Here is a 72,089-nt window from a genome sequence, read left to right on the forward strand (position 1 = left end):
GTTTCTTCAGTCTAGTGACACATTTTAAATGACTTGAATGAATGCGTACTAGAGACCGCAATGACCATTTTCCGCTAATTTTTACAGATTTGGTTGTTGCTGTATGTGAGACAATGTTTTGTGCAGCATTTGTAAATATGCAGACGAATGGAAAAAAAATTGAGAATCTTTAATATGGCTATCAGTTCGGCTTTAGCAAAGTTTAAGGTACCAAAGAGGCAGCTCTAATATTGTGGTTGATAGCGGAAGCAAGGCTGAAGGAAAATCAAGCCACGTTCATAGGATTTGTAGTATAGGAAAAAGCAATCGACAATGCAAAATGGCGCTATATTTTCAAAATTCTGAGAAAAATAGAGCTAAGCTGTAAGGAAAGGCGGATAATACGGAATATGTACAAGAAACAAGTGGGAACAATGAGACTGGAAGAACAAGAACGAAGTGCTCTGATTAAAAAGGTGTAAGATGGAATGTAGATATTCGCCCCTACTGTTCAACCTATACATCGAAGAGGTAATGACGAAAATAAAATAAATGTTCATAATTGGGATTAAAATTCAGGGTGTAAGAATATCAAAGTTCACATTCGCTGATTACATTAATATCCTCAGTGAAAGTTAAGGAGAATTACAGTATCTGCTGACTGGAATTAACAGTCTAATGAGTACAGAATATGGGCTAAAAGTAAGAGGAAGAAAGGCGAAAGTAATGAGAAGTAGCAAAAATGAGAACAGCAAGAAGCTTAACATCAGAACTGAGGATCATGAAGTAGAAGAAATTAAGGAATGCTGCTACCTAGGCAGTAAAATAAACCATGATGGATGGAGCAATGAGGACACAAAAAGCAAACCACCACTGACAAAAGAGTGATTCCTGGCCAAGAGAAGTGTGCTAGTATCGAACTTACCACTGAATTGGAGAAATAAAGTTTTTTGAGAATGTACGCATGGAGCATTGCACTGTATCATATTGAGACATGGACTGTGGAAAAACCGGTATAGAAAAGAATCGAAACATCTGAAATGTGATGCTACAGAAGAATTTTTAAAATTGGGTGAACCGATAAGACAAGTAATGAGGATGTTCGGTGAGGAAAGGAATATATATGGATAACACTGACAGGAAAAAGGGACACAATGATAGGACATTGTTAAGACATCTGGGAATAACTTCCATGCTACTAGCGAGAGCTGTAGAGGGCAAAAACTGTGGAGGAAGACAGAGACTGCAATACATCCATAAGTAATTGAGGGCGTGGGTTGCAAGTGATAATCCAAGAGGAAAATGTTTGCGCAGGAGAGAGATTCGTGGCGGACCACATTAAACCGGTTAGAAGGCTGAAGACGCAAATAAAAAAAATACTTCTTATATTTTTAAAACTAGTTGCATAACGTGCAGACTATAAAGCCTTACTTCGTAGATCGAGCATCATCTTGTACCTAGAAACGAAAGAATGTCTTACGACACGGAACGTGGTATATTTCCAATTGACAGATTTCGTTGGAATCCGAACAATTTTACTGTCTTGAAAAATCTGTGTTAATTTATAATAGTTTAAACTGTATCTGGTTTTTTATAATATTTCCGCCTAATCAGGTTTCAGTTACCGATTATTTCTGTATAGTAGAGTAATAATTTAACGGATGTACGGCTATATATGGAATCTACAAGATTTTCTCGATTCCATTGTTTTTCAATTTCAATGGAGTATTTGTTCCTAGGCATGACCAATTTGTACCACGGGACGTGTTTTCACATGAGTAACTTACCGGAGCAGTATTTTGAGTTCCTGTAAAAGAATGCAGCACATAAAATGTGAATTCCACTATTTAAAAAGGGAATGAGAAAATATAGGACACTTCTATTGCAGAGCTGGCTAGGGGCGAAAATCTGAAAAATTGTGGCTACGTACAACACTCCCTCCTACTTAAAAGGTGCAGTTTATTGACATACATAGTTAGTACATGCATGAGATAAGAAGTGAGGATTCCAATTTGAGTTTGTCTTGGTAGTCTCTGATTGATCCCCCTGTTTCTTTCTGTTGCACATTGCCAAAGCCCTTCCTACTCCAAAATTCAATCATCTCGGTCAGACTGCGTTTACTTACACATAGGCGAAAAAAGAAAGTGCAGCACCCTCTAGGACTGTGTTCAGTGGAATCAGGGTATAAAATGTGCATACTGAGGTGTTGTGGTGCTAGGGATTCGTTTGATATACAGGACATAAAATCCCGTCTGAGGCCTGCGATCATTTTTTTTTGTTAATAATTGGTAACCAATGCTGTACAATTGCAATAAAGTCGTGAGATGTTCAATTGACTCTTTTCTTGGAACATGTTACGCGTTTCGGGATTACACCCATCTTAAGACATCACAAACTTCAACTCCTTCCTAACCAGCCAGGCGTACAGCCGTGACAACTCAAAGAAAGTGTCCAATAACATATGACTATAGCTCCTTCAAAACTGCTTGTGTCGCAGTTATTGGACACTTTCTTTGAGTTGTCAAGGTTTTACGCCTGGCTGGTTAGGAAAGAGTTGACGTTTGTGATGTCTGAAGATGGTTGTAATCCCGAAACGCGTAGCATGTTCTAATAAAGGAGTCAATTGAGCATCTCATGACTTTATTGCGGTTGTACAGCACTAGTTGCCAATTATTAAGGGATACGTTTGTCACGATCATCGAAGATCAGATGGCGCTCAGGAGGCCTGTCTGTGCACCCTCTGTTTCGCCTCTCCAGTCGGTATCGAACCCGAGTTTAAAGGTGCACAGTCTTTGCATCGTTCATTCCAGGGTACAGTCATTCCCCACCTACGAGTACGTACTCTAATTGAACAACTTCAACCATTTGAACGAGATCGCATTGTGGGCCAGCGAGGAGTTGGACTGAAGTATCGACGGATTTTTGCACATTTATTTGTACTGATGATGTGATGATGCTTTCAGTAGTGGTCTGTGGAAAATTCTCCTAGCTGTAGACCAGGTTCGGAACGTGCGCATAACACAACCGCATGTCAAGATCCACAAACTGTGCGAGCAGCGATGGACGACTGAACATCATCCAGGAACGAAATCCACTTACATGTTGTCAGCTACATGTCATTGGAGACAATCGCAATCTGTCAGCTTCCAGCATGATTAACATCACTGACTGTTCAGGTGAGCATGGTCACTCTTCATATTGTTATACTTTACCGTACTTTTTTGATTTAATAGACAAGATTAATATGTATTCTTGGTTTTCAAATGTTGCATTGAAATGTCGATTGAAACTAAAATCGCTTTTGTGTGTTCTGTCGTACGGTAATACGATGGTAAAGAGCATGGCAGCTTTCTTGTTGGTTGCTCTTGAATCCGTTTAAAGTCGCTGTGGTTATTTGCAAATTCGTTTTGTAGCTGGAATTTTCTACAGTTATTAGAATGTCTAGAAAGACTAATATGTACGTTCTAACCTCACCTAATTGTTTTTAAAGCTCTAGTTTATTACTTCCTTAAATGCAACTTTTACTATCGAGTTGTAATACGTAACATTCACAAGTTCCCTTCGTCTTGATCAAGGCTAGAACAAAATCGGAGTCATTAAAATTACATTTAACGGCAAAGGTAATAAAAATCAGATGTAATGCAGCGTTAATGTTCGCTTTTCTTATGCAAGTCGCTCTTTCCTAAACATAGCACAGTATCTGACACAGTTATTTCCTTAATAAACTCCGATATAACATCTGGTGTTGTGGAATTGCGCTCTGTTGACTTCAGTGATGAGAGTATGTTCTATCTGTATACGAGTGATGGACATGTATGGCGTATGTTGGTGTGCTGCCTGTTCCAGAGTACTTTCGCCCACTACACACACGTCCCACTCCAACGGTCAGGGCGCGTGGCCGGGGGGGGGGGGGGCACCAGTTACAACTCACGGATACGTTTTTTGTTCCAGCAAGGTAAAGAAATCAGTGCTCGCTGCACTACACAGGCAGTTATCTCCTTGCTGCTGCCATTTCTTCGACAGTTAGGTGATGCGCCTTTCCAGCAGGACAATGCAGGTCCACCTACGGCTGCTGCGAGACAACGTGCTCTTTGAGGTATTCAACGCCTGCCCAGATCTTTCTCCAAATGAACACATATGGGACACGGTGAAGTCTGAAATGATTCATTCTCCAGTACCTCCACGAATCACTGCAGAACTACAACGAAAAAGCGGAAGGTGCTTGGGTCAGACTCTCGCAGGATTCCATTCGGCACGTTTGTGATCGGTTTCACGCGAGGATACACGTCTGTGATGCCTCCAGAGGGAGGTACACTGTTTGTGCACCCTTTACTGTGACGGGTATTTTTCCAATGGTCTGACTTTGTTATCTTATACTGCTACATTGTCAAACTACCTGTCACTTGTAGATAAAACGACGTTGTCTTTGGGAGTGTTGCTTCTTTTTCCGGCAGTTTATATGAGTCTGATTTGATATAAACGGGTAAAGTTTCAGGGCACAAAATCATGGTCATAATCTCCTATGAACTCCCGTGATAGGGTTATTAATAGAAAGCAGGTTCTCAGCTTCTGTTTTAAGATGAGTTTCGCATCTGATTAAAACTGCTTTAAGCCTCAGCAGAATTCACAAACTGATAGCAGAAAGATATTGGTAAGTATTATTACTGCCGCTACTCACAGTTATCGAAAAAGTTAAGGTGCGACTCCACCAATCAGGCTCTTTGAAACAGGCAGTAGACTCTTGCCATCAAAGCAACATGTTTTTCTCAAAGATCAACCTATATTTTTTAGACAGTACATAACGTTTCTTGCAGTTAGCTGTGTCGACGATGAGAAATGAGGGTGATCCATCAAAAGCTGAATCACGTGAGCAATAATAAATTTCTATATTGGTTAGCGAAAATTACACAACAGTCCAGCCTCTTTCACCCTTCAATACTTTTCTTGTTCTGCATACAACTAAGTACTGGTGGGCATTATCAGCGGATGACGCAAGGTCCATGTTTGATTCGTTGTTCAGCCACGAGCTTCACTCAGCCCACTGCTTTAACTGATGTTTCATTTCTGGTGTTGATATGACATCATAGAAAATAAAATATAGCTACATAATGCATTTACAGATTACTGTTTTAAATTGTCAACTCGGTATCAAATTGTGCTAGCCCTTCAGACCACCTTGAACCATCTCACACACAGAAGCTCTCCCTTACCTTCCCGATCTCACGAACAGGTGAGAGTCGCTCACTTTCTCACACCTGTTCACTGTCAGTGTAGGGATACCGTTAACTTGCACCTACATTTAGCGTAACATCATCAAAAGAACTACTTGGGGCCAAAAATGAATGTACTATTCCTCCACTAAAAATACTTTGGTTGTACGTGACAGAGCTTATTTAACTTTTGCTAACTGTTTAAGTGCTGATGATTCTTACTGTAAATTGTAAAAGGCTCCAGAACGAGGACGCCACTACAATCAACACTGATGCATGTATGATACACTCTTACACTAAATAGTTGCAGACACGGGACATACCAAAGTGACTGAGAAACGTGTGTCAAAACCACCAAAAGCTGCTGGTGAATGTTTATAATTCACTGATTCTGGATATTTCATTATCTTCAGGAATCATTAAAGTATCTACAGTGTACCAAGTTTAACTAATTATATGAATGAATTACTGTACTTCAGGTCCCCCTATTTGCCAACAACTGTTGGATATAAGTGCCCAAAAATGTTTCAACATTTCTGTGTCATCATCAGAAGGTCCTTTTATTCAGTTATGTAAAATGTAAACATGATTTAAGTGGTAATTACTCTAACAAAATTAGACCAAAAAATAGTCTGTTATGGTTATTACCTTAACTTTTCTACGTTGTTGTGTTGTGTAGGACCCTCTTTACGTTACTCTTAAACAACAACACAGACAAATTTCAATAGTAACCACAAGAGACTTAAACTGCTTTTGCTAATATAGTATTGTTCCTCAAAACATGTTTCCATTTCACAGAACTAAATAAAAGTACCCACTGTTGATGACACATAGATGCTGAAAGATATTTATTTATAAATAAAAACAGCCAATTGCGTAATAGGAATAGCTGTGGCTTACACGAATGCAGTCTAGAGGCGGCATGGCAGACATAAACGTCTGCACAGTGACCCAGAGATGCTGACGTCAGCTGAACGCGTGGCGCAGTACCACTGCAGACCACAAATTTTCTGGTCTTAAATGAATCGCGTTTATAAAATTCGTAGTTCTCCCATTTTTTTTCATTTCTCCACTGCTTTACACAACAAGTAACTACAACAAATGTAGCTATATGTACATGCGTAAAGAGACGAGCAAAAGTGAAATGTCATTGTTATCGTTCGGACACGTAACTGCAGCGCTTTTGGTGAGAGAAGTAGGAAACAAAGATGAGAGCGAGAAGCAAACATTTACACTCAAGCGAAAAGATAGGTATTGTCTTGCAATACGAAACAATCTCCACCCTTGATGGGAAACAATAGAAAACCCCCGGCAATACGTCGAAAACTACCACCAACAGCATGCAACATCAGCAACATTGCCAAACCGTCCCGGAAAACATCCACGTTGCAGCAGTGTTCACGGTATTACTACTACCGCCAAATATTACCCTAAAACATGACCAGTCAGCAACTGGGTATTTTTTATGTGTTTTACTGTCACCAATGTGCGTCTCGGGCTTACGTCCATCTCCATTTGGCGTAATATATAATGTTTTCATCTCCATTTACCAAATAGTTAGAAACATCGAGTCCAATTTGGATGATGCGGCTGCTTTTTCGTTCTGCTTGTTGTTGCTCATATTTTCCGCATTTATAAGTGTGGCACAAAAACCTTTACTGTGTGTAAGGCATAAAGACAGTGCGGCATCCGTCATGTTATCCACTGACATGTTAGTTTACATTTTACAGAAATGAATAAAATTACCCACTAATAGAATTCACAGCCGCGGAGTTCAACAACCAATGAAATAAGCAGTGGGAATCATACGCAAAGTTTAAAGTGATAGTTAATCGCGCTGTGGGGACATATGTGCCGAGTAAGTGAATTACGGGTGGAACAAACCTTCCGTCATTTAGTAACCGAATTCCGACAAAACTGAGGAAACATAGACTGTTGAACTCCCGATTCAAAAAAAGAATGTGTAAATCTCGACAGGTACAGGCAAGGAAAATTCGTCCGTTCATGAGAAGATAAGTGCACCAAACCTACAACGACTTCCACCATCATACCCTAACGAAACGTCTTGCCGAGAACCCGAGAAAATTTTGGTCATAAGTAAAATCACTATGCATGTCGCTACTATCTAGTCACTCGTCAACCAGTCTAGTGCGTCAGTTAAGACAACTAAAGGAAAGATTAAATTTGAAATTTCGCGTTGAAGAAATCACTCACGCAGAAGGCTCGCACGAACGTACCGTCGTTTGACCACCGCACAGCCTCCCACGTGGAGGACATGTAAGTAGGCATCCCTGGCATAGAGAAGAGACTGAAAGAGTTGCAAGTAAGTCCAGGTCCAGATGGATTCCCAATTCAGGTTTACGGAGACTACCCTACGTCATTGTCCCCTTGCTTATTTTGTACTTGTCTCTCTCCCAGGGACAGTTCCCAAGAGACCGGAAAAAAGCGCAGGCGACTCCAATATATGAGAAAGGTAGGAGAATGGACACGTATAATTACAGACCAATATCCCTGAAATCGGTTTGCCGCAGAATTCTTGAGCTCATAATGAGGTCGAATATAATAAAGTACCTTGAGGCAGAAAAAGGTCTGTCCACAAATCAGGATGGATTTAAACAGCATCGCTAACGTGAAACTCAACTTGCCCTTTTCTCACATTATACCCTGCGTACTATGTATGTAGAACAAGAGGCAGATTCTATATTCAAAGATTTCCGAAAAGTGTTCGACACAGTGCTCCACTGTAGGCTGTTAACGAAAGTACAAGCATACGAACTCAGTACTCATACATGTGAGTGCCTAGAAGATTTCTTAAGTAATAGAACCCAGAACGTTGTACTCGACAGCGAAAGTTCATCAGAATCTGGGTACAGTTAGGACTGCCCCAGGGAGTTCTTGTTCTCTATACAAGTAAAAGATTGGCGGAGAGGACGAACAGCAATTTACCGCTATTTGCCGATGACTGTGTGATGTCCGGGATGTGTGACTGTATAAGTATACAATATGAATAAAAATTTCTAGTTGGTGTGATAAATGATTACAGCTTTCTGTAATGTTGGAAAATGTAAGTTAATGTGGATGATTAGGGAAACATTCCTGTAATATTCGAATATAGAGTGAGTAATGTGCTACCTGACACAAGTGACATCGAATAAATATCTGGGTGTCACGTTGCAGTCCCATATGAGATTAAAGGAACTCCTTAGGTTGGTACTCGGGAAGCCAAATGTTCGGTTTCATTTTATTGGTGAAATTTTGCTAATGTGTATCTCGTCTATAAAATAGTCGCTGTGTTGTGTGCTAGTGCGACGCATACTTGAGTACTAATCGAGTGTTTGGAATCCTCACCAGGTCCGATTGAAGGAAGAGTTAGAAGCATTTCAGAGCGGAGCTGCTAGAGTTGTTTACGGTAGGTTCGATCAGCACGCGAGTACTACGGAGATGCTTCTTGACGACAAGTGGATATCCTTGGAGGGAAGACAACTTTTCTCGATGCACTAATTGCGCAACTTTAGAGAACTGGCGTTTGAGTCCCACAGCAGATCGTTTCTTCTGCCACCAACGTACATTTCGCGTAAGGAGCATGAAGACAAGATGAGGGAAATTAGGCTTCCTACAAAGGCTCATCGGCCGTCGTTTTCCCCTTGCACACCTCGTGAGTCGAACAGGGAAGGAAATGACAAGTATCTGTGGTTGTACGTGATATCCTCCGCCATTCACCGTACGAAGCCTTGCGGTGTATGTTTGTAGATACAAATGTGGGAATGGATAAATTAATGTAATCATTTTCTTCCACCACTGGCTATTATCCATTTTTATGAAATTTTCAAGCGGCCGCTGCGAGGAATAGGACAAAATTATAGAGGGTGGACCACTCATCGTGACAGGACCAAATATCTCACGCAATAAGCGTCAAACGAAAAAACTACAAAGAACGAAACTTGTCTACCTTGAAGGGGGAAACCAGATGGCGCTATGGTTGGCATGGCAGATGGCGCTCCCATAAGTCAAACGGGTAACAACAGCGTTTTTTTTAAATAGGAGCCCCCATTTTACTACATATTCGTGTAGTACATAAATAAATATGAATGTTTTATTTGGACCACTTTTTTCGCTTTGTGATTGATGGCGCTGTAATAGTCAGAATCATATGGCTCACAATTTTAGCCGAACAGTTGGTAACAGGTGGGATTTTTTAAATTAAAGTACAGAACGTAGGTACGTTGGAATATTTTATTTCGGTTGTTCCAATGTGATACATGTACCTTTGTGAACTTATCATTTCTGAGAACGCCTGCTGTTACAGCGTGATTACCTGTAAATGCCACATTAATGCAATAAATGCTCAAAATTATGTCCGTCAACCTCAATGCATTTGGCAATACGTGTAACGGCGTTCCTCTCAACAGCGAGTAGTTCGCCTTCCGTAATGTTCGCACATACATTGACAATGCGCTGACGCATGTTGTCAGGCGTTGACGGTGGATCACGATAGCAAATATCCTTCAGCTTTCTCCACAGGATGAAATCCGGGGACGTCAGATCCGGTGAACGTGCAGGCCATGGTATGGTGCTTCGACGACCAATCCACCTGTCATGAAATATGCTGTTCAATACCGCTTCAACCGCACGAGAGCTATGTGCCAGACATCCATCGTGTTGGAAGTACATCGCCATTCTGTCATGCAGTGAAACATTATGTAGGAAATCAGCATACATTGCACCATTTAGATTGCCATCAATAAAATGGGCTCCAATTGTCCTTCCTCCCATAATGGCGCACCATACATTAACCAGCCAAGGTCACTGATGTTCCACTTGTTGCAGCCATCGTGGATTTTCCGTTGCCCAATAGTGCATATTATGCCGGTTTACGTTACCGATGTCGGTGAATGACGCTTCGTCGCTAAATAGAAGGCGTGAAAAAAAATCTGAAATCGTCCGGTAATTTCTCTTGTGTCCAGTGGCACAACTGTACACGACGTTCAAAGTCGTCGCCATTCAATTCCTGGTGCATAGAAATATGGTACGGCTGCAATCGATGTTGATGTAGCATTCTCAACACCGACGTTTTTGAGATTCCCGATTCTCGCGCAATTTGTCTGCTACTGATGCGCGGATTAGCCGCGAAAGCAGCTGAAACATCTACTTGGGCATCATCATTTGTTGCAGGTTGTGGTTGCCGTTTCACATGTGGCTGAACACTTCCTGTGCCCTTAAATAACGTAACTATCCGGCGAACGGTCCGGACATTTGGATGTTGTCGTCCAGGATACCTAGCAGCATACATAGCACACGCCCGTTGGGCATTTTGAACACAATATCCGTACATCAACACGATATCGACCTTTTACGCAATTGGTAAACGGTCCATTTTAACACGGGTAATGTATCACGAAGCAAATACCGTCCGCACTGGCGGAATGTTACGTGATACCACGTACTTATACGTTTGTGGCTATTACAGCCCCATCTATCACAAAGCGAAAAATGTGTTCCAACTAAAACATTCATATTTCTTTACGTACTACACGAATATGTAACAAAAAATGGGGGTTCCTATTTAAAAGAAACGGAGTTGATATCCGTTTGACCTATGGCAACGCCATCTAGCGGACCAACCATAGCGCCATCTGGTTTCCCTCTTCAAGCTAGACGAGTTTCGTTCTTTGTAGCTTTTTCGTTTGATGCTTATTTCGTGAGATATTTGGCCCGGTCACTATCAATGTACCACCCTGTATATAACGTTCATAAGATTACAAAAAGTGATAGTTGTAGCTGTACATTGAATCACTAAAACTTACTTGACGTATTTGATGCGCATCAGGGCAGGACACCAAGCAGTCAACTCACCAACATATGGTGGGTAAACATATAACATATGACGTGTACAGTTTGTGTCTGGTATTCTTATTAGGCATTTTAAACTCGCCACAATGAATAATAGCAGTTTGAGATATCTCAGAAAAAAAAATCGAGTAACTGAAGGTTGGGCTTAACGAAAGTTTGACTATTCGAGGAGGGATCAGGAAAACGCTAAATAATATTGTTGCATTTTCTGCAACTTTCGTATATCTGTAAAAAGCAGCCATAGGAACACCATGCTAACAGAACTCCAACGGTTATTTTTGACGAGTTTTATTGAAGTTTATTTATCTTAACATTTAAAATGAGTAGTATATTCAAATATCCGAAAATATGAGACAATTTCTGAAAGGTAGTTATTTTCGATATAGTTGGCGACACTGTGTTCCGGGATGACTTATTACCTGCAAGATGCACACAACTTTGTCTCAGTCAACTGAAAGTCTTGTTGTAGTCTCTTTTTGTTGTGGTGCCTCTGCTCTGAATCCAACCAGCTGAGAGGGGAATAGCGAGATACGGTTTCAACTTGCAGAAGGAAAAGCGCTGTTCCAGATGGATAACGAAATTAAACCGATTTATCAAGCTGGCGTAATATTGTGTACTAGTGATGTCGTGAGTTTAAAGTTAGCAAAACGATTTTTTATTATGAACAAAGGAATGGGTGTTTCCCAATGCGACAGATAAAATGGTGAACAAGGCCGAATAAATGATTTGTGGCGACCACTGACTATGTTTAGATGAGTAGAACGTAATGATTCCACAAATCTCTCTATGTCTTCTGCTTGAAATCACTACTGAAACACTTGGTTTTCCAAAATTTAGTGCTACGCGGGTACAAAAACAACTCAAAGATCAATACAAAATTAACAATTGTATCTTCGCAGGAACATCTACAGCGCTTCAGACATGAAGGTTAACAGCTCCTTGACTCTTTTGCAGATGGTGACGAAACACGGGTAGCCCACAACACCCCTGAGAAGAAAGAAAAATCAATGCACTGGCCACATCCATCCTAGCTAAAAATTCCAAATCCGTTGTTTCGGCCCAAGAAATACGGCAATTGCCTTTTACGGTCATAAATGAAGTCTTCCCATTGAACTGATGAAAAAAAAAGAAACACTGGAGGGCGATACAGTACAAAAGAAGGGGAATCTTAATGAAAGTAATTTCCTTGCTGCCTGACAATGTTCGTCCCCTCACGGCCAACGCTACAGAGAAACTCTTTGATTTATTTGGCTGGAACGTTGACTTCATCAATCATGCCGCTCGCAGCCCTGATCTGGCACCTACAAATTTTCATCTTCTAACCTCTCCGAAGTTGCTTATGGTAGGAAGAGGTATTATACCGACGATGAGGTCGAAATTTCCGTTAGACAATGGGCCGAAGAGGCTGCGAGAAACGTTTTTGACGAAGGTCTCAGAGGCCTCATCCCTAGGCTTTCACAGTGCATTTAGAACGACGGCATGCACGTCAAAAAATTGTGCACGATGTACATTGATGAATTTGTAAATTTTTCACAAATATACTGCCTTTTGATTTTTAAATACTTTACTGTTCATTTGTGGACAAGCCTCATACGTAAGGGGACTTACATTTTACTTTATAAAGAGATCAATGAACTTTTTATGGTTTAAAAGGCTCTGAGCACTATGGGACTCAACTGCTGAGGTCATAAGTCCCCTAGAACTTAGACCTACTTAAATCTAACTAACCTAAGGACATCACACACATCCATACCTCAAGCAGGACACGAACCTGCGACCTTAGCGGTCGCGCGGTTCCAGACTGTAGCGCTTAGAACCGCTCGACCGCTCCGGCCGGCGAACTTTTTATGCTATACTGGTATCCAGCATCTTGACCAAACTCACTTTCTGTTGTGTTCAAAGGCGAAAACACACCGTCGTCTACTTCCGTTCTACGGACGAACAAGCGACGTTCCCTACGAAGACTTTGCTTCTTTTTTAGACAGATGGAAACGTCACTCCTTCTCATTCTCCTGCTTTTGTTTCGTCGTGATTTTTATTTTTGTCACTTGGATTAGCCAAAATTTCACCGCAGGCGCGCACACCGTTGCCTAACAAGGAACCGCTTCAGTGCGAGGTCTCAAAACGCAGATGACGTATACGGCATTCGACGCACCAGATATTGTTTACCATGCAGCCACAATATTGGCTGCTAATGTCAACAAGGGGCGAGGCTGGAGCTATCCAAAGGTGAGCACACCCTGATGCTACGAAGCGTAGTTGACCTTCTTAGTCGACTAGCAACTCAGAACAGTGTTACAGTGCCAGTGGTGTTGGTACAAAGTAGAGCAATGCCAACGACAAACAAAGCAAACAGTGCATTAGATATATATCAACTTCGTCAGAAAGAAATCAAAAGAATTTAGCAGAGTGAGAAAGAAGTGGTATATGAAATAGTGGCGGTTCTGCAATATGAGTCAGTGAAATTTTTGACGTCGTATACGCTCGACTTGCAGATAACGTACATGCGGAGTACAATGATAGAAGTGTAAATGTCGTGTGACTAGGGTCTCCCGTCGGGTAGACCGTTTGCAGGGTGTAAGTCTTTCGATTTGACGCCACTTCGGCGACTTGCGCGTCGAGGGGGATGAAATGATGATGATTAGGACAACACAACACGCAGTCCCTGAGCGGAGAAAATCTCCGACCCAGTCAGGAATCGAACTTAGGCTCGAGGGATTGACATTCTGTCGCGCAGACCACTCAGCTACCGGGGGCGGACAGTACAATGACGATGATACGACTTGAGTATTGGAAATGATACTGAAAGAGGTGTCGAGTCACGTAGTTCATAAATCTTATTGGACAGGGAACCACAAACCCTGTCTCCAGTGCAAGGTACTAAAGGACAATCGTTGTCCACAAAGCGGCTTCTGAACATACATGAAAGATCATCCACAGCATAATAAAAGAAAGATTACTAACAGAATTCGAATAAACCCACGGCAATATGGCCGCGCAGTGCGTAAGGAGGACAAGGTGCACTTGTCACGAAAACTGGTGTTTGCCCGTTTCAAGGACACTCGATACAATTTACAGGATGTGCGTGATAGAGATCTACCACGTTATCCACATCAAAATGCGCTCGACACAGATTACAGTGATTGGAAGGGAAGCAGTGGATGGGTACGTAACTGCAGACAGTGCTACAGAATTGAGAGACGTATGATAACTAAATTTCAAACAGAGCGTCAACCTGACGATGCACAGCAAACTGTGGAATCGGCACAAATATTTATAGAAGAGATGCACAAAATCATCCCATCGTTCAGTAAGGAATTTGTTTTCAACTCCGACCAATTAGGATTTGAAGAGGAAACGCATGTGAGAGGACCCTGTAAAGTAGAAGTACCAAGAGATTTGCATCAATGTCAGCTAACACCAATTCCTTAACGCATTCGTATACAGTTATCCTGACTGTTAATACGGATGGTAAAGTGGCTGGAAAGATATTTATTGTCCTGTGAGAAGTTGGCTGTACTCTGCCCTCTACGATTCTTTCTCTAGAACAAACTACTCCTCCTGAAAAGTGTGTGACATTGTAATTGATGTTAACTGCAACCTCTGGACCAATTCAGCCCCTGTATGTTTGCTTTATCCGTGCCTACAAAACATGTTACCGCACTATCTGCAGCTACGCCTTAAAGGATAGCCAGTTGCGTGATAAACTTAATGACAGACTGTTTCACATTCGGTTGCGTGCCATCACATTCTATCAGTTCTCAGCAGCCCATTACACCAACATCACTGTATAAGCATTCTTTAAGTATGGATGACTATTTGAACGCCCTGCACGACTTACAACTCCAAAGGAGTTGATGTTGATGGTGTTAAGATCTGTGATCACTGAGGGGCGCCATGTTTTTTCGGTGTTCATGGTGCAATTTATTGACTTTTTGAACATTTCTTGAGTGTCGACAACATCCATTTCGTAAAGTATCACACATGCAACCTACAGAAGGTTTCTCTCTGCACCACCAGACCCTCATTTCCTGCCTTTCGCCTGATGCCCATATTAGATTCATTAGCGACTAATATATTTCCTGTTATAACTGTTTCTAATGAGCCTTACTAAAGACTAAACTAGCATTTGCACTCACAGGTGTCTTGGGAAATGTGTGAAATCACATTTTCTCCAAAGTCAGAAAAAAGACACCAGATGTCTGGAAACCCGGCCTGATGTCGGAAATGATCCAGTGTCTCCATAATGAATCCACTAGTCTTGAAACAGAAACCATCGTCGACATTATATTCTTCCATGCTTTATTCGGCGTGGCTAACGCTGCCAAAATCGTTGCTGGTTTACCGTGACCTATACTGTTATTCAGAATAATCATTATCTTTATATACTTTTTATGTGTTTTTAAAGCCTCAGCTACTTTTTAAAGTTAATCTGAGCACATAACTGATGTGGCTTTCGTATCGATGACCTGAAACTATTGCCTGATACACAAGATTTTGGCCCATAAATGAATATTAACGCCGTAACATTTTTTTATGAGCTATTTGGAGATTAAAAAAAAGTTGAATTGTACAAAGGTAGACATAGTCGATCTTGAACATATGTTTCAGAAATTTAAACTCACGTCCTATGTATTCAACGCCCACTGTAACGATATGAAACTGTGTAGCATCCTCCCATATACGGAGCATGCGTGCAATGGCGACATAGTCGCCACGTCGTATAGACTGACATATTCTCAAGAAACGTTAACTAGAATAGTCATTCTCGACATATTCAGAATTAGTACATGTCTCTAAGTTCTTTGTAGCGCAGACAGGACCTATTCATGCTGTAATATATACATAAAAAGTGTCTTATGATAAGCTGATGGCAGCATGTCTAAACAACGATTCCCCGGAGGCAAACGTATTCCGTCACGGGTGCTTATATCGAACATTAATCAAAGAGTAAATGAAAAGATGGTACTGAACCAAAAAAGCGATATAAATTATGACTGTTTTCTGAATAAGAAATAATTACAGAGGCATTGGAATAATGGCTAGTTATTATTCAAGAAAAAACACCACAATAGCTCAGGAGTGGTATAGCAGAAGCTCTCCTTAGGATAACATGGAATACAATGACCACAAATCATCACAGTCAGAGCAAAAGGAAACCCATATATTTTCAAAATGCACGAGAGAGAGCTGTATTAATACTTTTCAATTTTACTATGGGATTCGGTGATATATTATCTCTGTATCTCCATCAACCAAAAGAAAAAGCAATTGTAGAAAATCATCAACATACATCTTTGGGTTAATGACTGACCAATAAGAAATACTTACGAAAATAGACTGATATAACTCACATGTCACTGCTATTACTGACGTGGAAACCCAAATCTTAATTATAGACTCTACATAACCACGCATCTTTAGCAAGGCAACAAATGCTCAACACAGAGCAAGCAATGAGCTGTTAGATAACAAGTCATAAGTGAGCGTATAGTCAAAACAGATGCCAAAGACGATTTATCAACGAAGTCAACAGTAGAGAGATGTAACCTATGCTACTTCACATAATCGATTTAACTGATATTCTTCGACAATATTAATATAAAATGACCAATGTTATTCTGACAATTACAAGTTAACCGTAAGGCATAAAGACTAAGACATTGTTCAACACACAATAAATAAAAAATGGCTCTGAGCACTATGGGACTTAACTACTGTGGCCATCAGTCCCCTAGAACTTAGAACTACTTAAACCTAACTAACCTAAGGACAGGACACACATCCATGCCCGAGGCAGGATTCGAACCTGCGACCGGAGCGGTCGCGCGTCTCCAGACTGTAGCGCCCAGAACCGCTCGGTCACTCAGGCCGGCACACAATAAAAGTAAACCATAAATTGAATTAATCGAAATACTGGGACAAATGTAATTACTAAGTTACAGGCGCTGCTACAATAATTCCTCTCAGCTGTAAATGTATAAAACAAAATTAGAGCGTAACAACGGATCTTTAAAGACATAGAAACTATTAATAAAATGTGCGAATAACCATAAATTATGCCATGTTGGAATATCGTACACATGACTTTGTGTACAACAGAATTTATTTCAAAATAAATATACAAATACGATTCACACATATATCACCAATATCACGTTCAAAATTCGTAAAAAAGATACCAATAACTTCGTGGGAGCAAGAGTTCAGTATATAAAAACCTAAGAAGCATGAAAAACATAAGTACGAGTCCCAAAGTTTGAGTGAAACCTGGAAAAATTAAACTACCTTGTGGGAAACTAACTCCATGGAATAATGGGTAGCTCTATGTAAAATCACATATATCAATGTGAATGTATGCTTTCCCGGCGTATACAGCTGGCGAAGAGTTCTCGGGCTTCCAGCCGGGTGGCGGTGTCTTCAAACAGCGACGTTTCGACGAGTGACGTACTCATCATCTTCTGGTGAAGTGCCGAGACCTTGCGGATGCCGGTCCCTTTATACCCGCGGTGTGCCCTCCCCCCCTCCATCTGGCCGCGGGAGGCTGGGTCCAGACCCAGCCTGGACCCAGCCTCCCGCGGCCAGGTGGGGGGGGGGGGGGGGGGGGCACACCGCAGGTATAGAGGGACCGGCATCCGCAAAGTCTCGGCACTTCGCCAGAAGGTGATGAGTATGTCACTCGTCGAAACGTCGCAGTTTGAAGACACCGCCACCCGGCTGGAAGCCCGAGAACTCTTCGCCAGCTGTATACGCCGGGAAAGCATACATTCACATTTACGACACCTCTACGGGGCGGAGATGCTCTGTAGCTTCAAGCTGCTGCAGAAAGAACGCAACAGGAAAGCCAAATTGCTCAGCTCATTGGCTTTCCTCCAACGTTGCCGAGACAAGAACATCTTGCCACGATTTGCGGAATTAAGATATCCTGTGAAAACGAAGAAAACCGAACGTATTTTACGGCGAGCAGGGATGGCCATTGTCAGGGAACACATTCACTACACACGCCAAGAACTGGACAAGAATGCACGCATCCTGATCGCATGTCACCTGAAAATGGCAGAAGCATTACCGGCACACACTTGGGAGTGGGTTGACTGCAGCTCTCACGCCGACAGTGAGGTGCAGAAACGACATGTTGCCGCAAAACAGATCAACAAATTTGGCAGACTCTCTGGAGCTCAGTCGACCCAGAAGGTGACAAATAGCACCAGAGCTATTGTAAATTTGACAGATAAGGTTCTAGATGCAGCTACAACTTCTGTCCTCACGAAAGGGTTGAACTTTGCACCTGTACCAAGGACCATACCGAATCGGGACATCATCAGCAGCGTAGAAGAAGCAATCCGGGGCCTACCCAAGGAGGAAGCTGAGCAGATCCGAAGGGAGACCTGCAGGATCATCGACAAGTCACGACTCCCTAAAGCTAACATTACTGCGCCGGAGCGAGAGGCTATCCGCGCACTGAGGGATGATGCTGACATCATGGTCCTCCCAGCAGACAAGGGAAATGCGACGGTGCTGATTCGCACAGTCGACTACCAACAGAAAATCTGCTCTCTGCTGCAAGACCCAGCCTACAGGAAGCTCAACAAGGACCCTACATCGACGATGACCAGGAAAACCGTGGCGCTACTGAAGGACTCAGATCTACCAGTGGCAGTGCAGAAACGGCTGTATCCCAGAGCGCCAGCGACACCGCGCCTGTATGGATTGCCCAAGATTTACAAAGATGGGGTGCCTCTACAGCCGATTCTGGACACTATCAACTCGCACAGTTATGGACTGGCCAAATACCTGGCGACACTATTGAAACCACTGGTGGGACACGGCAGTCATCACGTGAAAAACTCCACGGATTTCGTTAGAATACTGAAGGACACCCGAATACAGAGTGATGACCTACTCGTGAGCTTCGACGTCACCTCCTTGTTCACGAAAGTACCGCTACAAGACGCCTTGGCGCTCCTTAATCAGCACTTCGAGCCTGAAACAGTGAAGCTCTTTGAATATGCACTTACGACCACCTACTTCAAGTGCAATGGAGAGCATTATGAACAAGTGGATGGAGTGGCCATGGGATCTCCCCTTGCTCCAGGGATCGCGAATCTTTATATGGAACACTTTGAGGAGGGGGCACTACAAACTGCTCACCGTAAACCCAGGCAATTCTTCCGCTATGTGGACGACACTTTCGTGATTTGGCAGCATGGCAGGCAGGCACTGGAGGAGTTTATGGACCACCTAAACGGCATGCATAAGAATATCACCTTCACGATGGAAGTAGAAGAGAATGGCTGTATTCCATTCCTGGACATACTGATCAGGAAGAAAGCGGATGGCACGCTGGGCCATTCAGTATATAGAAAAAAGACGCACACAGACCTGTACCTCCATGCAACCAGCTGCCACCATCCGGCGCAACGCCAGTCAGTACTGACCACCTTGGTACATAGGGCGCACGTCATTTGTGACAAAGAAAGCCTCTCAGACGAATTACACCACCTAAGAGAGGTATTTCGGAAAAACGGGTACAGTGAAACACAGATTGGCAGGGCCTTCAAGAGGAGACAAGCTGACAAATTTCAGGAAGAGGAAAAGGAAGTTAACAAGAGACTCGCCTTTCATCCATATTTGGGGCCCACATCAGCCAAAATCGGGAGGCTATTAAGAAAATCAAACATAAATACCGTCTTCCGACCACCGCCGAAGACGAAAGAGCTGCTGGGCTCAGCTAAAGACCCATTCAAAATAAACACACCTGGTATATACAACATTGCCTGCGAATGTGGTGTGCAGTACATCGGTCAAACGCAGCGCTGCATCTCTAAAAGGTGCGAGGAACATATCAGGCATGTTCGACTTGGACAGATAGAGAAATCTGCTATAGCTGAACATAGCATCAAAGAAAACCACACCTCTGATTTGGAAAACACCAGGGTGCTGTGCCGAGCATGGAGCTACTGGGATAGCGTCATTAAAGAATCAATAGAAATACGGGTCCACTAGAATCTAATGAACAGGGACGAAGGTTATCAACTGAACGCGGCCTGGAATCCAGTATTAGCCGCAATACGCCAGGAACGCAACAAGAACCGTCCAGCTCACGAGACGCGATCAGAATGCTCTGACGGAGACACGAACGGCGCACCCGCTTCCCTCTGGACCCAGCCTCCCATGGCCAGGGGGGGGGGGGGGGGGGGGGGCACACTGCAGGTATAAAGGGACCGGCATCCGCAAAGTCTCGGCACTTCGCCAGAAGATGATGAGTATGTCACTCGTCGAAACGTCGCAGTTTGAAGACACCGCCACCCGGCTGGAAGCCCGAGAACTCTTCGCCAGCACATATATCAAGTTACTCATAGTTATAAGGTAAGAGATATGTCATATCAGACCTTTTGCAATCAACACGGTTACAAGAAAATTAAGGAAAGCACAACAGAAAGCAAAATTAGTTTCTACCATCCTAGCCGTGAACATCGTAACATACTCAACATTTCATAAAATGATGTACAAAAAACTGTTTACGGGGTAAACAATTCAAGACCAACGGACATTCACTCAGGAACATTGGAAATAGCGAACCCAGAGGGAAGAACGGCACAAATGAGAAACCTTGCAGACACAGGGTGACGATTATTGAACTATATGAATAAAACGTAAATTAGTTACAAATAACAGCGTGCACACAATTTATACAACATGTAAACGTCACTACAGATGTTCGGATTCAGGGTATGACATGTTCGATATTCTTGCCATCATTGGCGATGACGTGGCACAGACGAGCAGCGAAATTCTGCATGACCCAATGAAGTTTCAGAACATGATGCTGTCGATAACCTGCTGAATGGCTGTTTTCAATTCAGTAATGGTTTTGTGGTTATTGCTGTACACCTTGTCTTTAATATAGCCCCACAACAAGGAGTCGCATGTGTTCGGATCCGGAGAACACGGCCCCATGCCAGTGGCCTCTGGGTACCCCAGAGCCAGAATGCTGTCCCCAAAGTTATCCTCCAGGACATCAAACACTCTCCTGTTTCGATGAGACGAGCTCCGTCTTGCATGAACCAGATGTTATAGAAATCAGGGTCACTCTGGATAATTGGGATGAAACCATTTTCCAAATTTTCACATGTCATTCGGTAGTCACTGTGCCATCAAGGAATATCGCCAAATGAATGCTAAAAACTTCAGATAATTTAAATTTCACAACAAATTATTCAAATTTAAAAGCTGCTCACTGAACTAATTGTCCACGAATTACAATAACAACCAAATTAAATTGGAGTTGTTGTGTGGAAGGGAAACCAAAGAATGCATTATACTGGCTGAGTCCTTAGAAGATGCAATGTATCTACTGAGGAGACGGCATGCACTACAGTTGTACGTCCTAATCTGGACAGTTTTACGGGATGTGCGAATGTTACCAGATAAGAATGACGGGCAACATCGAAAACTTTTACAGAAGAGCAGCTTGTTTTGTAGTATCACGAAACACGGGAGAGAGTGACGCAGATATGATAAGCGAGTTCGGATGGCAGTTAATAAAACAAAGGTGTTTTTCACGTACTTATAACCACCAATTTTCTCCGCCGAATGCTAAAACATTTTAGTGACTCTCACTTATATACGGCGAATGACGATCGTAATAAAACGATACAAATCACAGCTCGTATTGAAACATTAAGTATTCACCATCAAACCCCTCCCCCTTCAAAAAAGAAAACCGTTTCACCAAGGATCGAATCTTTAAATCTCCATGTAAAAAACTTCTTCAAACTTCTGATTAGTCTACAGTTTATTTAATGAGTTAAGTATTTGAAGTGAAGTGTGAAAAATCTTTATGCCTGAATACAGTGAATTTCATCACGTATCTCCGTGTTTACGACATCGTATTTCCCCAGTTCTGTGTCGTACAATGATATAGTTTTGCAGTTACATTCAACGGTATACGTGGATACTGTCCATAAAATACGAAGCAAATAGAACAAGTGATCAAGAGGAAATAAATTAAAACATCGCTCCTGATGATAAAGGTTAACTGCATAAACAGTGAAAAATGTGGTGAGATATGATTTTTTCCTTTTATTATTTAGTGGGATGAGTCAACGAGGAAACGTTTGGATAAAAAATCTGAATACTGGATGAATATAGTCTGGGTAATTTGCATACACTGAGTTATACTGACACAAGACATATACACAAATTCTAACTTCAATAATTAATTATGTTAAGATGCTAAATCATGACACCATTCTAAATATTTAAAGTAGGTCAATAATTATGTGAATTTTAAAAATTAAGTTTTTTTTTATTTCCACGTTCTGTTATAAATTGGAACAGACGAGAAATAGTTTTAAAGTGGTCTTCTGAACTTCCTGCCGATAATTTAAGTGTTATTTGCCGAGTGATGGTGTAGATGCATATCAAAACCACATTAACGCCATGCAGTTGAATTAAATCTGGCAGTGATGATGGAATCGGATTACGAAATGAGGCAGTGAAAATAGTATACATGATTTGATAATTTGTTAGTAAAATAACAGTTGATGTTAGAGACAAGAAACATTTAAAGAATGGCTCTGAGCACTATGGGACTAAACATCTGAGGTCATCACTCACCTAGAACTTAGAACTACTTAAACCTAAGTAACCTAAGGACATCACACACATCCATGCCCGAGGCAGGATTCAAACCTGCGACCGTAGCAGTCGCGTGGTTTCGGACTGCAGCGCCTAGAACCGCTCGGCCACAACGACTGGCTAGGAAAAGACAGATTGCTGTAAGCGTAAAGAAAACACGTCAAGTTGATGAGAGACACAATTAAGACAGTCGCTGAAAGCTTTCGGCCACAACCGTCGCCAGTAAAAGAGGGACACACACACGAGCACACCATTATTTGTGTGTGAATGGCGTGTGTGTGTGTGTGTGTGTGTGTGTGTGTGTGTGTGTGTGTTTACTGACGAATTCTGTGGTCGAAAGCTTTATGTAAATATCTTTTAATTGAGCCCGACTGTAGCTTGACGTATCTTCTTTACGGTAAGTAGCAAACCTGTCTTCTCCTATAAATTGTAGATCCGAATAGATCACGTGTTTTACAGCCGTACCTCAACCCATGGCTGCAAAGTGAGTGGCCGATTACAGCTGCTGTTTCCGTTGGTACCACTGCAGGATACGGCTTGCACACTAGGGACCAGAAATTCCCGACTGTTCCGATTAGCTGCGTGACGCCTCCAGGTCGCCAGCTGCTGCGCCTGCAGGCTGCCGCGCCTGCAACCCGCTACGCACGCGGCGCATTAATTAAACCCGCCAGGCCACAGTGGCGGCGGTAACATCTCTGCTCCAGCCAATGTGTCTTGCCCCACGGCACCGCTGGCTCACACATACCGTCTCAATACAGGGTGGCTGATGTTGCTGCAGAAGCGGAAGACAATGGCTACGGATACAAGTAGTCGATCATCATTATTGCGACCACAAAGCTCATCTAAATGCGTCGAAAACGTCACCCTAAGTCGTGTGACGTCGGTAGTTTTTTTTTCCTAAGCAAGAAAAAACAGGTACGTAAGCACCAGAAATAGACGGGTAATGTACAGTATGTACAAAACCTAACAGGGAACTATAATAATGGAAGCCGAAGAACGAAGTACTCGGATATTAAAAAGCGTCCCAGACAAAGTTAAGTCTGCTAGTGACAAACATTGGCATTAATTTGACGAAGAAATGTCTGAAATTTACGTCTGGATCACATACTACAAAGAAGTAAATCCTAGACTGTGTCGGAAGTATAGAAAAAGAAAATCGAAGCGTTACAAGAATGTACAAGACAGGTAGACCGATAACACAGGAAATGAGGAAGTTGCCTGTACAATCGACGAGGATACAAATATGAGGAAAACATTGGTAAAGATGGAGGGGCAAAATGATGGGACATCCGCTACGTCGTCACGAACTAACCTCAATCGTACTGGAGGAAACCGTAGAGCTAAAACTGAGGAGGAATATCAACATGGTACATAGCCATCACAAACTGAAGATGATGGGTATTAGTGCTACTCTGAGATTAAGAGACTGGGAGAATAGAAAATTGTGACCGGCCCAATAGATGACTGATGACTCAATGAAAGAAAAAAAATAACTTTTATGTAGCCTATCACCCGTACTGTCTCACTCTGTCGATGAAGCAATGATGGAAATAAAATAATAGTTGGAATTGGGATTAAAATTCTGAGAGAAACGATATCAATGACAAGATTCGCTGATGGCACTGCTGTCCTAGATATAGACCCCGCAGGACACCGTTCGATGCAGTCATATCAACATTATCAATTTCCTTTCTTTATTAAGTTTGCATACTGTGCGAGAGATAGACGACTATTGTATGTCTATGTAAACACACTAATCTCTATTACATTATTCTCATTATCTCTTTGTGAGATATACAATGCTAGCAGCATAATGGTGTCACACGGTGTACTTCAAAAAACAAGTTCTTCAAATGTTTTTCTTCCGAGAACTCCCAATTACGTTCCGCGAGTTTTTCTGTTCCAGTTTCACATGGACTCTTCCGACCTGTTTTCTTACAAGCAGTGAGACCCTGAATTTGTGAGGCGTCTGTTTTTACGCATGTGCAAAAGACCGCCCACGGAAAGGCGACAATCAGCTTCTCCAAGAAACAAGAACTAGCTCAGGGCGCTGTCATCTGTAAACACAATGGTGAGAACAGTCTTCAGGGACAGACAGGAAGCAGTTGTTTTTGCTGTCTCGGGTACTAAAGCCAGAGTCAGTTCAGATCGCTACTTGACTACAGTGCTGAACGCCTGCATTTCTACTGTCAGACTAGTGGAAGAGACAAACATCCGCTTTCAAAACGATAACGCCGGACACCTTCGACAGTTTTGTTACCACGAAACTCACTGCCTCATGCACGGATTATTTTTCATTTAGCACATTCACATTCTCTCTCTTTGAGTGTACGTGGCCGACAATCTCGGATGCTATTGTAAGACCTGTTAAGCAGGGGTAACTTCATCTGGTTCATATTTTTAAGAATATGAGGGTTCCTCTTTAGCAATGGCAGAAGCGCACAAAGAATGGTGGTCATTATGTGCAAAACTGACAGTACGTAGCAGAAATATTGCTCTACGCTACTGTTTCATTGTGATTTCTGTATCTATTGTATTTTTCTCGAAAAGAAATAGGAGCTATTGGTTTCGGTATGATGATTTTCGTGCGGTGACCTTTGGATAAGGGGAAGCAAGGGCGAAGGACTGTCTTTTCTAAGAGAATTTTTGAAGCAAATTACAATGTTTGCACAACTTCAGTGTTACATTCAGAGTTCAAGCAGCAGATCAGTGAAACATGAAGGCTGTTCCATATAAACTTTCTAAAACACAGTGAACGAAAATTAGTTCGTATTTGTTTTACTTCAATATTAATTCAGTACTTCCTTCCTTCCAACTGACTTCGCTTCTAACTAATTATAGTTTAAGCAGCTTCTTTTCCGTACACAGTGCAGATAAATTTGAAAGTGTTTCTTGTCGCTTTGAGTTCTGTAGTAGCTACGAACTTTGCGACGCCCAGAAAAAGAACGTTCAGCTATTTCAGTGGTTATTGGTATTGTTAAACAAGACGTAGCGCTGTAAATTCAGTGAACGCAGAGCATGACAAACCAATACTCCTCAGGTGGGGAAGAATCTGGTGCCTTTCCGTGGAGAGGTATTCGTCCTTCCTCAGGACCATTTCATTTTGCTTTGGAGCATCGAATAATTGAAGAAACTTCAGTTTTTCAAGTTCTTCAAACCTAACATCCTGCTGCTGATTTATAACGTACTGACTTAGAACAGACGTCGGTAATAGGTCCTGGGATCATATTCTTGATAATTATGTCCTTTCTTGGGCACCCCGCAGATCTCTTCATTGTTGTTGCTGTTGTGGTCTTCAGTCCTGAGACTGGTTTGATGCAACTCTCCATGCTACTCTATCCTTTGCAAGCTGCTTCATCTCCCAGCCTTGGTCTCCATCTATGATTTTTACCCTTCACGCTGCCCTCCAGTACTAAATTATTGATCCCTCGATGTCTCAGAACATGTCCTACCAACCGATCCCTTCTTCTAGTCAAGTTGTGCCACAAGCTCCTCTTCTCCCCAATTCTATTCAATACCTCCTCATTAGTTATGCGATCTACCCATTTTATATTCAACATTCTTCTGTAGCACCGCATTTCGAAAGCTTCTATTCTCTTCTTGTCTAAACTATTTATCGTCCAAGTTTCACTTCCATACATGGCTGCGCCCCATACAAATATTTTCAGAAACGTCTTCCTGACATTTAAATCTATACTCGATGTTAACAAATTTCTCTTCTTCAGAAACGCTTTCTTTGCCATTGCCAGTCTACATTTTATATCCTCTCTACTTCGACCATCATCAGTTATTTTGCTCCCCAAATAGCAAAACTCCTTTACTACATTAAGTGTCTCATTTCCTAATCTAATTCCCTCAGCATCGCCCGACTTGATTCGACTACATTCCATTATCCTCGTTTTGCTTTTGTTGATGTTCACCTTATACCCTCCTTTCAAAACATTGTCCATTCCGTTCAGCTGCTCTTCCAAGTCCTTAGCTATCTCCGATAGAATTACAATGTCATCGGCGAACCTCAAAGTTTTTATTTCTTCTCCATGGATTTTGATACCTACTCCGAACTTTTCTTTTGTTTCCTTTATTGCTTGCTCAATATACAGATTGAATAACATCAGGGATGGGCTACAACCCTGTCTCACTCCCTTCCCAACCACTGCTTCCCTTTCATACCACTCGACTCTTATAACTGCCATCTGCTTTCTGTACAAATTGTAAATAGCTTTCGCTCCCTGTATTTTACCTCTGCCACCTTCATAATTTGAAAGATGGTATGCCAATAAACATTGTCAAAAGCTTTCTCTAAGTCTACAAATGCCAGAAATGTAGGTTTGCCTTTCCTTAATCTTTCCTCTAAGATAAGTCGTAGGGACATTTCTGCGGAATCCAAACTGATCTTCCCCTAGGTCAACTTCTACCACATTTTCCGTTCGTCTTTAAAGAATTCGCGTTATTATTTTGCAGCCGTGACTTATTAAACTGATAGTTTGGTAATTTTCACTTCTGTCAATACCTTCTTTCTTTGGGATAGGAATTATTATATTCTTCTTGAAGTTTCAGGGTATTTGCCTCTCTCATACGTTTTGCTCACCAGATGGTTGTGTTTTGTCAGGGCTGGTTCTCCAAGCCTATCAGTAGTTCTAATGGAACGTTTCTACTCCCGGGGCATAGTTTCGACTTAGGACTTTCAATGTTCTGTCAAATTATTAACGCAGAATCATATATTTCATCTTAACTTACGTCCGTTTCCATTTACATAATATTGCTCTCAAGTCCATCGCCCTTGTATAGACCCTCTATATATTCCTTCCATCTTTCTGCATTCTCTTCTTTGCTTAGAACAGGGTTTCCATCAAAGCTCTTGATATTCATGCAAGTAGTTCTCTTTTCTCCAAAGGTCTCTTTAATTTTCCTGTAGGCAGTATCTATCTTACCCCTAGTGAGATAAGCCTCTACATCCTTGCATTTGTCCTCGAGCCATCCCTGCTTAGCCATTTTGCACTTCCTGTCGATCTCATTTTTGAGACGTTTGTATTTCTTTTTGCCTGCTTCATTTACTGCATTTTTATATTTTCTCCTTTCATCAATTAAATTTAATATTTCTTCTGTTACCTAAGGGTTTCTACTAGCCCTTGTCTTTGTACTTATTTGATCCTCTCCTGCCTTCACTATTTCATCCCTCAAAGCTACCCATTCTTCTTCTACTGTATTTGTTTCCCCCATTCCTGTCGATTGTTCCCATATGTTCTCCCTGAAACTCTGTACAACCTCTGGTTCTTTCAGTTTATCCAGGTCCCATCTCCTTAAATTCCCACCTTTTTGAAGTTTATTCAGTTTTAATCTACAGTTCATAACCAATAGATTGTGGTCAGAGTCCACATCTGCCCCTGGAAATGTCTTTCAATTTAAAACCTGGTTCCAAAATCTCTGTCTTACCATTATATAATCTATCTGATACCTTTTAGTATCTACAGGGTTCTTGCATGGATACAACCTCCTTTCATGATTCTTGAACCAAGTGTTAGCTATGAGTAAGCTATGCTCTGCGCAAAATTCTACCAGGTGGCTTCCTCTTTCATTTCTTAGCCCCAATCCGTATTCACCTACTGTGCTTCCTTCTCTCCCTTTTCCTACTCTCGAATTCCAGTCACCCATGACTATTAAATTTTCGTCTCCCTTCACTACCTGAATAATTTCACTTATCTCATCATACATTTCATCAATTTCTTCGTCATCTGCAGGGCTAGTTGGCATATAAACTTGTACTACTGTAGTAGACATGGGCTTCGTGTCTATCTTGGCCACAATAATGCGTTCGCTATGCTGTTTGTAGTAGCTTATGCGTACTCCTATTTTTTCTATTCATTATTAAACCTACCCCTGCATTACCTCTATTTGATTTTGTATTTATAACCCTGTATTCACCTGACCAAAAGTCTTGTTCCTCCTGCCACCGAACTTCGGTATTCCCACTAAATCTGACTTTAACCTATCCATTTCCCTTTTTAAATTTTCTAACCTACCTGCACGATTAAGGGATCTGACATTCCACGCTCCGATCTGTAGAACGCCAGTTTTCTTTCTCCTGATAAGATCTCTTCATAACTGAGCCAAACTGCATGAGGCCCATCTCTTTTCTGGTGAACGTACAACTTAGTGTTACATCTCGGACACGTCCGACAGAATAGTGGTCACACTGTTGTTTGACACAGATATCGTAAATATCAAATTCCGGATAAGAGAACTTCAGCCGCAATCGGGCATTCAAATAATTCGGTGGTCAAAGATGAAAATATGTGCCGTACCCGGACTCGAACCCAGTTCTACTGCTTAACGCGAGAGGCTGCATTAGCCGCATCGACCTTCCAAATAAGCTCCTCGTCTGACCCAAATTCTCAACCTGTCGCACGGTAGTAGCGTCCACTGACCATTCACCTACTTGCTTGCAGCGATTCCTGTCATCCAATTATTTCGATGTGCGATTACAACTGGATTCTGTACCTCTTTCAAAATTTGGTACTTGCAGTCACTGTATCAAACAACTGTTGATGCCTGTTCTGTAGGATATAGCCGATAGAACAGACACTTCACATATATATGGTATATCGGTATATACGACTGCCTAGATAACTTTAATGTGGGTGCACAAACTGGTCCGTGCCTTTTCTGGAATTACAGCACGCACAGTGAGTGACTGGATGGAGAGTGCACGCTACCAGCGTGTGACAGGTTAAAAGTTAAAGTCAGTTGGGAAGTGAGTCCAGATGGCAGAGTCGATTAAGGCAACCACTATCGTTAATCCGTAGATTCGGGTTCGACTCCTGGTCCATTACAAATTTCAACTTTCCATCGAATTATTTCGATGCCCAATTGTGACTGGAAGTGGTCTCTCCTTCGAATTACAATTTAGTTCCTGCTACCTCAGCCAAACAAAACCTTACCCACAGGATTTTAGTTTCTGGAACTTCAAAAACAATGACAGTCTCTAAAATACAGGGTGATTATAATTAAACTTTCAAAACTCTGTAGAAATAACACTACCGGTCAGAGTGAGGTCAAACTGCAACGGAATATTATAGGAGAAGGGGGAAAGCATGTCGCAGAAGAAAAGCAAACGGTTAAAAAATGTAGCAATAGATTGCGCTGTAATCATCATAATTTAATAGTGGTTAACTACGAACAACAAGTGAATCATTCAACAATTCCTAAGATGCACGTTTGACTTTAAACGAACTGTACTACTCAGTGTGCATGGGTGAACAGGTGTGATACTGTTAGTTACGTATGCCCAACCACCACGGCAAGGTAGTATCAGATATGATGGGAAAAATCGGTTTTTAATTGTCCTGAGGCCAAATACCGGATAAAAAGCATCATTCACATCGGTTTTTAATTGCCCTGAGGTCAAAAAACCCATTAAAAAGCATAAATAAAAATCTAATCTGATTATTAATTTGCGTGTGACTGCCGTAAAACATGTTCATTCTGCTGTCCACCGTTTTCTGCAAGAGGCTGAAACCGAGAAACAACACGTTCCACAGTGATCGAAGTGTTGCCGGGGTGCCTTCAACGCTCTTAAGTTGGCAATCAGAACACTGAGCACAACATCTTTCAGGTAGACCCACAGCCAAAAGTTACACGGATTAAGATCAGGTGATTCGGCCGGCTAGGCTGTAGGGAAATGGTGGCTGACAATGCTAGAATTTCCGAAATGGCGCTTCAGCAGTTACTTAACTGGATTTGCAATGTGCGGAGGTGCACCATGTTGCACAAAAATGATCCCATCCACACATCCACGCTGTTGGAGGGTTGGAAAGACGAGGTTACGCAGCCGGCCGAAGTGGCCGAGCGGTTAAAGGCGCTACAGTCTGGAACCGCACGACCGCGACGGTCGCAGGTTCGAATCCTGCCTCGGGCATGGATGTGTGTGATGTCCTTAGGTTAGTTAGGTTTAAGTAGTTCTAAGTTCTAGGGGACTTATGACCACAGCAGTTGAGTCCCATAGTGCTCAGAGCCATTTTTGAGGTTACGCAAAAGACACTCACAGCGCTTATCAGTGAACGGTACAGGTAACAGGACGAGAAGCACCTGCCTCTTCAAAAACATATAGCCCAACGATAAACGATGCCGTAAACCCGCACCACACAGTGACCTTTTCAGGATGAAGTGGTATTGGTTGGTTTGCGTGTGGATCTTCCGTTGCCCATCTCTCACAATTCTGTGTATTGGCGTATCCTTTTAGAAGTGGGCTTCGTCTGTACACAAAATCTTCCACGGCCAATCATTGTCCACTTTCATGCGAGCAAGAGATTCTAAAGCAAAGGTCTCTCTTGCTGGCAGGTCACCTGGAAGCAGCTCGTGCACATGGGTAATTTTGAATGTATAACAAGGAAGGATGTTCGTAGGATTTTACGCACCGTGCTCACGTGTATGTGCAATTCTTCGTGCACTACACGTTTGCACACCACTGCTCGCTTCTTCCTACATTTATGTGCCAATGGCTTCCACCGACGTCGAATCAATTCGTTTCCTCCCTCTACCAGGTTGCACAGCAAAAGAACCAGTCTTTTCTAATTTCCAAACCATTTTCTCCAGACTCACGGCAGTCATCGGTCCAACGCCTTTTTACAGACCCTTCAGTGTTCGGAACTTCTGCAGAGCGATGTGTGCACAGTCATCATTTTTGTAATACAGCTTTACAAGCAGAGCGCAATCGTGCATTGAGACAGTCATGGGGACTGTCGCAGACGCGAAAGGAGGAAAAGCCGTGTACCCGGCGTGTTTATACCGAATTCAATCGGTCGTGCGCGTGGCAAGTGTTTTTGTTTACGTATCCTGAGACATACAGCGCCATCTACTGATCAATTTTCACACTTTTTTCTTCTCCCATACGTTTTCCCCTTCTCCGATAATATTCGTTGCAGTCTGACGCCATTCTGACTAGGGGTGATATTACTAGAACGTTCGGTTTGAAAGTTCAACTTTAATTATAATCACCCTGTACGTCTTCAAAAATCCAAAGTAAGAACTGAAACTTAAATTCTCGAAAGACATTATTTAAACCTCGAGCTCTCCCATTTTTCGGGATTGTCTAGAATGCTATCAAATAGTTTTAAAGACCTTTTCGATTAGCCTTCCATTACAGTTTCATCGTGTGAGACACACTTTTGGAAATGTTTTTCCAACAACCCTGTTAAGCGCAGCAGTTCTCTTTGTAGAATTACAGAAAAAGGTTGCAAAACTATTTAGTGTCATAAAAATATTTTTATTTCCTGAATGGAATATACGGACTGAGAAAACTCTAGGTCGAACCTGCTTGCAAACAAATATATGAAAATTGCGTCATGGTATTTGTCCTTTACTGTGTTCTGATGGTCGTTCAATTCTGCAGCTACGACAGCAGCATTATTGTCACGTTGTGCTACTAGCTTTCAAACACATTCATACTTTTCCAGAGAAGTTGTGCTACTGACATTAACGAAACCTAAAAATCTTTATCGAACTTCATCACTAACAGATACGTAGTACAGTACAGTAGAGAGCTGAGTATGCTTCGATGATATCACTGTTTTCATCCGCAATGATTGTAATAAAGGGTGTAAAACTTATCTCTTTCTTAATTTCTTGCGGTAGAACTGTAGCGACAGAATCTATTAGGTCATTTTGAACGAGACTGGATATTCCAGAGGACATTATTGCTAGCTGTAGATGGCGGCCCATTGTTTCATCGTATTTCCTTAGGAACAAAACGAAGTCAACACAGTTTCCAAGATTTTCGAAATGTTCATTTACTGCGTACCCGAAATGGAAGTTACTGCTTAGAGAGAAAGGTAACTACGTGAATGAAATTTTGAATAACTTTTGTGTTTTGTTTTAAAACCTGCCTATGGATATCTAATTTCCGCGTCTGATTAAACTGAAAATCAATTTTTGATGTGCCAAAGGCAATGAAAAAATATGACCGTAAGTGTTCATGATGATTTACAGCTTTTAAAAGTATTGATGTCATCGAATTCTGAAGCAAGCCATAAACTGTTTTCATTTCAAAATAGCATGGAGGCTAATAAGATGATTTCAATGTCTTTGTTACGTCCAGGTAACAACTTTATTTTATTGTAGTTTTCGGCTTTGCAGTGTCTAATACTTCGTTTTCTTGTTGTTTTTTGTAAGGGCAATGTAAGTGTGTATCTTCCACGCGCCCTCTTTTCTTCTCTTCACCCGACCGCGTTCCAAAAGCACGGTTACGAAGACTGTCCCTGTCTCTTCGCTCGGAGCCACCGTTCTCTCTTTTACCTGTGGCAATGGCCTTCAGTTGCAGTTATTGTATCCACGCATCTGAGCGACTAAGACTGAACTGAAAGAAAGAAATTGCACCTGAAACGTGTTTTTCTGGTTCAGTACATATTTATACTAACAGATAGACTTGCGTATAACATACTCGCCGAAAATTTCGCAATTTTTGTACGTAATGAAAACACACCCACGTAAAAATAATTCAGACAACTGCTGGTAACTGCAAACGTTTGAATGCCTTAGAAAACTCATTCCGCGACCCGAAAAAAGACGAGCTCGTCCAAGATGTTGCGTAACAACAATGCAGCAGTACCAACAGTACAACGATGAAGTTCGCTCGCTTGACTGTCGGACTACAGCCGAAGTGCTGCATGTATTATAATGTGATTTTTGATACCCTGTTACTGCTGTCTGTTTATAATTCAGAGAAGAGCTACGAATGCGCTGCAACCATTTTACCGTTTAGGTGCTCGACGGCAGCTCAGTTTTACACATAAAACTTTATCCAAGACAAATTTAAATGTGCGCCTGAGAAATTAAACGATATAATTATCTCAGAATAAAATTTAAGTGAATGACTCATTCCTTTCATTCAGTTGAATGACCGCCACTGGGGATGATCCTCGTACTGTGCTCAGCAAATGCGTCTTAACAAAAAAATGGTTCAAATGGCTCTGAGCACTATGGGACTCAACTTCTGAGGTCATTAGTCCCCTAGAACTTAGAACTAGTTAAATCTAACTAACCTAAGGACATCACACACATCCATGCCCGAGGCAGGATTCGAACCTGCGACCGTAGCGGTCGCGCGGTTCCAGACTGTAGCGCCTAGAACCGCACGTGCGTCTTAACAGCTCTGTACCTAATCATTCTGAATCTTTCAACCAAGTGATAGTTAGCTGTGTGCGATCCTAATAGTACGTGTATGCGTTGATTGTCGTCCAAGATGAACAATGCCTTGAATTTTCCCGCTTTATTACTCACAGATCTCCATACTTCTTCCTGCCATACGAATTTCAATTTAATGATTCAAAAGCAGACTCATGCGGAGGATGTGTTTCTGTTACAGCTCACGTAATTACTAATTCAAAGATCATTATAATAACAAAACTGTTCTTATATAGTTGTTAATTGAATACTGTTATTACACAGCTTATACCAACTTTGTAAATCCCAAATTTCGTCAACAATCAACGTGAATGCTCGGAGGCATTCCGCCTTGGTCCATCATGATGCCACGGTGGCACATTACTGCTTGTATACGTGTTCCAGTGTACGCACAGAACTGGCAAAGGCTGTGCGCGGCACTTTCCCCGTTATACTGGCCTGTCCTCAGCGGATGTTATCTTTAGGCTCCGTGACGACGCAGGTTCCGGGGTTAATTTGATACCAGGAAATGAGATGAGGCTTTTTCGCTTATTTAAATTTTGCCAGATTCTAGATAACAGAGCATGACCGCTTGAGGCCGCAGCTATCCTTGAAAAAAAAAAAAATTACTCCGGACCTCTCAAGCTGCATCCCAGCTTACCAGCGCTTGGGTTTAGTAATTATGGATAAATAAAACGCTTTGAAGGTAATGTGTTAGGTTCACTGTTTAGCGACTAAAACTACAAAATTCAATGGAATACCACCTTTCAATGTGCGGCTTAATCAAAAGGACTGGTCAGAGTTTTAAGTACACATCATTCACAATTAGACAAATCTTATTACCATTAAAAGAATGCTCTATATACTAAGATAAACAGTTTCTGTGATCAGCAACAATTATAATAAACAGCAATTAAAGAGGGAACAACAGTTTGTATACCAACAACAGATTTAAGGTGAAACAGGCGTTTTATCAAATTATAAATCCTAATAGTCAAGCCCACAAAGTGAAAGCTTAATTGTCTAATTACAACCAAATGTTATTATCATTTAAACCACAGACTGTATACAGGGTGGTCCATTGATCGCAGCGCCATCTAGCGGGTGAACCATAGCGCCATCTGGTTTCCCCCTTGAAGCTAGAAGAGTTTCGTTCTTTGTAGTTTTTTCATTTGATGCTTATTTCGTGAGATATTTGTCCCGGTCACTATAAATGGACCAACCTGTATATTATAACCAAGGGCACAGCTCGGGATAACAGAAACGGGAGTAGTTAGGTTAGAAACAACTTTCTATTACAAGTACGTTACAAATTTGCCCCGCGGGGCTGAATCAACATTTAAACAACCATGAAACTAAGAGGCAACGTCTTCAGCAAGGTCCTGGAATCTATCCTCACCCGACGCATCCACCAGCATCTCCGCCAGCACCACCTCCTTCCCGTTACCCAGTGTGGCTTTTGGCCGTCCTTCTCTTCCGACGACCTTCTCCTTCACCTCACTCATCTCCTTTCCGAACAGCTTAATTCCCGTCGCTCCGCAATCTTCCTCTCCCTGGACCTCGAACGAGCTTCTGACCGCGTATGGCATTCCAGTCTCCTCTTCAAGCTCCAAACCTTCGCCCTTCCCATCAACTACATCCGTCTTATCTGCTCCTTTCTCTCCCACTGTCCTTCCTATGTCACCATCCATAACACAGATTCCTACACCTTTTTCCCCCTCTGCCGGTGTGCCCCAAGGCTCCGTCCTCTCCCCCCTTCTGTACCTTTTGTACACGGCGGACATGCAGCAGCCGTCACTCCCCATCCACCTTTTCCAGTTTGCTGATGACACCGCCTTCCTTGCCCTTGCCCCCACCCTACAGCGCTCCCAACACCTTCTCCAATCCCATCTTGACCGGTTCACCGCTTGGTGCAACCAGTGGTTGCTCAAGGTCAATCCCTCCAAAACCCAGATGCTCATTGTAGGCAAAACCACCCCTTCCTTCCGCCTCCTTGATTTCTATCTCAACATCTATGGCCGTCCTCTCGCCCTCACTCCCACCCTTAAGTACCTTGGTGTCACCCTCGACCGTCGCCTCTCCTGGACTCCCCACCCCCAAACAATCCAAGCCAAGGCACGCTCCTGACTCAGTCTCCTCAAGCTCCTCTCCAGCTGTACATGGGGTCTGGACCCCTCCACCATCCTCCACACCTATAAACCCCTCATCCGACCTATCCTTTGTTATGCCTATCCAACTTGGATCTCCGCCCCCCCTACCTTTTACAAATCCCTCCAAATCCTTGAACGCCATGCTCTCCGCCTCGCCTATCGCATCCGTCTCCCCTCCCCCACGCGGATCCTGTACGATCTCATCCCCATCCCCCACCTTCTCCTTTTCCTTGAAAGGATACGGATCCTGTACACCCCCCGTAAACTCGATCCTCCTCACTCGCTCGTCTCCCCGATCCTCTCCCACCCCCGCCCGCTGCCGCGCCTGTATTCCCACGTCCGACCCGGTCTCCATCTCTCCACCCTCCTTACCCTCTCCCAAGGTGGCTTCCGCCAGCTCCCTCTCCCTGATGATACCCTCCTCCCCTCCATCTACCCCTCCTATCAACTTTGACCCTGCCCCACCCCCCACTTCTGGTGTCCTTTCCTTTAGGCACCCTCCCTCCCTTCTCTTCCCTTCTCTTTCAATTTCCCCTGTCCCCTCCCTCCACCCCTCATCCCCCGGGCTTCTCCTCCCCCTTCCTCCCTCTCCCTATCTCCCCTGCCCGTGGCATCTCTGCTCTCCCCTCTCGCTCTCCCACTCCCCTTCCTCCCCCTCCTCTCTTGGCAGGTCCCCGGACTCGCACACGCACAGTGAACATTCGCGCGCCGGAGGTAATTGCCATCAGTGTCTCGTGTGTGTGCCTTCGTTTTTGTTTAGTGTATGTTCGCCGTCACGCCGCCACTGTTCCCGTGTACCGTCGCCGTCATCCCTGTTTTGTGCGCCGTGTCAACTCGTGTCAGTGATGTTTTCTCGTCCAGCGTGAACGGCTCCGTGTTTTTTGTTTTTTAGTGTCTACATTGTTTTGCCCGCCGTTTTGATTACATTCTCTGTGCCCCCTCCATGTATTACTTATTGTAAACCTCAAGGCTGAAGAGCGGCGTACTCAGCTGCTGACAGCCCGCCTTGTGAAAGGTAATGAATATCACAATAAAGAAAAAAAAATAAAGAAAAATAAGAGGCAACGGGATGAGTATCAGAATTAAAGAGAACTATCCAATATGAAATGTCAAGACTAGGTGCTGCCCCTGTATCTCCACCGAGAAACAAATTCCATCGCCGTAGCTAGCCTTCGAATACAGTATTCACAAAACTTGTTTTTCTTTTTTTTAACGTTTAGTGGCTAGGAACAGCGCGCAAGACCGCTCCCAGTTAACAACATGCGGCCAGTTCTTTCAGCAGAGATAAATTCCTGAAGCACGAGGTTTAAGCCACACAATGCAGATTATACGCTTTTCTTCTTGCAAGATGTGACTGTTAACACCAAACACAGTAAATAAAACACAACAGTGTGATAGGTTGAGAAACTAAGGACAACCTGCTTGCATCTAGGAACAGCGCCTACTAAATTCAGTCAGCTGTGCCCAAAAAAAGTGCTAGGTCACTAAAGACAGTGATGTTACAGCCCCGACATTAAGACATTGGGTCAGGACGACTGTCACATTAAATAAACTATTGAAGCAAACGCTTGAGCTGTCCGCAACAAGAGCAGCTTCTCATAGTAATTAAAAAATCTAGACCAGGTTTAAAAACATATTACAATGTTACAACAAGGGATACAAAACCAGCGTAGAATAAATGCTCAGGCCCTTAAAAAGAGAAGACCATCAGTTACACTAAAGAGTTACTGCATTACAGTTCGGTCTAAGGCGCTGCAGTCGTGGACTGTGCGGCTGGTCCCGGCGGAGGTTCGAGTCCTCCTTCGGGCATGGGTGTGTGTGTTTGTCCTTAGGGAAATTTAGGTTAGGTAGTATGTAAGCTTAGGGACTGATGACCTTCGCAGTTAAGTCCCATAAGATTCACACACATCTGAACATTTTTTTGATTACAGTTACGGTAGTTAGTGAGTGGTAACCTCAACTCACCACTCTGATGATGAAAACAACAGTTACATGAAACAATTAATAGATTACAATTACATAACATGCTGAGCGGCGATCTCCTATGCGAAAATGATGCAGGTCAGCATGGCGTGTAGAAGCAGTGACGCGAAGGCACTACGGTCCACGTGTCCCATACTGCGGCCTACCACATTGTCCGTGACGCTAGAACAGAATAAAGAAGCGTGTAATTCCAGGCCACCACAGCATGTTCAACACTTCCGCAGTTACAGTGCTTAGTGAGAAAGCTATAAATCAGTCAGCGTCATAGTAAAGACGCACTGTGGGTATCAAAAAAGATGGTAGGAAAAAACAATAATTCCAGAAGTAATGTGGAGCATGGACTAAGAAACCAGCACAGCCAGAAATTTCTAACGCAGCTCGACTCCTCTCCGAGTTACAAAGCACCGGGGACGACGCGGGTAGATCAATGAGACTCTTACACGGCTGGAAAACGCTGGAATCAGGCTTACCTGCAAAAGTTCAATATATCCTTTCAGACAAAAGGTGCATTTCTCTGAGCCAGAATTCACACTAGGCGGACAAGGCCACGAATCAGATACCATGTACAGCTAGATTACCACATGGCCAGTTAATCAGTTCCGGAAGTCTTTAAAGAGCTCTGCACTACAAAACCGATACCGATGAACACATACAAACTTCCTAACGCCCACGATTTCGCGACATATTCTCTTCTTTGTTCATTTCCTGATTCTTGATCTCAAATAACAGTGCCCTGTTAATCCGCTGGGGAGAATCTCCACTTTTTCTGAACGATGCCGTGCCGTTTCGGCTCCCTTTCATTCTACAAACTGCTGAGTTCGTAGCAGCGATATAAAGTGCGCTGTTTATCTAGGAGCTTGATAGCGGTGTCGCGATCGGAGAAACGAGGCGTTGAGTGCGTGGAGTGGTTTGCTGGGGTCAGTGGTGCTAGAGCAGCGGCATCCTCCTCTCTCGGTATCAAGGAGGGCACGTGTCTCTTATTTACGACTGACTAATCTTAGAATTTAATGCTTGGAGAATCGATTTAATGTTTGGTGGTGCTTTAAAATAAGAAAAATGTTCATTACCGAGGAAGATATACGAAACAAGTTACAGTTAACAAAAAGCGGCAAGAATGTTCGGCAGAGATAAATCAGTTATAGGCACGCAGTACAGATTATTTTCTTTTCTTCTTACAAGATTTGACTGCTAACATCAAACACAATAGAACCCTACAGGGCGATGACCAGACAAAATAAGGAATACTAAAATCTATCTGTTTACATCTAGGCAACGCGACTACGAAATACAGTCAACTGTACACAAAGCATGCGCGAGTTGTCCAAAGGTATTACCGTTAGAGCACCCGACTTCCCGACATTAAAGGAAGGGGGCAGGGCGGTGGGGCTAGACATTAAATAAACTACTAAACCAGAAGAATGAGCGGTTAAAAACAGGTGTAGCTACCCATACTTATTAAAAAAAAGTACGACAAAATATATTACACTGGTAAAACAAGGGGTACAAAACTGGCGTGGAGCATCTAGCCGCTTAGGCCCTTAAAATGAGAAAAACAACTGTTACATGAAAGAGTTTCTAGATTACAGTTATGTAAGTGAGCGAGTAGCGATCTCCACTGAGTGTTAAGGCCTTTAGAATGAGGAAAATAGCAGTTACATGAAACAGTTAATGTATTACGGTAACATGAATTACGAGGGGCGTTTGAAAAGTCCGTGCAAAGTCCGAGAGATGGCACCACCAGCGCGTAGCGAGATCATGTTTAGGTAGAATCATCTTTGGAAAGAACGCACACCAAATTTCAGCCATATTGGCCTATTTCTTTGCTTTATTATTCGTGTGAATCAAGGAAGTCAAATGATTGTCAAAAAATGGATGAAGAAGAATTTCGTGTGGTGATTAAACATTAATTTACGAAAGGCAAAACGCTTCAGGAGACTAAAGCTTGCCGGCCGAAGTGGCCGTGCGGTTAAAGGCGCTGCAGTCTGGAACCGCAAGACCGCTACGGTCGCAGGTTCGAATCCTGCCTCGGGCATGGATGTTTGTGATGTCCTTAGGTTAGTTAGGTTTAACTAGTTCTAAGTTCTAGGGGACTAATGACCTCAGCATTTGAGTCCCATAGTGCTCAGAGCCAAGACTAAAGCTTGATAAACATTACGGTGACTCTGTACCTTCGATTAGAACAGTTTATAAGTGGTTTCAAAATTTTCAGATTGGCCACATAGGCACAAGTGATGCTGAACGTTCTGGACGCCCTGTGGAGGTTACGACTCCAGAAATTATTGATAAAATCAATGATATGGTGACAGAAGAGTTAAGGTGTGTGAAATTCCTAGTGCTGTGGGCATCTCGAATGAACGGATACATAATATTTTGCATAAACGTTTGGGCATGAGAAAGCTATCCGCAGGATGGGTTCCGCGATTGCTCACGCTTGACCAAATACGGAATCGTGTGAAGTGTTGCAAGCATGGTTTGCAGCTATTCAGGAAGAATCCCCAGGACCTCAAGCGTCGATTCGTCACTGTGGAAGAAACGTGGATATATTACTATACTCCTGAGACCAAACAACAATCTAAACAAAGGGTTACCAAGGGAGAATCTGCATCAAAGAATACGAAGACCATTCCTTTGGCCGGAAAGGTTATGGCGACTGTCTTTTGGGATTCGCAAGGGATAATCCTCATCGACTATCTGGAAAAGAGTAAAACTATTACAGGTGCATGTTATTCATCGTTATTGGACCGTTTGAAAACCGAGCTGCAAGAAAATCGACGGCGATTGGGCGCCAATAAGTCCTTTTCCATCACGACAATGCACTAGCACACACCTCAGCAATTGTGCTCCCAAAATTATTGGAACTAGGATTTCAGCTCGTTTCACATCTCCCGTATTCTACAGACTTGGCTTCCTCAGACTACTATTTGTTTCCCAATTTGAAAAAAATGGCTGGCTGGACGAAGGCTTTATTCAAACGAGGAGGTGATTGGAGGAACTAATAGCTATTTTGCAGACTTAAACAATTCCTATTATTCGTAAGGGTTCAACAAATTAGAACAGCGCTGGACGAAGCGTATAAGTGCAAAAGAAGACTATGTCCAACAATAAAAAAGGTTTACCACAAACACGTAAGTAGTTTTTATTTTTGCACGGACTTTTCAAACGCCCCTCGTATTGAGCTGCGACCTCTCTGTAGAAGATGGCGAAGGCCAGCGTGGCATGTAGAAGCGCTGCTGAAATGGCACTATGGTCCAGGAGACCCGTAAGACAGAACACCACCCTGTCCGTGTCGCTGGAGCAGACTAAAGGCGTGTCTACATCTGGTCCACCACTCCACAGTCAACATTGCCGCAGTTAAACTGTTCAAATTAAAAAAAAAAAAAAGTTCCGATGTGTATGAAATCTTATGGCACTTAACTGCTAAGGTCATCAGTCCCTAAGCTTACACACTTTTTTTTTGGTCATCAGTCTACTGACTGGTTTGATGCGGCCCGCCACGAATTCCTTTCCTGTGCTAACCTCTTCATCTCAGAGTAGCACTTGCAACCTACGTCCTCAATTATTTGCTTGACGTATTCCAATCTCTGTCTTCCTCTACAGTTTTTGCCCTCTACAGCTCCCTCTAGTACCATGGAAGTCATTCCCTCATGACTTAGCAGATGTCCTATCATCCTGTCCCATCTCCTTATCAGTGTTTTCCACACATTCCTTTCCTCTCCGATTCTGCGTAGAACCTCCTCATTCCTTACCTTATCAGTCCACCTAATTTTCAACATTCTTCTATAGCACCACATCTCAAATGCTTCGATTCTCTTCTGTTCCGGTTTTCCCACAGTCCATGTTTCACTACCATACAATGCTGTACTCCAGACGTACATCCTCAGAAATTTCTTCCTCAAATTAAGGCCGGTATTTAATATTGGTAGACTTCTCTTGGCCAGAAATGCCTTTTTGCCATAGCGATTCTGCTTTTGATGTCCTCCTTGCTCCGTCCGTCATTGGTTATTTTACTGCCTAGGTAGCAGAATTCCTTAACTTCATTGACTTCGTGACCATCAATTCTGATGTTAAGTTTCTCGCTGTTCTCGTTTCTACTACTTCTCATTACCTTCGACTTCCTCCGATTTAGTCTCAAACCATACTGTGTACTCATTAGACTGTTCATTCCGTTCAGCAGATCATTTAATTCTTCTTCACTTTCACTCAGGATGGCAATGTCATCAGCGGATCGTATCATTGATATCCTTTCACCTTGTATTTTTATTCCACTCCTGAACCTTTCTTTTATTTCCGTAGGGGCGAAAGGCTACAGCCTTGTCTTACACCCTTCTTAATACGAGCACTTCGTTCTTGATCGTCCACTCTTATTATTCCCTCTTGGTTGTTGTACATATTGTATATGACCCGTCTCTCCCTATAGCTTACCCCTACTTTTTTCAGAATCTCGAACAGCTTGCACCATTTTATATTGTCGAAAGCTTTTTCCAGGTCGACAAATCCTATGAAAATGTCTTGATTTTTCTTTAGCCTTGCTTCCATTATTAGTCGTAACGTCAGAATTGCCTCTCTCGTCCCTTTACTTTTCCTAAAGCCAAACTGATCGTCACCTAGCACATTCTCAATTTTCTTTTCCATTCTTCTGTATATTATTCTTGTAAGCAGCTTCGATGCATGAGCTGTTAAGCTGATTGTGCGAAAATTCTCGCACTTGTCAGCTTTTGCCGTCTTCGGAATTGTGTGGATGATGCTTTTCCGAAAGTCAGATGGTATATCGCCAGACTCATATATTCTACATACCAACGTGAATAGTCGTTTTGTTGCCACATCCCCCAATGATTTTAGAAATTGTTATTGAATGTTATCTATCCCTTCTGCCTTATTTGACCCTAAGTCCTCCAAAGCTCTTTTAAATTCCGATTCTAATACTGGATCCCCTATCTCTTCTAAATCGACTCCTGCTTCTTCTTCTATCACATCAGACAAATCTTCACCCTCATATAGGCTTTCAATGTATTCTTTCCACCTATCTGCTCTCTCCTCTGCATTTAACAGTGGAATTCCCGTTGCACTCTTAATGTTACCACCGTTGCTTTTAATGTGACCAACGGTTGTTTTGACTTTCCTGTATGCTGAGTCTGTCCTTCCGACAATCATATCTTTTTCGATGCCTTCACATATTTCCTGCAGCCATTTCGTCTTAGCTTCCCTGCACTTCCTATTTATTTCATTCTGTACTTCCTCCTTTCAACAATCAACTGAAGTATTTCTTCTGTTACCCATGGTTTCTTCGCAGCTACCTTCTTTTTACCTATTTTTTTCTTCCCAACTTCTGTGATGGCCCTTTTTAGAGATGTCCATTCCTCTTCAACTGTACTGCCTACTGCGCTATTCCTTATTGCTGTATCTATAGCGTTAGAGAACTTCAAACGTATCTCGTCATTCCTTTGTACTTCCGTATCCCACTTCTTTGCGTATTGATTCTTCCTGACTAATGTCTTGAACTTCAGCCTGCTCTTCATCAGTACTATATTGTGATCTGAGTCTATATCTGCTCCTGGGTACGCCTTACAATCCACTATCTGACTTCGGAATCTCTGTCTGACCATGATGTAATCTAATTGAAATCTTTCCGTATCTCCCGACCTTTTCCAAGTATACCTCCTCCTCTTGTGATTCTTGAACAGGGTATTCGCTATTACTAGCTGAAACTTGTTACAGAACTCAATTAGTCTTTCTCCTCTTTCATTCCTTGTCCCAAGCCGATATTCTCCTGTAACCTTCCCCTACAACTGCATTCCAGTCGCCCATGACTATTAGATTTTCGTCCCCCTTTACATACTGCATTACCCCTTCTATATCCTCATACACTTTCTCTATCTGTTCATCTTCAGCTTGCGACGTCGGCATGTATACCTGAACTATCGTTGTCGGTGTTGGTCTGCTGTCGATTCTGACTAGAACAACCCGGTCACTGAACTGTTCACAGTAACACACCGTCTGCCCTACCTTCCTATTCATAACGAATCCTACACCTGTTATACCATTTTCTGCTGCTGTTGATATTACCCGATACTCATTTGACCAGAAATCCTTGTCTTCCTTCCACTTCACTTCACTGACCCCTACTATATCTAGATTGAGCCTTTGCATTTCCCTTTTCAGATTTTCTAGTTTCCCTACCACGTTCAAGCTTCTGACATTCCACGCCCCGACTCGTAGAACGTTATCCTTTCGTTGATTATTCAATCTTTTTCTCATGGTAACCTCCCCTTTGGCAGTCCCCTCCCGGAGATCCGAATGGGGGACTATTCCGGAATCTTTTGCCAATGGAGAGATCATCATGACACTTCTTCAATTACAGGCCACATGTCCTGTGGATACACGTTACGTGTCTTTAATGCAGTGGTTTCCATTGTCTTCTGCATCCTCATGTCGTTGATCATTGCTGATTCTTCCGCCTTTAGGGGCAATTTCCCACCCCTAGGACAAGAGAGTGCTTACACACTACTTAACCTAAATTATCGTAAGGTCAAATATACCCGAGGGAGGACTCGAACCTCCGCCGGGACCAGCCGCACAGCCTATGACTGCAGCGCCCAAGACCGCTCGGCTAATCCCGCGCGGCTTAAACTGTTCGTCGAGATGGCTAAAGCTGAGTAAACGTGTTATACTACACACACACTGTGGGTGTAACAGAACAAGATTGCAAAATAGGAGAATAATTCCAGAAGTACTGATGAGCATGGATAAGAAACAAAGGCGCTGGGAATGAGATAGGCGGAGAAGTGTGATTCTTATTCAGCCTGAACAGCAAGCTCACTTGCAGAAGTTCGATCTACGCTTTTAGGCAAGAAGTGAATTTCTCGGAGCCAGAATTCACACTCGGCGATCAAACAACCAGGGGGCCCAGAATCAGCTAGCACGCGCAACTACTTTACCACATGGCAAATTAATCAATTCAGGAATGTTTCAGTGTGCTCTACACTAAGAAAATGTCTGACCCCAGAAAGCCGTTGTGCACACACAAACTTCCCACTGCCCAAACTCAGTACGCCTTGTCACAGATTCGAGACACGTACTCCTTTGACACTGAAAGAGGAGGACGTCGCTGCCCAAGCACCACCGTTCCCAGCTCACCCCTCCCCGTGGAAACGTTCACTTCCCTGACAGTGACACTACCACCAAGCTTCTTACACGAACAGAGCACTCTATACCATATCCGTGAACTCACGCTGACAAGGCACGCAATATGCAAAAGGAAAGGGAGCCAACACAGCTCAACCTCTTCAAACAAAAGTAGTGAATGACTTCCATGGTACTAGAGGGAGCTACAGAGGTCAGAAACTGCAGAGGAAGACAGGGATTGGAATACGTACAGCAAATAATTGAAGACGTAGTTCGTAAGTGCTACACTGAAATGAAGAGGATGACACAGGAGAGGAACTCGTGGCGGGTTGTATCAAACCCATCAGAAGATTAGTGAAAAAGGAAAGAAGAAGCCAAGAGTGGGGAGCTCTGGCCAGCGGTTTATTATAGTATAGTTAAGCATTGTTTTAGAAGCTGTATCTTTGCCTCATTTACATCCTTGTTTTATGTGGTCCGCTGGGGCCATCTACATCTACATCTACATGGATACTCTGTAAATCAAATTAAAGTGCCTGGCAGAGGGTTCATCGAACCGCCTTCACAATTCTCTATTATTCCAATCTCGCATAGCGCGCGGAAAGCATGAACACCTATATCTTTTCTGATTCCCCTTATTTTATCGTGGTAATCGTTCCGTCCTATGTTGGTCGGTGTCAACAAAATATTTTCACATTCGGAGGAGAAAGTTTGTGATATGAATTTCGTGAGAAGATTCCGTCGCAACGAAAAACGCCTTTCTTTTAATGATTTCCAGCCCAAATCCTGTATCATTTCTGACACTCTCTCCCATATTTCAGGATAATACAAAACGTGCTGCCTTTCTTTGAACTTTTTCGATGTACTCCGTCAGTCCTACCCGGTAAGGATCGCACACCGCGCAGCAGTATTCTAAAAGAGGACGGACAAGCGTATTGTAGGCGGTCTCCTTAGTAGGTCTGTTACATTTTCTAAGTGTCCTGCCAATAACACGCAGCCTTTGGTTAGCCTTCCCCACAACATTTTCTATGTGTTCTTTCCAATTTAAGTTGTTCGTAATTGTAATACCTAGGTATTTATTTGAATTTATGGCTGTTAGATTTGACTGATTTATCGTGTAGCCTAAGTTTAACGAGTTCCTTTTAATACTCATGTGGATGACCTCACACTTTTCGTTATTTAGGGTCAGCTGCCACTTTTCGCACCATTCAGATATCTTCTGATGACTTCATTAGTCGATAAACGACAGCGTCATCTGCAAACAACCGAAGACGGCTGCTCAGATTGTCTCTCAAATCGTTTTATAGACCAGTAACAGCAAAGGGCCTATAACAGTACCTTGCGGAACGCCTGAAAGCACTTCTGTTTTACTCGATAACTTTCCTTCAATTACTACGAACTGTGACCTCTATGACAGGAAATCGCAAATCCAGTAACACAACTGAGACGATATTCCATAAGCACGCAATTTTACTACGACCCGATTGTGTGGTACAGTGTCAACAGCCTTCCGAAAATCCAGGAATACGGAATCACAGCCGTTTACTATTCACGTGCGTTCATGAACTTACTGCTCGAAATAATTTTCAGAGAATGCGTTTAGCACAATTTCGGATGATATTTTATGCATACCTCCGGAATTAAACATGTATTTTCGCCAACATATCGAGGGTAAATTAAAGTCACCACCAACTATTATCGTATGAGTCGGGTACGTGTTTGAAATAAAACTCAAGTGTTCTTTGAACCTTTCAGCAACTGTATCATCTGAACTGGGAGACCGATAAAAGGATCCAGTTATTATTTTATTCCGGTTGCCAGCAATGAGATCTGCCCATACTAACTCACAGGAAGTATCTACTTCAATTTCCCGACAAGTTAAACTGCTTCTAAGAGCAACAAACACGCCACCGCCAACGGTGTTTAGCCTATCTTTTCGGAACACCGTTAGGTTCATCGCAAAAATTTCCGCTGAGCTTATATCCGGCTTTAGACAGCTTTCAGTGGCTATAACGATTTGAGCATCAGTGCTTTCTATTGGCGCTTGGAGCTCTGGTACTTTCCCAACACAGCTACGACAATTTACAACTGTTATACCAATGGCTCCTGTATCTATGTTCTTCCTGTGTTCAGCTTGTACCCTTTGTGCCTGAAGTCCATCTTGTGTTTTCCCCAGACCCTCTAATCTAAAAAACGTCCCAGTCCACGCCACACAGCCCCTGCTACCCGCGCAGCCGCCTCCTACGTATAGTGGACACCCGACCTATTCAGCGGAACCCGAAACGCAACCACCCTTCGGCGCAAGTAGAGGAATCTGCAGCCTACACGGTCGCAGAACCGCCTGAGCCTCTGATTCAGACCCTCTACTCGGCTCTTACCAGAGGTCCGCAATCGGTCCTGTCGACTATGCTGCAAATGGTCAGCTCTGCTTTCATCTCGCAAGCAAGACTGGCAGCCTTTACCACTTCTGTTAGCCGCTCGAAACCAGAGAGAATCTCTTCTGATCCAAAACGACACACATCACTGATACCGACGTGAGCAACCACCTGCAGCTGGCTGCATCCTGTGCTCTTCATGGCATCCAGGAGGACCCTTTCCACATGACTCCACCCGGTATGCACACGGAGTGCACATTGGTTTTCTTACCCTCCTTGTCAGCCAAGTCCCTAAGGGGCCCCATAACGCGCCTAACGTTGGAGCTCCCAAGTACCAATAGTCCCACCGTCTGCGACTGCCCGGATCTTGCAGGCTGAGTGGTTCCCTCTGAAATAGGACAGGCGACAGCATCCGGCTCAGCGACAGTGTCAGCCACAGACAACACCTGGAAACTGTTTGACAGAGAAACCGGGGAGGCCTTACGTGCGGCCGCCTGGGAAGTCTTTCGCCGCCTGTTTCGCCCTGGGGCGACCTCCCAATCGACCACAGGTGAGGAGTCAGCCTCAGTGCGACCAGTAACTGGGTTGGCCACCAGTGAGGACAGATCAGAGGACTCTGACGCGCTGGACGTCCGTTGGATCCCCAGGGCCAGCCCACAACAGTGGTGCCCATCCACTGCAGCCTCAAGCTGTGTAGCCGAAGCCAGCACAGCCTGAAGCTGAGAGCGAAGTGTCACCAACTTGGCTCACATCCGCACACAACAATCGCAGTCCCTGTCCATACCAAAGACCGTGGAAAACTAAACTATGCACATAAACGGACTATCGGCACGAGCTGCGCAACTCTACTGTAGACCCTGAAGAAAACTCACTAGCTGTGTCTTGTAATACGCAGATATTCAAGAACCTAACTACCGAAGGACTCAGGTGAAACTAAATAATTTGCCCCTGATAAGAAACATGTAATATATCACAGAATCGGTTTACTTTCTGACGCAAACGAAAACGCGAGAGCTGTGGCTATTATGTTTTAAATTTACACGCAGAAACTCAAGAACTATTGAAGCACACAGATGATATAATAAAATTCGCTCCTGGTTAGGAACTCGTAAATGTCACAAAAGCGGTTTACTTATCTGTTGCTGCGTCTGTCGCGGTCGGCTACTACTGCCTGACTCTGATCTTAATCAGAAATATTATCAGATCTGTATATCCGAGTATTCTAATCATATCACCGCCTCCTGTACGGACTGAACTTGTAGGAGCTCAACAGGGTCCCTTTTGGCCTGTCTAATGGTGCGGCGGTTTTTTCCTGCCTTTTAGATTATGTCTTCGGCGATTCTATTTCGACAGCGTGGTGGTTTATAGTGTCACGTTCGTTGATCACTTGAAACACCTGGAGGCGATTCTGGAGCAACTTAGGGAGGCAAGGTTGGCCATAAAACCATCCAGCAAATACAAATATTATTTTGCAGCATTTAATTTCTGCCGATTGTAATAGGATCAATCAAGGACGCACTAGGGATATGCGTAGATTCTCTGTGCTCAATAATAGGAAGGCTGTGGCTAGATCTACTGGCATGGGAAAATGTTGCTCAATTAGTGGGGCCCCTTAATGACCACCGAGCGAGGTGGCGCAGTGGTTAGACACTGGACTCGCATTCGGGAGGACGACGGTTCAATCCCGCGTCCGGCCATCCTGATCTAGGTTTTCCGTGATTTCCCTAAATCGCTCCAGGCAAATGCCGGGATGGTTCCTTTCAAAGGGCACGGCCGACTTCCTTCCCCGTCCTTCCCTAATCCGATGAGACCGATGACCTCGCTGTCTGGTCCCCTTCCCCGAAACAACCAACCAAGCAACCTTAATGACCTTCGTAAGAAAGGGGTTGTTTTACATTGGGGCGAGAGTCATGAGGCATCCTTTGAGGCAACAAAGCTGTTACCGATTTTGCTTCTCGAATGGCTGCCGTTCGTCTGCAAGAACAAAATGGTGAGAAGCGTCCCATATCTTACGCTTCTATGCATTGGCTGTCCTCTTTGCGTCCGCAGCTCGTGGTCGTGCGGTAGCGTTCTTGCTTCCAGTGCCAGGGTTCCCGGGTTTGATTCCCGGCGGGGTCAGGGATTTTCTCCGCCTCGTGATGACTGAGTGTTGTGTGCTGTTCTTAGGTTAGTTATGTTTAAGTAGTTCTAAGTTCTAGGTGACTGATGACCATAGATGTTAAGTCCCATAGCGCTCAGAGCCATTTGAACCATTTTTGTCCTCTTTGCACTGAGATATTTAACTTTTATCTTGAACACTTTCCTTGAGGACTGGACGAATTGGACGCTGGGCGATTCGGATTTTCTCATTTCGTTTTAAGGTCAGGCATACTAGGGACCCCAAGAATCAAGCGGAGGATGCCTTAAGGCGCATGTTCGAAGGGGAGATCCAGGATCGGGGGGGGGGGGGGTCTTCTGAGAGTTGGGCAACTGGGTGTTGACGGAGGTACCTAGAAGGGGAAGCAAGATCTTGACACTAGAATAGCAGGGGTTAAAGAGGGGTTATTACAAAGTTAACAGATGGCCTACTTTGTTATAGTCCCCATGACAAGCGAGAACCTAAGATTTGTTTTCCCATGTAAGTTGTCTATCCTGTATCCAGTTACTTTCATAACACACCATGATCGGTAGCCACTTGGGTATTCCTAAAACATTGCTAAGGTTAAGGAAGATGTCACCTGGGCCCCCTTCATAAGGATATTCAGAGATTGGTGGGGGAGAGTGACAGCTTTTTTGTTTTTTTGGTCATCAGTCTACTGACTGGTTTCATGCGGCCCTCCACGAATTCCTTTCCTGTGCTAACCTCTTCATCTGAGCGTAGCACTAGCAACCTACGTCCTCAATTATTTGCTTGACGTATTCCAATCTCTGTCTTCCTCTACAGTTTTTGCCCTCTACAGCTCCCTCTAGTACCATGGAAATCATTCCCTCATGTCTTAGCAGATGTCCTATCATCCTGTCCCATCTCCTTATCAGTGTTTTCCACATATTCCTTTCCTCTCCGATTCTGCGTAAAACCTCCTCATTCCTTACGTTATCAGTCCACCTAATTTTCAACATTCGTCTATAGCACCACATCTCAAATGCTTCGATTCTCTTCTGTTCCGGTTTTCCCACAGTCCATGTTTCACTACCATACAATGCTGTACTCCAGACGTACATCCTCAGAAATTTCTTCCTCAAATTAAGGCCGGTATTTGATATTGGTAGACTTCTCTTGCCCAGAAATGCCTTCTTTGCCATAGCGAGTATGCTTTTGATGTCCTCCTTGCTCCGTCCGTCATTGGTTATTTTACTGGCTAGGTAGCTGAATTCCTTAACTTCATTGACTTCGTGACCATCAATCCTGATGTTAAGTTTCTCGCTGTTCTCGTTTCTACTACTTCTCATTACCTTCGTCTTTCACCGATTTACTCTCAAACCATACTGTGTACTCATTAGACTGTTCATTCCGTTCAGCAGATCATTTAATTCTTCTTCACTTTCACTCAGGATAGCAATGTCATCAGCGAATCGTATCATTGATATCCTTTCACCTTGTATTTTAATTCCACTCCTGAACCTTTCTTTTATTTCCATCATTGCTTCCTCGATGTACAGATTGAAGAGTAGGGGCGAAAGGCTACAGCCTTGTCTTACACCCTTCTTAATACGAGCACTTCGTTCTTGATCGTCTACTCTTATTATTCCCTCTTGGTTGTTGTACATATTGTATATGACCCGTCTCTCCCTATAGCTTACCCCTACTTTTTTCAGAATCTCGAACAGCTTGCACCATTTTATATTGTCGAACGCTTTTTCCAGGTCGACAAATCCTATGAAAGTGTCTTGATTTTTCTTTAGCCTTGCTTCCATTACTAGCCGTAACGTCAGAATTACCTCTCTCGTCCCTTTACTTTTCCTAAAGCCAAACTCATCGTCACCTAGCGCATTCTCAATTTTCTTTTCCATTCTTCTGTATATTATTCTTGTAAGCAGCTTCGATGCATGAGCTGTTAAGCTGATTGTGCGATAATTCTCGCACTTGTCAGCACTTGCCGTCTTCGGAATTGTGTGGATGATGCTTTTCCGAAAGTCAGTTGGTATGTCGCCAGACTCATATATTCTACACACCAACGTGAATAGTCGTTTTGTTGCCACTTCCCCCAATGATTTTAGAAATTCTGATGGAATGTTATCTATCCCTTTAGCTACAAGAATGCTAAGCTTAATTCTAACTCCCTTAACTGGCTTTTGAAGGCTACTATGGAGGATTTTCCTATGGAGAACCTTTTTGCTTATTACATCGGAGCCGGCCGCGGTGGTCTCGCGGTTCTAGGCGCTCAGTCCGGAGCCGCGCGACTGCTACGGTCGCAGGTTCGAATCCTGCCTCGGGCATGGATGTGTGTGATGTCCTTAGGTTAGTTAGGTTTAAGTAGTTCTAAGTTCTAGGGGACTGATGACCACAGAAGTTAAGTCCCATAGTGCTCAGAGCCATTTGAACCATTTTTTTTATTACATCGGACCTATCCCTTGTACTCGAGGTGGAAATAAGTATGTCCTGGTAGTTGTAGAAGCCTTTTCCAGTTTCTGCTGATTGATTAGTAGTAGCGGCGGTACGGCTCCGGTGGGTGATTATGCACCAGCTTTCACTTCAAAGTGTTATACACTTTTGCTTTGGGATGCCGTTAACCATATTACCACCATTACGTATTACCCACAACCCTGCTTTGCGGACGAAGTCAGTCGCAATTTCAAGGCCGCACTGATCTTTTTTCATGAGAGTTCTCAAAGGAAGTGGCACCTATCGATACTCACATTCAGCACATCCCATCGAGTCTCTTAAGGCCTGCCCGACCTCACTTATATTCGCTTATCAGATGAATTACGCTTCATCTAATTTATAATCTTCTAATGACCTTCTTCGGGAGCAGGTTAATCTGGAAATGGAGGAGGGCGAGCTACAACATCTAGCACGCCCATCAGAATTATCGAGGCACTACGATCGTAGTCATAAGGGGTTTAAAGGTCAATTGGGGGACCGAGTTTGTGTGCTGAACCCCAATGTTGCCTTAAAAGGGGAGACAGGTTATGCACGTATGGTTCCGATTAGATCGTGTGGAAATTAAGTGCAGCAAATTTTCTATTGCTGATTTGTTGTAGGCTCACGTGAGCCAAGTCAAGGAGGATAAGGTAAATCTCTTAAAAAAGGAGGGTGTGGACCACCACTTTTTCCTACTTTTGTTTGAAGAGGTTGAGCTGTGTTGGCTCCCATTCCTTTTGCAAGTTGCGTGCCTTGTCAGTTCGAGTTCGCAGCCATGGTATAGAGTGCTCTGTTCATGTAAGAGGCTTGGTGGTAGTGTCGTTATCGGGGAACTGAACGTTGCCATGCGGCCGGAGTGGCCGAGCGGTTCTAGGTGTTACAGTCTGGGACCACGCGACCGCTACGATCTCAGGTTCGAATCCTCCCTCGGGCATAGATGTGTGTGATGTCCTTAGGTTAGGTTTAAGTAGTTCTAAGTTCTAGGGGACTGATGACCTCAGAAGTTAAGTTCCATAGTGCTCAAAGCTTGGGCAGCGACGGCCTCCTCTTTCAGTGTCAAAGGAGTACGTGTCTCGAATCTGTGACAAGGCGTACTGAGTTTGGGCAGTGGGATGTTTGTGTGTGCACAACGGCTTCCAGGCGTCAGGCAATTTCTTAGTGTAGAGCATACTGAAACATTCCTGAATTGATTAATTTGCCATGTGGTAAAGTAGTTGCGCGTGCTAGCTGATTCTGGGCCGTGGAATTAAGCCCCCCTGGTTGTTTGATCGCCGACTGTGAATTTTGGCTCCGAGAAATTCACTTCTTGCCTAAAAGCATAGATCGACCTTCTGCAAGTGAGCTTGCTGTGCCGGCCGCTGTGGCTGAGCGGTTCTAGGCGCTTCAGTCGGGAACCGCGCTGTTGCTACGGTCGCAGGCTCGAATTCTACCTCGGGCATGGATGTGTGTGATGTCCTTAGGTTAGTTAGGATGAAGTAGTTGTAAGACCAAAGTTCCAAACAAACAAGTGGACATTCAGAACACAAATAGTGTTGTCACAGCGGAAGCTCACTGGGTATGTGCCCTAACCTGGCGTAGGTGTAGGTGTCAGCTGCTGTAACAGTCAAATTACGTCCTGTAGACAATATAATTGATTTTATCTCTATTTGTACTGGTCCAAATATTTTTCGCATTCGTAAATTATCAACGAGCCAGCAAACCCACATTACCTGACGCATTAAGCCAGCTGCTAGATAATTAGTAGAAATAACTATTCAGTAGTTGACATCACCCTTTTAACCCTCACATTTTTAAGAAAATCTGTAAAGTCGTTAGAAAGCTTTGGTAAGTATGGTTTAAAATCTAGAATAATTGTAAACCGCAAATCATGAAACCACGAGTTGTTTTTCGAATAGGTTTTAAACAGATGAAAGAGAGGGGGGACATGTGATGCTTCGAAATACGTACTTTCAGCGATACTTCTCAAAGCTATATCTGATATGCTATCAGTCACCTAGTTTAAGCTACTTTTCAGCGTCAGATGCTCTGGACACAAAGGTCCCTCAAATTAAGTACCACAGTGCTTTTTCCATGTTACACTTACCCACATACACACAAACACACACACATACACACACACACACACACACACACGCACACACACACACACACACACACACACACACACACACACACACACACAAACACACATACATACACGCACAAAATCTCCAAGACTGAAGAAAACTTCTATATGGTGTCTCACTGGATAATTAAAGACTGAGTAATGCTTCAGCTCACGAAGTACTGTTTTGGAGTGGAGTTGTAGCGGCAGGGGAGATAATGCATAATTTTCTGCAAAAGTTTGACGTCATTGACAGATTAATACAGCTTCTTATTTGAACCTTGTGCCAAATTAAGGCTATGTTATTGGCGATAGAATGACTGGACTTCAATCATCCGACAGTGGGTAGAAGTTTTTCATGTGGTAAATTCTCAAAGCTGATCTCTTGCGAGACATTGCATCAATGTGAAAGCACCGTTTCTCCTCCACAAATCTCACAACGAAAGGCGTACTGGGAAAAAGACACTAATACACGGGAAATATAAAAATCCTGTGGTTATAGCACATAACGTGTAATTGCCTGACACTAAAATGGCTTCACTAATAGATGGCATGCCTGGGATATTGTAGCTGCTCCATGAAGACCACTGTTACCGTATGGAACTGGATGTAATGCAGCATTTTGCAGGAATTTTTAAGAAAGTGGAAGTACGTTACTTCTTAATAGCAGACCATGATTCCTGTGTGTAAGAAAACTACAAGAAAAGGTAACAATGCGATTGTGAACAGCGATAATACAGTTGGAACAGGCTGTGTAACACGAATGTGCTCAATCTGAAGAATGAAGGCAAATAACAATTTCATTTGTCAACTGACAAGTCTATGAGCGCACAAATATGTTATTAACTATATTATAGAGATTATAAAGCGCGCTAACGTATGTATGTGGAAAAATTTTACGTCTTCTCTGACTAAAGAATATGGCATTTGTAAGCAAGCCTCACAAATTACGTTAAACACATTATATGGGAAAATCTGGATTTAACTAGGAATACAGGATATCAGCATTTACTGTGAATTCCAGTGTAAAGTGTTTACATATTGGAATTCTCAGAGTAAGTGGAACATTTGAGGATATTCATCGTATAGAAGTACACGTAACATCTGCTTCTAAACCTCTGTGGAAACACTTTGACATTCTTTGCCACGTGAGTTTAGCGCGATCGTATCGCTGACGTATTAGAGCTCAATCTTTGCCGCTGTTGGCATAGTGACTTAGAGTTGTTTATGTTTATCGTTGTTTCTCGAGTGTTAAAGTGATGAAAGTTATTCTGAACAACTACTTTATTATTCTATATTCCGGGCATACTTGAAAGTTGCTACAGTGGTGACCCCGCGAATAAGACGCAACAGCACACACACCAAGTCGGAATAATGACTACACCGACATCAGTAGCGGAAAATAGTTTCGAGGAGGAACAAAGTACGTCGCCTGCCGCAAGCTCTTCCACAGGAGAACATGGAAGTACGCCTATAGGTCAAGGAAATCTCAAACTCCCTGCTTTCTGGACAACGAGGCCACAACTATGGTTCACACAGGCGGAATGTATATTTGAACAATGCAAGGTAGCCTGTGATACTGATAAGTTCAACACTCTGGTGTCACGTCTAAAGTGATAGAAGAAGTGGAAGATACCTTTTCACAACGCAGAGGCTCTAACACAACGCTACACTTTACCTACAGAACTACGTCTTAAAAAAATCTTCACTGAACAATATGTGGAACACAAGCTTCCGTCGCAAATCCTCAGGTCATTACGCACATTGGCGGGCTCAGATTTGCTGCCAGAACAATCTTTACGGGTACTATGGCTACACAAACTGCCAGTCAACATCCGCGCCAACATCGCCGCACAAACACATGCACCGTTAACGACATTAGCAGAGAAGGCAGACACCATAGCAAATAATTTAAGAGAATCTTCTGCTTGTGCAACAGTCAATGCAAACCACAATAGAAGCACGGGAGTACACAGCAATATAAAGGCAGACACCGTGGATTCCGGTTCAGGCATTACTTCCTCTCATCACCAGCACACATCGCAAGAATCCGTCATGGAACAATTGGTAGCACAAGTAGCAAAACTTAACGTCCAAGTCGCCAAGCACCAACAACATTTACAGAGCCGACGCTGGAAAAGACGCATGAATAACATTCCTCAGAGCCAGTCAGAACATTGGTGCTGGTATCACAAACGGTTCCGCGATTCTGCTCGTCAGTGTACCCAACCCTGCAGCTTCCCAAACTTCTGAGACGGACATCAATGGGTGCGAATGTTCGTCATCAATTTTTTAGGCACCCGCGCAGTTAGTTTATGGAGAAGAGTTGAGAGTCCCAGGGGAATTAACCCATCCACAATTCTCTCGATTGGCCACTTCAGAGCATTACACGCAGTTTGCACAACAACGTAGCAGTAGAACGCGAAAACTCCAGCCTACCAACCCTGTCAGACATGGGGAACTGTCGTATCGGCCGCCGCACAGCAGCCGTCAACTCGGCGAGGCGGGCTACAACACGCGCTCCACACAGCGAGTACCGCTGGCGCCGCACACGACGTCAACAACTGGCGCAAGTGAACGCGTCGTCGCGGGGTTAGCGGCAGCGTACACACCACTATCGATACGGATTACCCTGGCGGCGCTGCCCTTGCCACCAGAGTGAGCAACCGTATAAGGGCGCCATCTACCAACACTCTGATTGGCCGGACCTGCGCATTTAAGCGAGCTTTCTGAGCCCGTTTAACCAGTTCAATCTTCGCCGATGACTGTGTTACTACCCGGCTGCTGGATTCACGACGATCGAACCTTACTGTGGCCTCCCTGGCTGGAAACTTACAACGCGTCGGTATCGACTGGTTGGCAGTGGTTTGGACTTGTATTCTCTACTAGTGAAACTGATTTCTCCTTGGCGCTACAGCCAGCGAAGTGTTGTGTAGTCGAAATTAAGTTTTGTTTTGAGTGACAGAAGGTCAAATAAATTTGGTTGTCACTGAATATTTGTTGTGTTATAGTGCGGACATAACAGGAACGAAAGGTGTTTGTGCATAAAGACCTGACGCAAACATCTCATGTGTGGCTCAGAGACGATGCAGTACGCCCACCACTCGTTTCTCCATACTGTGGCCACTACCGAGTAATAGAGAGAGGTGAACACTGGTTCAGAAGTGAGAAGAACGGCAATTAAGAAGCAGTGTCTACTGAGCGCCTCAAACCGGCGTACATGCACGCGGACACACCCAGCACTCGTCTCATGGTCTCACGTTCACCCAACGAGGAACCCATCACGGTGATGCCAGAGAACATGGACGAAAACCCAGAAGCACACTTAGAGAAACAGGAAGAATAGGATCTGGTTCCAACAGTGGTTACAAGAGCAGGTAGCAAAGTGAAGTGTAAATTCCCTGACATACCGGGAGCACTCGGTTTTAAAATAAAGGGGGTCTGATGTGACAACCCTTTGACATTATTTGCCACGCTATCGTATCGCTGACGTATTAGAGCACAATCTCTGCCACTGTTGGCATAGTGACTCAGAGATGTTTATGTTTATCGTTGTTTTTCGAGTGTTAAAGTAATGAAAGTTATTCTGAACAACTGCTTCATTATTCTATAGATCGGGCATACTAGAAAGTCGCTACACCTCCATTCGCATTTAGATCTGCTTAAAAACTATGGTTACAGTGCATCTAAACGTGGTGGGCATGACAGTGCGCTTCTAGCAATTGAAAAAGCTGTTTGCGGAGTTCAAAACTGATGAAATTACTTCATTTAACAGACATTCATTTGAGAAAGTTGAAAACCTAAGACTCTATATTCAGCAGAAACCCAGAAGAAAAGAGTTGGCAGTGTCCAACCAATAAAAATGTGAATGCTTTGACAACAGTACAACATATAAAATTTTTGGCAACATTAAAATTCCTGAATGCTCTCATGAAGCAGAAATACAAGAAGACACAAAGCTAACTGGTGGGAGGATAATGAAGACAGTTTACTGAAATTAAGAAACATACGTATTATAAATTGAGTGCATACTTTTTTGGCATTTATTGAATTACTCTGAAGAAAAATGATTAGATCATTCACGTGAGATATTATAATTAAAAGTTAAGCTTGTTACTATTAAGACTACAACAGTTATTAATGTAGAAATAATTGTTTTCTGTGTATAATGCTATTCAAAAATTAATAAAGATTTTATTCTTCGTTGTCAACATGCCAAAAATCCACAAGAAATCTCCTGTTTATGATAACCAACATGTGTGTTTTGGATAATGATCTTGGAATAGTAGTTGAAAGTGAGCAGTCGTGTGATCTTGGAAGGTATCTGAATGTGGGCAGTTTGAAACATAGCAACACTCATAGTGTACCTACTTGAAATACTTCTAAACAATGCCATTTGATTAAAGTTCAGTCTTTGCACCCCAGAAACATGGACTTAATCTGCCTTTATATAACATTGGACGGTTTTATCTAGTGTATATGATGTACTGTTGATTATTCAATCTTTTTCTCATGGTAACCTCCCCCTTGGCAGTCCCCTCCCGGAGATCCGAATGGGGGACTAATCCGGAATCTTTTGCCAATGGAGAGATCATCATGATACTTCTTCAATTACAGGCCACATGTCCTGTGGATACACGTTACGTGTCTTTAATGCAGTGGTTTCCATTGCGTTCTGCATCCTCATGTCGTTGATCATTGCTGATTCTTCCGCTTTAGGGGCAGTTTCCCACCCCTAGGACAAGAGAGTGCCCAGAACCTCTATCCGCTCCTCCGCCCTCTTTGACAAGGCCGTTGGCAGAATGAGGCCGACTTCTTATGCCGGAAGTCTTCGGCCTGTATTTGCATGCAAATAGCTGCTACCACCCTTCACAGAGGAATGGGGTACTAAAAACACTGGTGCACAGGGCGCGCACCATCTCGGAACACTTCAAAACTGTATTTCGGAAAAACGTGTACTCGGAATGGCAGATCAGACGCGTCCTCCGCCCCACCTCTACAGTACAGCGTGTGGAGATAGACGAAGTCACGGAGGAAGAGATAGCCACTGTCTATATACCATATACTGGCGCACTATCGGGGAAAATAGGACTAATATTGAGGAAACACCGAGTAGGAACTGTCTTTTGCCCGCTCATTAAAACAGGAGCGTTATTGGAAAGTGTGAAAGACGATCTCGGTTTGCGGAAGGCCGGCATGTACCAGATTCCCTGTGAGTGTGGGAAGACCTACATTGAACAGACAGTGCGCACCATCGAAGATCGTAGCCGAGAACATCAGAGGCACACTCGACTTATGTACCCCAACAAGTCGACAGTCGCAGAGCACTGTTTGTCCGAAAATCACGAAATGGACTACCAACATACCAGGGTCTTGGCACAGACACCTAAATACTGGGACAGCGTCGTTAGAGAGGCTATCGAAATTCGTACCAGGGAGGGACTCATCAACAGAGATTGCGGCTATAACCTCAGCAAGGCATGGGAACCAGCACTGAGTTTAATTAAAAAGAGGCTTAGCAAAGAAAACGAACGAGCGACCAGGGTGGACGAGGCAGTTACAGCGACGCCACCACAGACGCCGATGCCAGCCTACCGGTACCGTGTGCCTCACGTGCAATTCCCTGCACGATTTGAAGCAGGTTAAGCAGGTCAACTGCTGTTCCTGCATGTTGGATTCACTAGATGGATGTGGTCCTCGCTTTATGGTATGTCATCTCGAGTTCACAGCTGTTGGTCGTCCTCACTGGGTGCTGGGGTTATTCCAGCAACCGGTCTGGCCATCTGGTCGCTGGGCGCCAGTGGAGTTGGTTTCCCAGTCCACTGACCAGCGGGTTCCTAGACGTCCTCGCCGACTCGTAGAAGTTCCGTGCGAGCGCGCGGAAGCGGCGCTTCAGCATCGGAACTCCCGCGATGTCGTGAAGCATGCGGGTGTCGTAGTCCCTTGGCAGGTGGAGCGCCAGCCGAAGGGCTTTGTTCTGCACCCGTTGCAGCGTCTGGACGTGAGTGTCGGCGGCATTTCCCCACACCACGGCCGCGTACTCCAGCACTGGCCTGATTAGTGCTAGGTAGAGCGTGAGGCCGCAGTGGGGGGGCAGTGTCGTCGTGGGGTTGAGGAGGGGGTAGAGCGAGCGCATCCGTCCAAGCGCCCGGCCCCTCAGCTCCCTGATGTGTGGACCCCAGGTCAGGCGTCGATCCAAAGTGACGCCGACGTACTTTCCAGTACGCGACCACGGGATGGGGCCTCCCATGATCCGCACTGGCGGCAGCGCGACGGGAATGCGGCGGCGAGTAAACACCACCGCATGGCTCTTCCCGGCGTTGAACTTGAGCCGCCATTTGGTGGCCCAGGCTCCAATCTCATTGCAGGCGAGCTGCAGGCGGCGGCGCATCAGCTGCGCGCTCATGCTGCGCGTGTACAGCGCGGTGTCATCGGCGTAGAGCGCCAGATGAACCCTCGGCGTCGTCTTCGGGACGTCGGCGGTGAAGAGGGAGTACAGCAGGGGGCCAAGGACGGACCCCTGCGGCACTCCGGCACGTATGTGGCGCGCCGTCGACATGCCGCCGTCTGCACGCACATGGAACGTGCGCCCTCGCAGGTAGGACTGGAGAAGGCGGACGTACGACACGGGTACCCCCTGTACCAGCAGCTTATACAGGAGGCCGTCGTGCCACACGCTGTCAAAGGCCTTGGAGACGTCGAGTAGTACCGCCCCAAGGTACTCGCGTCGCTCCAGGGCCCCCATCGCCTGCTCCACCAGTCGCAGTAGTTGGTGCTGCGTCGAATGCCCACTGCGAAAGCCAAACTGCTCGTCAGGAAGCAGGCCTTCTTCTCTGACGTGGCGCTGTAGCCGTTTGGCGAGAATCCTCTCGAAGGTCTTCGAGAGGGAGGGCAGTAGGCTTATCGGGCGATAGTTCTGCGCCAGCCTGGGGTCCTTGCCAGCCTTCGGAATGGCGACCACCTCTGCGTGTTTCCACGCGTCGGGGTAGGTGCCGGTGCGGAGGATGGCGTTGAAGATCACTATGACGATACGCACTGCTTCCGGTGGCAGCTTCTTCAGCAGTGCGTTGTCGATCTTGTCGCAACCCCCCGCCTTCCTGGGCTGTAGGTAGTCGAGGTGGTGTTGCACTTCCTCTGCAGTGGTTGGCTCGATGACGTCGTCCGCCTCCTGATGGGTCAGGTACAGCGGAAGACGCTCTTGCACCTCCTGGATGGTTCCTTCGTCGACCACATCGTCCACAGTGAAGAAGTTCTCGGCGAAGGTATCCGCGAGCACGCTGGCCTTCATGTCCGGCTCTGCGGCGACGTCGTGGCCAACTTGAAGCGGCGGGATGCGTTGCCCCTTGCGCAGGAAGCTCCTGGTCATGGCCCAGGCGCTTCCGTCATCGATCCTGAGCGTGGCTATTTTGCCAGCCCAGTCCCGATTACGGTGGTGGCTGACGGCCGCCGAAATCTCCCGGCGCATGCGGTTTAGCAGCCGCTTGGTGGCGGGGTTTCTCGTGATCTGCCACTCACGAAAAACCCGGTTCTTCTCCCTGATCAACTCCAGGATGTCCGGCGGAAGCTGTTTGGAGTTGTCCTTCGGCTTCCGCGGTCCTCGCGGCGCTGCTGCATCTGCCGCCGCCAATGTGTAGTGGGTGAATGCTGCTAGTGCTGCATCCACCCCCTCCTCGTCAGGATCAGGTGTGGCTGTGACCGTCTCCGCCAGGTGCTGCTGAAAGTGCGCCCAGTCGGTGTTGAGGCGGGCGCTGCGGTGCTCAGGAGGCGCCGTACCGTCTGTGTCCAGGTCGAAGATCACTGGCAGGTGATCAGACGACAGGGCACAGCGAGTGCTCGCGATCGCGTTGTGTGCTGCCCCTTTCACAATCGCGATATCGAGCACGTCGGGACGGCCGCGCGCCGGGTAGTGCGTCGGATCGAAGGGACCTAGCACCACGGCGTCATGGTTGTTGACGACCCGGAGGAGCCGTCTGCCGCTGATGGTGGTGACCCTGGAGTTCCACTCCGGGTGTTTTGCATTGAGATCGCCGCCGATGAACAGGTTCCCGCGCATCGACAGCAGCATCTCGATGTCCCCGGAGTGGAGGTGTCCTGACGGCTTCCGGTAGGCCGCCACGAATGTTACATGGCCCACTGAAGTGTTGACCACGACGCCGGTCGTCTCCAGGGTTGGCGTTGCCGGGAGCTGCACCTGGTGGTGGCGCAACGACGTCTTCACGTACACCGCCGTCCCACCGCCGTGGGTGGCCCGGTCGGTGCGGTAGCAGCAGAAGTTTGCCGCCCGCACGTCCACGCCCGGCTTCAGCCAAGTTTCTGTGACGAGACAGACGTCCACATGTTCGTCTCGCAGAAACTGGCGGAATTCTCCCGCTTGGGAGCGAATGCTGTTTGCGTTCCACACGCAAACGGTTAGACCTTGGATGTGTCTATCCATGTTTGGGTGTGGGAACAGCTGGTGTGGTGGTGGCCTGGGCGGCCGACTGCACTGCAGATGCGATCATCTGCGGGAGTTGTTGCAGGAGCAGCTTGAAGTCCTCTCTCAAGGCCCTGACTTCGTCCGCGACGCTCGCTGCGGATGTAAAGTCAGTGCGGGGAGAGGATGCTGGCTCCTGTGCTCGAACAGTTGCTGGCTCGCGGGCAGGGCGCTCCCTCCGCCGTCCGCGCCGGCGGCCGACCCTGGCTGGCGCTGGGTGCTCTCTCGGCGGTCCGCGCCCGCGCACGGCTACCGCCGCTGGCGCCGGCACTGGCTGGTGCTCTCTCGGCGGTCCGCGCCCGCGCACGGCTATCGCCGCTGGCGGAGGCTCAGGCTGGCGCTCTCTCGGCGGTCCGCGCCCGCGCACGGCTACCGCCGCTTGGGCAGGCTCCGGTTGACTGCCACGCCCCTGGACGTCAGTGGGGGCGGCAGGACGCTGCTCAGCCGATCTGGTGGTGGCAGCGGATGCGTAGCTCCTTCCGTTTTGCACCCGCGCGGAACGCGCCGGCTGTCCTCTTCTTGCAGCGCGCCGGAAGGCAGTGCAGCCGCGGAAACACGCCACATGCTTTTCGCCGCAATGGCAGCATGTGGGCGCGTCCGTCCGCGGGATTTTGCACTCCCGACTGGGATGCTCCCCAGCGCATTTGACGCAGCGGGGAGGCATCTTGCAGTACTTCGCCACATGGTCCAGGCCTTGGCAATTGAAGCACTGCGGTGGGCCGCGTCTTCTGCGCAGCTTCTCCACGGTGACGCCGACATCAGCCACGTGGGTCACCTGGAATATTTTGCGATTCTCGACGGTGTCGTCGAGAACCGCCATAAATAGCGGCATGTCGGAGAAGTCCCTGGGTGACTTCATACGCGCCGTGGCGCGTATCTGGAAGCCCAGGTCCTCAAGCAGCTCCCGCAAGTATCCCGGGTCCATACTGAACGGGAGCTTGCGGAACACGACTTTGAGCGTCTTCACCGGCTCCGAGGAGTAGGTGAAGCTGTGTAGCCCTTCTCTCTCTGCGAGGTCCATGACCCCGCGGTAATCTTCTGCCGTCTTGGTGATGACCCCGTTCAGATCACGCCCTGCGACTCTGAACGTCACGTTCCCTTTAACGACAGATTTTCCTTTTTCCCTAAATTCGCGGAAGTCGCCGGTCCACTTGATGACCACGGGAGGTGGAGGGGGCGACTTCTGCTGTTGCTGCTGCTGGCTGTCCATGGGCTCACTGGCATCATTGGAGAGGCCAGCGAACCGGTTGCCGGTGTGCACCGCCGACTGTTGCGCAAGCACCACAGCCCTGGCTGTGTGCTTGCGGGAGGGCTGCATGAAACCCTCGTCGTCCACGGTCGGGTGAAGGGTCCTGGATCCCTTCCGCGACGCCTTCCGCTGGGTGCGGAGCGTGGGCGCGCTACTAGGCGTGCTAGTGGCGGACCTCTTGCTGTGTGTTTCCGCGCTCGCGTCAGCTGGCCGCTTACGCGAGTGCTGCGTCTCTTTCATGGTATCCGGAGATGTTTTGGCGCCTGGGATGAGGCCCATCAGGAAGGCGAGCTGCCTTTCCGCCTCCGGCGTGTGGGCTGGGTCCCCATGAGGCGCTGTCTCCGCCGAAGTGGTGGCCTCGGGTGCCAAGGCCGTCGGCTGTGGTACGCGTGAGGCCGAGGTTACGGCCGTCGGGCCACCAACATCAAGCGCGCGGGCAAAGGCGTGCAGGGGCATGCCCCCATCCGCCGAGAGTGCGCGCCTGCCTCTCTGGGCAACGCCCGTCCGCCTGGACCGATCGGTCGTAGGTGCGCGGCGGTTTGTGACAGCCGTCGGGGCAAGCCCCGCCGTGCAGCCGACCGCCGCGCCACTCGCTGCCTCAGCCGGAGCTGGGGTCGCATAACGACCGCCCTGGTCCATGCTGCAGTCCATCTCGACGTCCGGTGGCGTCTGCTGGGTTGTTTCCGTTCGGGGGCCGGATGGGGCCGCCGACAGAGCAGGCTCTGCCGAACGGCGATCCGCCACACCCTCCGCTTCCTCACTGCGGTCCGCTCGGTACGGCATCACGACTCGGAATCGATGCCAGCCTCTCAGCGACCGCCGACGCTCGGCCACGGGCGCGGACCGCGGAGAGAACACCTCGCGGGGAAAGGCGATTTAGGACGGCCGCCAGCCCTCAGGAGCTCAGTTCGTCAGTGACGATGGTGACATGTCTGATCGCCGAAATATTGTGCCCGTTCGACACTATGGACCGGCAGTACACCCGTGGACTGTTCGAGCAAGAAATACGCCGGGAGAAGTTGAAGAATCACATTCACTTTGTTATTCAGAAGTGATTCATTTACGCGTTTCCGTCTTTGATCAATGTCAGAAATATCTTCCGAGAAAAAAAGCAAAGTCATAATTACAAATGTATGTAAGGACACATCATTTAAAGTAAATTTTACAAAAAAATATTACACAAATTACAGAAGTGGATATTCCAAATATAAGAGCAAAGTCTTTATACAGAGTGTGGAGCCATGTGTGTTACCCATGAGGATGATGACTTCACTGATACAAGGCTGGCGTTACAAAGCTTAGCTGATATCACTTTCCATCGTGTGGCGTGAATGTGTAAGGAAAGGGGAAATATATTTAAATCAAAAAAGTTGTTGAACAACCTTATATTAAAAATTTAAATAACACAACAGTATTCGAAGTTAAGCCTACAAATATGATAAAACAATAGCATATGCAACAGTGCATAGGGAATACGGTATTCAATAAACGTCTTTGCAAAAAGTAGATATCTGGAGCTGCCACTAGGCCGCGAGACAGTTGAAAATGACGTTACTCGCGACACATTAGTAGTGTGTGTGAAATCTTATGGGACTTAACTGCTGAGGTCATCAGTCCCTGAGCTTACACACTACTGAACCTAAATTATCCTATGGACAAACACACACACCCATGCCCGAGGGAGGACCTGAACCGCCGCCGGAACCAGCCGCACAGTCCATGACTGCAGCGCCCAAGATCGCTCGGCTGATACCGCGCGGCACACTAATTCTTAAAGCTGAAATATAAACTCACGTAATGCACTAATTTGGAGCAAGTAATGTCATTTTTTATTTATTGTAACTGACTAGTGGCAGTTCGTGGTAGTTGCGTTTTGTAATGCTTTTTATCTCATTCTGTATTCCGTCTGCACTGTTGTATAAACTCTTGTTTTATGGTATTTCTAGCTTAATACTTAGAGTTTTTCTTCTATTATTTTTATATTTTTGTAGAAGAACGTGCAACTAATTTTATGGCTACAATAGTGCGCCGCTGTCCTTATACAATTACACCACCTGGCAGGAAGTGATACAATTTAAGCTTTGTAATGCTGTTCAGCTACCAGTTAAATACTAATACTGGTTGGGGATAAAATGATTCCATATTCTGTATGAATGCTTTGTTCTTATTTTTGGTATGTCTCCTTCCGAACTCTCAGTAAGATCTGTTGTAAAATTTACTTTGCGTGATGTGTTATTAAAGACATTTGTGGTTATGGATTAAGGGGAGCCGGAGGTGCCTATGCTGCCCATGTTAAAATCACTAAGTTTGAGGAACATTTATGAATAAACTACCAAATAGAAAAATTTGAATTTTTTTTTACATATAGAGTGGTTTAGTATTGCAGTTATGACAGAGGGATTTTGGAGTATCTTTTCTAATTTCGTTCCAATTATTTTTTTTATTAATGACCCAAATTTTTTTACAAATAATTGTTTATAATTAAACTGAAATGAAACTACTGAACATATTGCCAAATGGCTGTGTTACAATGTAAGTTTGACCACTAGGAGTGCTGTATAAAAATTTCATCTCTCTAGCTTGAGTGAATTTTGAGAAAATGTTCCTTATATTCGAAAAATTCTAATTTACGGGAAATGGCTCAAAGTTCCTCAATACATTCCTGCACTATAGGATGGATTATCAGGGTTTTCTTCTTCATCTTCCAAAAGCTTCCTCTTCTGTCTTCTTTTCTGGCCTGTTGTTCCATCATACTTCATATGCCTTTCTCTTCTTTCTGCTCCTCTTATCCTTTCTCTGTCAATATTTCTTAGTGCTCGTACAGTGTTCACCCCAGCTGTAAATCCTAATGCCTTCAGAACTTCACACTTCACACTGTTCCCTTGGTTGTAGGTTGCTATTGCATCATAAATGCCAAAGTGCTGTGTTTTTATGCTTACAAACACCCTTTTAGGAATCACTTTCCAAATCAAATTGTTTTTGTACATACTGCATATTACCCGCTTTACACAAGAAGTATAGTACTACCAACAACAGGCGCAACACTGAACTAATTCGAAACGGTAAACAGCAAAGAGACGATGTTCCGCGCTCTTATTCATTGTAGTATCGCAACTTAGTGTTAATTTTCTTTTCCCTACGTTCTTCCTCTTCTTACATACACGGTTACTAAAACGTGGCATCGTAACCAGAACAAAAGTGTACGACAATATTAAATGGAGCAAGATGTTCGAAATTCTGAGGAAAATAGGAGTAAGCTGTAAGGAAATACGGGTAATATTTGTCACAGAAAACCATGTAGCCAACCCTTGCACACTCGCTGTATGCGTAACATAAGGCGCTGTATGCGTAACAGGCCGAGAAAATCCCAAACAGTTCGCCAGGAAGTCACGAGAGGGTGTTAGATGCATTCAGCGACCGACCATTTCCTCTGCAGGCGTGGAGGAAAATGGTAATAACTCCACTTCTAGGGCGAGTAGAACAATAATTCAAAGTTTACATTAAAGAGGAATGTTCCAATTAATTTTCGGTAGCAAAAAAAAATCGTAATTTTTTGGATTTGACCACCTCCGGCTCCCCTTAAAATTGTTCGTTGGCAGATATTTCTGATGACGGGTAGAGCCCGAAACATGAAAATAACTCACATCTGAACAGCTAAGTGAATAGTTATCTCAGCGACCTACTCAACAGTGGATAATTATTCAAATTTAATGGATACAACTGTTCCCTTGCAGTAGCTGTTTAGTTATGGCACGCACCCTATCACTTCCTAGCAGTAGAATATTATTTTAGTTCTGAATAATTATTTGGCTCTTAATAACTGTCAACTATTATTTCCTTGTCTGTTTAGAATGTTTGTATCAATGTTCTATGCCAGTACAAAACACGTGCGAATAAAATAACGGTTGAAATGTGGAAACATCATTGGAATAATTTGAATACTGAGACGTATTTTAAGTGCCAAGTGCACCTTAACCTGTAATAGTGTCAATAAACTGAACCAAGTGGGTTTTGTATTGTTCTAGACCAATAATATACAAAATATATGTATGGAAATAAAATTGTGAGACTTATTTTGTGTATCCATTATGCCTGGCAGTAAGTGGGGTGCAAAGTTCGAAACGTAGTCAATTGGGCACAAAGTGGAAGGTGCAGACAATTTGATCAGAGTCCTTCGTGCTTTGGGGGTACTATGCTGTCACAAATTGTACATATTCATTTGCAATTAGCCATTCTAGTTGTAAACAGAAATATACCGCACGACGCAATAAGCAATAATGATCACACTGCCTCGTTTCCAGTTGCCGCCAAGATTGTGATCTGCGACTGGGAGAAGATAATACGCGTGTGTGTTTGATTAAATGTGGAGTACGGAGTTTTTTGACTGGCGTATTTCCTAGAAAGAAGCGTGGTTTATGAAGGTGCTACTGCCAACTTCCAGTGTCAGACATGTTAATTATCCAGACTGTTGTCCTTGCAACTGCTGAAAAGGCTGCTGCTCATTTTCAGAAACCTCTGGTTTGCCTGGTCTCTTCCCACATACCCCTCCATTGTGATTGCAAGTACGATAGAGTTATCATGTATCGACTAGGTCCATGGTTCATATCAAGCTTAATATCTGTGTTGTAGGCTGTAGTTGAATCAGCGAATACCATTGGAAAATTTCTGGTGTCTTCATAACCCAATTTCAGTAAATGACGTTAGAGCTAAGATGGGCTCACAAGGACTATTTGATCAGAGTCCTTCGTGCTTGGGGGTACTATACTGTCACAAATTGTATATACTCATTTTCAATTAGCCGTTCCAGTTGTAAACAGAAATATACTGAGTGACGAGAAAAGCAATAACCTTCTAGGACATTGCTGGGTTTCCTAAGGCGTATTACTGCTAGGCTTTGAGGTATCTGAAACTGTTGTGCGTGTGATTCTTTCACTGTTGAGAATATGGAAGTATAATGGTGTGAACCAACTATAGCATGCGGATTTACATTTTACACCACTTCGGGCAAATTCCATCTTTCTTGCACGCATCCTTGGTTTGAGCTCTTTTCCTTGATGTTTTAATCCCATCTTCAGTAGAAAAATATGGCTAAAAGTTTTTAGTTTACTGTAGTTCTTTGTTATTCTGTTCAAGTTCCAACTCAAATGTCTTTTTAAAGCGTTGATTCAAAGGGAATTTTTAAGTAAGGATTTCAGTGTGGTGCTCTATGTCAGAGTGAGTAACTGCAAGTGCATGGTTCGATAGTGGCGTTGACGTCCCTTGTCATCATAAAAGAGGAACAGCTTTCCCACTTCTTGATGTTTATATTTTCCATAATTTCTTTCTAACTTTCTAAGAGCCGTTTACCGTCTGCATCTGTCAGGATCATCTGATTGTTGACATTCGTTTTAAAGGTTACTTGTAAACTGAGATTTCAACAAGGAGTCTATCCCCCTCTATATCCGAGGCGCATTTTCGTTTCGTTGTAGTAGCTTCGAGACCCCATGGACACGTTTATAATTTTTAGCTGTTATCCATCGTAAATTTCAGGCAATTTATTTCGCGTAACACTGTCGGCCTTTATAAAATTGCATCTTCTGGACTTCCTAATCAATGGTAGTCAAATTCCGATGTTGCGTATTAGAGGCCGATGCTGATTGCTACCTCAACACTCTCTAGTGTGTAGAAGTGGGAAACAGAAGCAGCCAGTCGTAATAATGCTTATATGCAGATTTGTGTCACTCTGTCATCTTGATAAAGGAGAGTGTTTGTGTCTTTGGTATCAAGAACCAAATGAGATCCTTGTTCTTCTACCCATTTCGCTGTATATTTCTCATTTTCGTCTGCTGAAGGTCCCCACTTATTAGGCTGCACATTGAAATATTCGGAATACATGCTGATGATCAAGAGTCGACAGGAGCTGCCAATCGTACAGTTATTGATTTCTACGCTAATATTATTGTATTGTAATTACTTATGATGATTTCTATTTAATGCTGGTGGAAGTAGTCAGTTATTCTACAATTCCCCATGTCTTGCCGACCTTTCGTTAGGGAGACAGGAATGAATAATGTTACGTGAGGTGTTAGTTAGTATACTGGCATTTTTGTTTGTGTTGTATGGAATTCATGAATAATAATGAAGTCCATGTTGTGATCCACAGCCAACAGTAAGAATCTAACTACCATGAATAAGACAACTCCAGAAGTGTCAATACCTTACAATTAGTTATCGCGTTAGATTTTGACGTTAAGCATGTAAAACGTTCACTATGAAGACACAAAAGTTATTGTTGTTTTTAATTTCAAATTATTCAATCACATACTAACGAAAAATCTTATTTTTCACGCATCTCAATGTATAATAAGTTATTGTCTCCTGAATTATATATTCTATTATGAGATAATTTTGTAAGTACATTCAGTCATATATGTGAATGCTTCTGAAAAATGAGTTGTGAACAGATCTAGCAGTAAAGAAGTAATAAATAGAAACGTCATGCCTGAAGCTGTAGTTTTACTGTATAAACAGCGAAAACGTAGCAAGTGATAAGTTATTTCCTTTTATGGTGTCTTGGGGGTGGAAGTAAGAAAAAGTTTCGAAATTATTTGAAACCATGCGTAAAATTTGTTGGAAGTTTCTAAGTACTCTCATTCTCACGTACTGGATGAATGAGCGCCATGAGCTATGTCGCTGTGAAAGATATAGAGAGCTTCTGACTTTAATACCTGTCTTCCTGTTTTAAACCTTTAACATTAGATTAATCCTCTTAACGAATAGATTGACATCATTTCAAATTTTTAAATTATGTTAATATTTTTTTAAAATAATGAAAATCAATTTTTGTTTTCGTTTCTATCTCTGAAACTCATTTCATGGCAACCTTCAACTGGGCCTGTGTGACCGAGAGATCGATTTATCCAGTCAGTAATATTGATATGGTCGAGTGTTCCGTCCTCACTCACTCTATCGATGTCTAGCTGAGCTCCAATGTTCGGTCGGACTTTTAGACTTACATCTTCTGTTATTCGGTGCTGAAAAGAATATGTAATCAAAAATGAAGAAATTCCTCCATCCGTATTTAAGGCGTCGATTTTATTTTGTCAACTAGTTTCAACGTTGTAGCAACGTCATCTTCAGGCACATACACTTGTTGACGTCAACTGCGTGCGGCTGATACTAGAAGTCAGTGGTAAGATACGGTCGTGCTCCGTCTGGAAGGTGGTTATATGACGTTGTTACAACGTTGAAACTACTTGCCAAAATAAAATCGACATCTTAAATACAGCTGGATGAATTTCTTCATTTTTAAAATAAATTGATACTACCTGACGTGCCACTGTCCATTTCAACCATGCATGTACGAAGAATATGAAATAAGTTTGTATGTTTTTCTCTGACCTTTGTAGAAGCAATATCTAGGCGCTCTGCTCTAACAGAACGTTGCCCGGAGTTTTGGAACTCGGACGTTGTCTACCGGCCCAGTTCCTGGTCAGACAATGTTCTAGTGTCAAAGGATACACAGAAACTCCTGTGCTGGAGCAAGACGCCGATATCGTGTCACGTATCTAGTTGTAGGGCAAATAGAAACAGTAATGCCAGTGTTTATTAGAACACAATGAATTTGTCGCAAATGAAGAACCACGTTCCACCGTGAATTTGTTATTTGGATGGAAAAGGTCATTTAAAAAAAATATCAAGGCCGATTATTTTTAACAGATCACGAGGTACATTCCAGTGAAGGAAATGTGGTTCAACAGCTCTCCGTCACTTCTGGGGTATCTACGACTTGTAGATTCATACACTCATATTCGGGAAAACCAGACAACCAGACAACAACTGGAGACAGAACGTTCGTATTCACGGGACATGTACTACGGTCTGCAGAAATGATTAGAATTTCAGTCACCTCGGTTCAGCATGTGTGCTATTGCCTAGTAGGCACAGGGCTCACCATGGGCCCTGACAACCTGTAAAATGCCTGATGGCATCTACACGTTAAAAGGCGCAAATGGCGTCCTGTGGTATAGTGGTATAGCCATCCATGCTACATTCAGTGGATTCTAAAGTTCTTCACTGGTGGTGGTTCACAGCACTGCACCTCACGTTTCACCATTGCCACACAATTTCGACTGGTGAGAAGACTGGTGATCTGGTGGACCAGGACAAAAGGCCCACACCCTGTGACACCAAGAAGGCACGTGCCCACACAGCAACACCCGGTCGTACATTGTCTTGCTGAAATATGGCGTCTGGG

The sequence above is a fragment of the Schistocerca piceifrons genome, chromosome 6 (assembly GCF_021461385.2).
Source record: "Schistocerca piceifrons isolate TAMUIC-IGC-003096 chromosome 6, iqSchPice1.1, whole genome shotgun sequence".
Lineage (NCBI taxonomy): Eukaryota > Metazoa > Arthropoda > Insecta > Orthoptera > Acrididae > Schistocerca > Schistocerca piceifrons.